The sequence below is a fragment of the Pseudonaja textilis genome, chromosome 9, assembly GCF_049901715.1.
Source record: "Pseudonaja textilis isolate UNSWEBS1 chromosome 9, rPseTex1.2, whole genome shotgun sequence".
NCBI classification, from domain to species: domain Eukaryota; kingdom Metazoa; phylum Chordata; class Lepidosauria; order Squamata; family Elapidae; genus Pseudonaja; species Pseudonaja textilis.
In genome coordinates, this window is record NC_141998.1 from 25,673,243 (window position 1) to 25,745,331 (window position 72,089).

General features: G+C 43.9%; 1 long non-coding RNA gene across 1 annotated transcript; it reads left to right on the forward strand.

Moving 5' to 3' along the window:
• Positions 1-19,432: 19,432 nt before the first annotated feature.
• On the forward strand, positions 19,433-40,953 carry LOC148125075 (uncharacterized). Its single transcript, XR_015744699.1, has 4 exons — positions 19,433-19,941; positions 20,883-20,963; positions 23,521-23,870; positions 39,211-40,953. It is a non-coding gene; the product is annotated as an uncharacterized LOC148125075 (long non-coding RNA).
• Positions 40,954-72,089: the final 31,136 nt, after the last annotated feature.

Consider the following 72,089-nt stretch of genomic DNA (forward strand, 5'->3'; position numbering starts at 1 on the left):
TAGCTTCCATCGATCACTTCTTGTCCCGCCTTCGGGTTCTTTAGAGACTAAATTGACTCCCTCTTCTTTATGGCAACCCCTGAGATATTGGTAGACTGCTATCATATACTCCCCTAGTCCTTCTTTTCATTAAACTAGACATGCCCCATACCAGCAACCAATATTCTTTAGATGTTTTAGCCTCCAATTCCCTAATTATCTTGGCTGTTCTTCTCTGCACTCTTTCTTGTTCTCACTGTAAGCAAAATTCCTCCTTAGTTCTAAGTTGCTTCTCTCCTTGATTAGTTTCCACCCATTGCTTCTTGTCCTACCCTCAAGTACTTTGGAGAATAGCTTGACTCTTCTTTGGGGCAGCCCCTCAGATATTGGATCAAAATAAAACAAGGACAAGACCCCTGCCCCAATCTTCTGGATGTCAAAGAATGTGACCCTTCTTCTATTTGTTCAACTCCAGCTCTTCTATCCTCTGTTCAAGCCACACAGCATTTTCTCCCAAGATTTTTGTGCACCCAATCCGTTATGCAAACGGGCCCCATTTCTACACATGTGTCCAATTCGCATGTTTTATTCCCGTGGGGCAAAATCTGGGTGCAGACAAGTCCTGCTACTTTTTCATTTCATGAATTAGAATTGAAAGCTTCTCGAGGCAATAAATCTTGGGCTTGGAGCAACTCCAAGGTTTAGGCAAAATGGTGTGACATTGGTTTAGGGTGGCTTCAGAGTTGCGACTTATTGACTTTCGGGATTGCAGTATCATCTCCTAGACTTAGAGTGGACATAGTGGATAACTATGGCCCCTTTATGACCCATAGACTTCAAATCCCAGAATTCCATGGCTGGCTCAGGAATTATGGGAGTTTACAAGTCATAAAGGGGCCGTGGTTGCTCATTCCGGTCCAAGAAGTTTCCAAAATGATGAATAGTTGCTATAGACATTAGCTGCTGGGATATTTTTAGGTGTTGGATTGCAGACTGCTGTGCAAGCCAGTAGCTGTCCAGATCCTTTGGAAGTTTTATCCAAGTAGACAAGCTTAATAAGATTGCATTTGTTTTGTTACCAAACAGTATGTAAGGGAAATACCGACAAATGAACAACATCTTATTTTAGCAATTGCATCGTAATGAATGTTCTCAGCCTAGCTGGGACTAGCATAGCCCTTGACATAGTGCTTGAGATCTACATGTTCTGGTGCTACAAAGGTTTTACAAGTCTGTTAGATAGTAGGGAAATTCCTCCCCTTAACCTCCAAAATGCCACAAGGAATGTCTCTTTCATAATACAATATATCTTTATATGTATATAGTTCTGTGCGTAGATGCAGTTTTGGTCCAATAATCTATGCTATTCCTTTGGTGAGCTGCATTGGAAAATTTAGCATAATTTTCAAGGGTAATTTAGCTAATTTTTTAAAAAAATGTGAAATTGGATAAGTCTATATTCAGATGTGAGCTAACTAATATTTTCTTCAGTAGGTCATCGGTATTAACTAGGTTGAACATCCTAATTTTTTGCTTTGGGCATAACCCATCATTTTTGCTTTTTTTTAAAAAAAACATGTTCTCTTGTGGGCTCCTTGGTGGTCAGAGAGGAAACGGCTCCTACTCTAAAAACTATAAGAACTTTTGTGCTGTGAAATTTGCAGCTTTCGGAAGGATTCTTCTTCCTTGGAGACACGTCTGCACATAATTTCTTCCAAAGCATCTGTCAAACAGAACAATGTAAAGAATTGCATTGGGAAGATAATGCTCACCTTTCAAGAAATGGTGCGTGTGCATGTGTGTGTGGGATGGGTGAGGGTGGAAAGAGAGCGGAGTAGTTTTTGATTTTTTTTTTGCTTTTCATCAGGTACGAGAACAATCAGCAGGTTGAGGGTAGGAGGCCAAGTGAGAGATTCAATCAGCAAAGGTGCATGAGGTCTAATTATGGTTTAATTTGGCACTGAGGAGGCACCCTTTGCAAAGGAAGGTTTTGAATTTAGCTCTATGGGTCACAAAACAGCTTCAGCCGATGCCGAGCAGAGCCAGGAAGGAAAAATGCAAAGCAGACATGCGAGTTATTTGAGGCAGGATCCCTCCATCCAGACTGCTGAAATTGCTAAAAAAAAAGGGGAAAAAAATCCAACCTGGGACCAATTAGGGTTTATATTTAACTTAGGGATGTGTGGGTGACTCATCCTGCCATTTCGTAGACCGAGTTTTCAGATCTGCCAAGAAAAGGATTCAAGCCGAATTAACTCACGGGCTGGTTGATTGTGGTCTCCACAAAGGAGAAGGCATATGCCCACAGTCTCCTCCATGCTGGGGTGCAGGAGAGCTCCAGGACAAATTGGACCCTCCCCGACCACTTCTGAAATTACATGCCATGTCCTCTCAGCCTTGAGGAACATCTGGAGAACATTTGTGAGAAGTCTTACAAATAAGGAGGGGAGTTAGCTCTACCACGGCCATTCTTGGAATGTGGGAACCGTATGTCTGTTCACGAAGAGCCAACCCTTCTCACACGTGTCTCCCAGATAATTTGGGGGGTGGGTGGGTGCTGGCATCTGTTTCCAATAGGAGAGCATGCTAACCCTCGTGGCTCGTCTGAAGCATCCCTGCCCCCTTCAAAAATAAATTCTTGCAGATGACAATACCAACCCCATTGCCACAAAGCATTGAGATCATAGTTCACTCTCTCCTTCAAAGCTGCCTCCCAGATTGGGGGACTTCGCTTGGCTGAGAAACTAAGAGTTCTTGGAAAGTATTGTGAGAAAACTCCGGGGAATTTATACTGGCCTCCTTGTGTGAGTTGGCTTCTAATAAGTTTGTCATCTTATCTACCTGCCAGTGCTTTGATTCAAAAAATTAACTAACTAATGGACTCTTATCAGCTGCAGCCATTTTAGGAATAAGCCAATCCACTTAAAAACAAAACAAAACAGGATTTACCTTTTTTAAACGAGAAAAACTTGATGTTTTCCTCAGTGTCCATTTCTCTCATCTTCCCACATTTAGGGGACAACATCTCTGGGTGGGTCAAATCTGCCTTTCAGCTGAACAGAATGTCTGGAACCCTTTGGTGAATTCTGGTTTGTGCAACCCTCAGAGAGGCTTTTGTAGAATTGTAAGGCTGGAAGGGGCCTTGGAGATCTTCTAGTCCCTGTCTAAGGCAGGAGTCCTTATTCCACCTCAGGCAAATGGTTGCCCAATCTTTTCTTGAAAGCCTCCAGTGATGGAGTGAGCGCTCATAATTTTGGGAGGCAAGCTATTCCATTGGTTAATTTCTTATTTCTGGCTAAGATCTTTCCCTGATGAGCTTTCATCCATTGCTTCTTGTTGTTCTGCTTCTTGTTGTTCTATTTCTTGTTGTTCTGCTTCTTGTTGTTCTGTCCTCAGGTGCTTTGAAGAATAAGTGGACCCCCTCTTCTCTGTGGCAGCCCCTCAAGTACTGGAGGAAATCTACCAGGGTATCAGCCGATCCTTCTCTTCAATAAGCTTAGATATACCTAGTCCCCTTAGATGTTCATTATACACGTTAGTCTCCTGCCTCCTAATTATCTTTGTTGCTCTTCTCTGAACAATTTCTCTGCATCTTCTTTTTTGTTAGAATATTTAATCAGTGGAATGACTTGCCATCAGAATTTGTGGGTGCTCAGTCACTTAATTTTATTTCATTTAGTTTGTCAAGCATGTATGAGAAAACAAGTATAAGTATGAACATAACATAGAAACGTATATGTATGAATAGATATAAGTATATATATATAAAATAATTGAGTAGGAATAAATGGGAACAGTAGGACAGGGACGGTAGGCATCCTTGTGCGCTTATGCACGCCTCCTTACAGACCTCTTAGGAATGGAGTGAGGTCCACGGGAGACAGTTTAAGGTTAAAGTGTTTGGGTGGTCTGAGGATGTAACCACAGAGTCAGGGAGTGAGTTCCATGTGTTGACCACTCCTGTTGCTGAAGTCGTATTTCCTGCAATCAAGTTTGGAGTGGTTTATTCCGAGTTTGTGTCTATTGTTTGCCTGTGTGTTATTGCAGTTGAAGCTGAAGTAGCCGTTGACAGGTAGGAGGTTGTAGCAGACAATTTTGTGTACTAAGCTTAGGTCAGACCAAAGGCGGCGTAGTTCTAGGTTTTGTCCGGGTCCAAAATTTCAAGCCTGGTAGCATAAGGTGTTCTACTATGAGTGGAGGACTCTTCTCGTGACACACCTCTGGACTTAGACACTGGAGGTGTGCAAGAAGAGACTGGACAGCCACTTGCCTGAAATGATAGAGGATCTCCTGCTTGGACAGGGGCTGGACTAGAAGACCTCCACTCTCCCTTCCAACTCTGTCCTTCTGCTTTGTGCCCTGGTGACCAGAACGGGACCACACTTGGCCTCACTAGGGCAGCAATGAGTGGTGCTATCACCCCCTGTGATCTGTGATGCTATCCCTCTGCTGGTGCGAGGTAGGACTGCATTGGCTTTGAAAGGAAGGAAGGAAGGAAGGAAGGAACGAACGAAGGAAGGAAGGAAGGAAGGAAGGAAGGAAGGAAGATGGGTGGAAAGGAAGGAAGATAGGTAGGAAGAAAGAAAGGCAGGAAGGAAGGAAGCAAACAAGGAAGGAAGGAAGATGGGTGGGAAGGAAGGAAGATGGGTGGAAAGGAAGGAAGATGGGTGGAAAGGAAGGAAGATAGGTAGGAAGAAAGAAAGGTAGGAAGGAAGGAAGGAAGAAAGATGGGTGGGAAGAAGGAAGGAAGATGGGTGGGAAGGAAGGAAGGAAGGAAGGAAGGAAGGAAGAAAGGAAGGAAGGAAGGAAGAAAGGAAGGAAGGAAGGAAGGAAGAAAAGATAGGTGGGAAGGAAGGAAGATGGGTGGGAAGGAAGGAAGGAAGGAAGGAAGGAAGGGAGGAAGGAAGGAAGGAAGGAAGGAAGAAAGAAAGGAAGGAAGGAAGGAAGGAAGGAAGGAAGATAGGTGGGAAGGAAGGAAGATGGGTGGGAAGGAAGGAAGATGGGTGGGAAGGAAGGAAGGAAGGAAGGAAGGAAGGAAGGAAGAAAGGAAGGAAGGAAGGAAGGAAGGAAGATAGGTGGGAAGGAAGGAAGATGGGTGGGAAGGAAGGAAGATGGGTGGGAAGGAAGGAAGAAAGATAGGTGGGAAGGAAGGAAGATGGGTGGGAAGGAAGGAAGGAAGGAAGGAAGGAAGGAAGGAAGGAAGGAAGGAAGGAAGGAAAAGGTGGAAGGAGGGAGGGAGGGAGGAAGAGACAAAAGTGGCAGAGCAGCCCATTGACTTCCTTTGATGGATGTGGCTTGGAATGGGACGGTGCCAACTGTGATTCTACCTCCTAATCGTTTGAATTCCCTCTGCTGAAGGTGCACAGACACACACTCACAGACACACCCCGCTGCCACTAGCTCTGTCTCCTTAGAAATCATATGCCTCCCATTTCTGCTCATCGATCTCTCATGCTAAGCTGCAAAAGGATTTTCTCCCTTTCTCTCTCTCTCTCTCTTTTTTAAAACCCAGAGATTAAATGGATTGGAGGCTTTTTATCTTGTCTTAGCTCCTGCAGTCACCTCGGCCACCTCGGGTTTGGGGCTGTTACATTTACAGGCGAAGACCTGCTGGGGTTTGTCTGGGTGAGGATGACATATTTACTGGTGGTTCTTCCAGCCAGGCCCCTGGCTGCTTCTGATGTTCCCTCCCATCCACTGTGATTTCTCGACTCAGGGATGGATTCACTTGTTCGTGGATGTATAAAATTGAGCACTTTCATCATTAAGACAGTAATGCCTTTCTGTCTCCCTCCCTCTCTCCCACCCTCAGCCATCCTCTTCCTTCCTTCCTTGGTGGGCTGGCAGGGGAAGGAGGCTGTAAAATCTCCAGTCAGAAGTGGGATTTGCCGGTTCTCCGAACTACTCAAAATTTCCGCTACTGGTCTCTAGAACTGGCCAGAACCTGATGAATATTAGCTCCCCTTCCTTCCTTCCTTCCTTCCTTCCTTCCTTCCTTCCTTCCTTCCTTCCTTCCTTCCTTCCTTCCTTCCTTCCCTCTCTCCCTCCCTCCCTCCCTCCTTCCTCATTCCTTCCTCCCTCCCTCCCTCCCTTCCTTCCTTTCCTTCCCTTCCTTCCTTCCTTCCTTCCTTCCTTCCTTCCTTCCTTCCTTCCTTCCTTCCTTCCTCCCTCCCTCTCTCCCTCCCTCCTTCCTTCCTCCCTCCTTCCTCATTCCTCCCTCCCTCCCTTCTTCCCTTCCTTCCTTCCTTCCTTCCTTCCTTATTCCCTCCCTCCCTTCCACCCTCCCTTCCAATATTTATCCTTACTTTGAGTGTGAACACATGCTTTCTGCTACATTTTTGAAGTACCCACCCTTAATGAGATATTTATCCTTCCAAATCTGATATAAATTAAACACACACATATACACAAGCACACACACAGCAGAGCAAATTCCTGCTGCAGTGAGATAGCCAGGCTGTTTAATATTGCCAAAACGATCCAATTCTTTGCCTTATTACTCAGGTCTAAAAAAAGCCACTGATATTTCCCGTATGTTCTCTTGAACACCCTTTCTGAGTTCCCACATTTTCCTGCTTTCAAGTGTTAAGAATTGTTCTCAGCTAAACCCTGGGTTTTGGCAGCTGGGGTGGGGTGGGTAACTGGGGGGGGGGAGATATCCCTTCCAGTCGAGGCCTCTGACAGACAAAGTGCCTGGCAAAACAAGTTGTGGGACCCTCTTGCCAGGATTGGCTTTGAGGCAGATCAGCTAACAAAACTGAAATTCAACCTTGTTTGAAACATCTTCACCGTACAGGTGACAGGAATGGGCGGTATTTCTTCCCCCCCAAACAGACTATGGAGGACCTGCCCCAGGAAAGATCTGGAAAGGTGGACTTTCTTGGGCTCCTAGTTCAGGTTTGGGAATTCTGTTGATGATGATGAGGTTATCCATTCAGTTGAGTCCAACCCTTGGCCATTCTCTGGGCCAGGTCTCTCCACATCCTCTGATCTTGCACTACTTCTTTGAGTTGTTCTATGCTCTGGTTGGTGTCAGCTTTGATGGTGTCCACCCACCGTGTTCTTTGGTGGCCTGGTTTCGTTTTACCACTAACCCAAACATAATTGCTTTCTCTGGTGAATTCCCCTGCATGACCGGGTCAAAGCAACTGAGATGCGATTTGTGATTCTGTTTCGGAATTCTACTGGCAGCTATCTGATCATATTCCAGATGTTTCTCTGAATATATTCTGGGGTTGAAGATCTAAAAATATCTGCCTATGAATTCCTTGACAACCACAACTCAATGAACTGTGGCAGATCCACCCTGATAGGACCATCACCAGACTTTAATTCTGAGGTCTTGTTCCCTTCTTCTGTCAGCTTTTGACGGGGACTCAGCCAACCTGTAGAAGGCAACCCTTGGAAGAAGCTGATGTGTATTCATGAACTAGTTTTTATTCATTCATTCCGAATATTTCTACCTACCACTCAGACATCCTTTTAGTTTCCTTGTCTCTCTTATCTTCTAAGCTTCTGCTTTGCCCCAGAGCTGCCTTCGAGGGAAATGTGAGTCTCCAAGCATTGTTGCTGTTGGGAACAATCTTCTGCAAAGTTCTTCGCCTCCACAGCTGACAGAAATCCTTTCTAATTTGCCTTTTGGAAACAGTTACTAATAATACAGCTCTCAATTTCCGTTTAAATGGAGCCGTTCACCTCAGTGAGGCTAAACGTAATCCTTAGCTCAGGGTATTTCTAAGCCACGCGAGCCAAATACAGCCAAACACCTATTATGGTGGCCTCCAAATTGGGAAAAGGGGAACTTCGCCGTGTGATCAGCTTGTAGAAGCCCATAGTGTGGGTTGGTTAAGAGTCCAGCTCTCTCATGAGCGGATCCATCCATCCTTTCTCAAAGCCAAGAAAGACCCACGAGGAGCAGAGCAGCGGAGATAAGAACCAGCAAAAGATCAGTCAGACTTCAGATCAAACCTGCAACAAACTATTTTCAAGATGAATGGATGTCCCGCATAGTGTACATCTACATGAGCAGTTGAACGTGCAAATGATGTGCAAAGTTCAGTTCCTTTACCATAGTCCCCAAAGTGCTTTTTCCAAAAGGAAACTAGATTTCTTTGGTTTTTTTTTTCCTTGAAAACATTTAGCTTCTCAACCACGAAGCTTCATCAGAAGAGCTGAAGAGAACTGAAGAAGCTTCTTGGATGAGAAGTGAAATGTTTTCAAGGAAAAACCAAGGAAGTCCAGTTGCCTTTTGGAAAAGCACCTTGGAAACAAGCATGGCCTGGATCAGGGGTGGGCAAACTACGGCCCGGGGGCCACATCCGGCCCGTTGGTCTTTTTAATCCGGCCCGCCGAAGATTGGTACAGAATTAAGGTTTGATGTGAATGATTGAATGATTGCATTCATTTGATTTTGACTTGTAATGACAGGCATTTCGACACCAGGTGGTGGCCTATATGTCAAATTTTAAAAGTCAATGAGGCCCCCGAGCCAAAAAGTTTGCCCACCCCGGCCTGGATGATTGAGAGTCTCCGTAGATGTTCCTTTACCTTTTTATCTGAAGAAAGACCATGGTCAGGCAAGAAAATCAGATACCCTTCAGATTTGTCGGGGGTTACAACTCCCAGAATTTCCAACGGGCCATTGAAAATTTGGAAGGTCCACTTTGAACACATCTGTAGCTGCAAGTTTGGAGAAGGATGGATGAGATAGAGCCAAGGGTGCTTGTTGAATTCATAAGATCAGGCCTATCTCATCATTCGTGTAGTTATCACCATCAATCTTGATACCCTGCAGTGTCTAAGGGAAAGATGCAGACGGGACCTTTCTCAGTAGTTGTGCCAAGGCCCCAGAGCTCTTCCTTGAGGAAGCCCTGCCAACTCTTCTCTCCAACAGCCTGCAAAGGGTTTCTGTTTTGGTCAGTGGAAATAATTTACGGAGGCTTCATCTGTTAATCAGTTGCTACTTTTAGCTTGCATTTGTCCTTTCCCTCTTCTCTCTTTTTAAACATTCCTTCCCCCAAAGGGCCTTTTTTTTTTTTTTTAGCAGTGCTATCATTTTCTCCACCGTTTAGGACTTAATTTCAGGGTGGAGGAGTGTAGAGTGGGCCAATAAAAGCCTACACCATGTTGTGGTTTAAACCAAGGCTCTCCAACCTTGGCAACTTTAAGACTTGTGGATTTCGACTCTCAGCTTTGCTGGCTGAGGAATTCTGGGAGTTGAAGTCCACAAGTCTTAATGTTACCAAGGTTGGAGACCCCTGGTTTAAACTGTTGGAAGGAAGCACTGATACCAGGATGAAGGACGAAGTCACGTGCCCCATTCTAGTTGGTCGTTGCCAATGCTGAGTTTGCAAGGAAAACAAGAAGAAGAAGAAGAAGCATTTCACTGTCTTGTTTTCTTCTGTTTTGGAAGGGTGACATCTGCAGCTACTTGACCTTCCCCCCGTCTCTGTCATTTCTCTCTGAGATGAGGGTGCCCCTTTGCTCCTTGATGTCTCATCATCTCTTTGCTTTGCCAGAGCAATTGCCTCTGGAAAGTCAGAGAATCACAAATAACTTTGATGACACCTGGAATAAATAAAGGATACAGAAGAACCACGGAGAAGCTGGAAAGATCTCATTGTTGGTGAAAAATAGTGGGGTGTTCAATCGCCAAATCTTACTCTGGTCCTTTTTTAGATAACCCAACTCTTAGTACAAGGACATCAATGTTGGAGGGAATAAATTTTAAGGAGGATTTCTCTAAAATCAAAATTGGGCAGGCAGGCCTGAAAATTCTCTTTGCCCTTTTTCTCTTTTGTCAAAATAGCACAACTCACAACCCCTCAGCCTTTCCCCCCGCCAGCCTCAAACGTTGCTTTTTTTTAGCAACACAAGGAAGCGTCTCTATCTCTTCATCTGACCACAGTCAGGGGTTGCACACCAAACCCTTCAGAACTTTCCAGATGCTCCTTTCCAAAATAGAATTGTAATTGAAAGGTCTGCCTGTTGGGTTCGGAGTTTGTTTTTTATTTCGGTCAAAAAGCATTTGAACTTTGGCAACGATTCCTCTGGCCATAATTGCTGGTTTGGGTTGCGTGGAGAAGTTGGCCCAACTTCTATGATTTGGTGGGTTCTCTAATTACATCAGGGTTGCAAGTCACTGAACAAGCTGTAGAAAGGAGGAGGGACATCTCCTCCTCAAAAGTGGATTGTGTTATTTCGATTTTTGGGGCTGAAAATGCATTCTCTAGCTTGCAGCTTTTTTTAACCACGGATCTAAAAGAGCTGAGGAGAGTTCTCATCGTGTCAGATCTGATTTCTTTTTTTAAAAAAAAGAATGAGAAACGAGCATTGTATTTTCAGCTTTTTTTATGGGTTCAGTGGAGGTAGAACAACCAAGAAGGGCATTTCATGCTGAGATGCTTCCTTTGGCAAAGAAGGACTCTTGAGGGAAGTCACTAATCTGGAATCTCAGGATCTGCAGAGACAATTCCGATCTCTCTTGCAGACCATTTGTGATGGCTGAGAAGATTGATGCCTGCCACCCTTCCAGATGGATCAGGATAAACCCACTGGACAGGGATGAAATAAACGGCAGTTGATTAACGGTGCGATTGATTGGTAGTGTTTATTAGCAGGATTCTGCAATGGAGTTGACTGCCAGCTGCAGTAATGCTTTGAAGTGTAAATTCTCAAAGCTCTGGAGAACAGCCAATAGCCAGGACTATTTTCCCTCAGCCTCTAGTCTACCTCGGGGCAAAGCTTTGCTGATTTCCCAGACAGCTTTGAATAAGTGTTGCAATTCTGTGCTTTGGCTCTGAGGTCATTTGCTTCTGGTCAAAATTATCCTCTTCCTGGCTTGTAGCAGGAAAACTCACTGGAGTCCATTGAAGCAAGACAAGTGAAAGTCAGCAGGAAGCTGGGTTGTCTTCTCCAACTGGGAAACAGAAGTAGACATGCCTACCATGTCCAAGCCAGGTCTAGTGGAGATGCTTCTTAGCTTGGCTTCAATTGGTAGGCCCACACATTGTTTGGGTTGATCTCTCAAAGCAGATCCTAGTAGAGAATATGAAAATGAAAGCCTTTTTCATTTGACAATTTTCATTACAGAAAAAGTTGTAATCATATAAATGTGGTTGTTTGATAGGTTTGGGAAGAGTTAGTGGTGAAAGGAAACCAGGTGGCAAAGAACATGGTGGCTGGATACCATCAAAGCTGATATCAGCCAGAATCCACAACAAAGGAATAGAATCAAGATCACGTGAAGTGTTAATACCACTTTATAATGCCTTGATAAGGCCACACTTGGAATACTGCATCTAGTTTTGGTCACCATGGTGTAAAGGACTCTAGAAAGAGTGCAGAGAAGAGCAACAAAGAGGATTAGGGGACTGGAAAAGATCCTTGACTCAATGGTAAGCATCAAAGCTAATTTTGTCAATCCATTATTTGGGTTGGATTCATACTGTGGTTGCCCCGAGATGCTCAGAACTTGCTGGCAATGGTCCTCAGGACTTCTGCAAATATGAACCCACATTCTGGTTACCCACTGAATGTTTTTTTCTATTTTTCTATTCTACTGGCTGGTCATTCCCTCCCCTCCAGAAAGTATCGTACAACCAACAGATTTGGCGATCCACTACATGCTCTTGAAGCCAGAATGAATTCAGAGGCAGTTGTGTTGGCCAATACAGTTTCCAATGGCCTCAGGAATCTTAAAATGACCAGCTTGTAGCTAAGCTGCCCCTTAAAATAGATGCTATTCTTTGCAACTGATGCAACAATACCCTAAATCACCCAACTCTTAAAAGCAGGGTAGGTGCTCCTTGTCAAATTTTGAAGACAGGATCCAGTCCTGGTCAAGAAGGTGGATCCTTTGCTTTGTGATTGAAAGTTGCCCATTAGAAAACTCTTGGGTAAAGATTGTCTTTGCATCGGGAATAAAACCCTCTGAGCTGATCCCAGATCATCAGATGGGTAAGAATCCCTTGGAACAGAGACATTCGCAGGCATGCATCCAATTGGCCGTGGGACAGAAATCCATTAGGTGGGCTGGTATGCCAAGATGGATCTCAGCACGGCTAATGGGTGATCACCAACCATAGCAAATTGGCCGTGGAGGTTAGTGCCCTGAGCACTTGGGTGAGTAACCATTAAGCAGTGTAGGCCTTTAGCCAAGCCGATGCCAAGCGGAGGATGGTCAGCGACTTCATGGGGCCTCCAAGGAGCAGCTGACAGTCTCAAATTGGCCGGAGCTTAATCCCTGTTCATTTATAATGCAAATAGGTTTAGACCTGCCCACTTCCCAAAAGGCACAGCTAAGGAAGTATCTATTTAAGTTCCTTAGTGAAGAATACATTGAATGTCCAATTATTATTATTATTTTTTTAAAAAATTGCCCCCTCAATCTGTTCTAACAGGTCAAGGATAGGTTGTCAAGATCTGTGATACAAATTTAACTTCTGTTTAACTGACATTCGCATCCACCCCCAGGCAGCCAGGAGTGGAAAGAACAGAGGATGTGGAAGGGACCTTGGAGGTCTTCTAGTCTGACCGCCCCCCCCAACCCCACCCAAGGCCAGAATCTTTATACTATCTTGGACAAAGGTGACCGTGATCGTGACACACATGTGCACAATTCATTCTCTCCTGCTTATATCTGCCTATGTTGATCAGAGGAGAAATGCTGGGTTGTCTGTTATACGATAAACTGCTATCTAATTATTGTTTATCTTTTTTCTTTTGACAATTTTGTAGATCCTGGGAGATGCGTGGCATGGACGTGCATGTCACAACAAGAGGCTGAAAATCAGTTTGCTGCAATTGTTTGATGGAAACCCTTTGATTGATAGATGGATAGATGGGTGTACTTATGCTTGGGGAGACACACATAGGCTGTCCTCATTTAATGACCGCAGTTGGAACTGGCGTATTGGAAGATGCTCTCCTGTCTCCCCTGGTCCTTCCCTTCCCTAGACTAGCCAGGCCCAGTTCCTGCAACCGTTCATCATATGTTTTAGCCTCCAGTCCCCTCATCATCCTGGTTGCTCTTCTCTGCACTCTTTCTAGAGTCCCAACCTCTTTTCTTATGGTGTGATGACCCAAACTGGATGCAGGATTCTAGGTGTAGTTGTACAAAGGCTTTATAGAGTGGTATTAGTACCTCCCTTGATCTTGATTCTGTTAATGCAGCTTAGGATTGCATCGGCTTTTTGGGCTGCTGTCACACACTGTTGGCTCATCACAATGGCGAATGGTCACTAAACTAGATGGTTGCTGAATGAGGACCCCCCCCCAGAACCACCTGTTTGCTTGTTCATCGATCTAAGGGTATGGTTTATGCCCGTCAAAGAGAACCGTTGTCTTCCTCGCCTGCCTTCCCGGGTGCTTTGGCTGCTTGCCGGCTTTCCAGGACACCAGACTAGGTGGAGGGCGATGTAATTGGAAGTCACAGAAGAGAAGATTAGTGGCTGGGTTATTGTGGAGGGGAGGGGGGGCTGGCTGATATTGTTTGCAGGGATTAGTTTGTCTGCTGAACAGAATGTTCTTGCTTCATAATTTTGTTTGTGCTTGGGAAGGAAAACAAATCCCTACGCCCTGGTTTGTTCGCTTTCTAGATACATCAGTTTCCCCAAAGCAGCAAACTGCTTTTTCCTTTCCTTGAGAAGGAAGGAATAGCAATTTTTCTTCCTTCTGAGGATGCCAATGGTTTGGAGGAAAAGAGACCTTTGTACCTTCGTGCAGGTGTCCCCAACGCCCGGGCCAGCATTGGGCCGTGCGTGCCAGAAACTGAGACATGCAAACAAGTGAAGTCCCCTCTGCGAGATGGAGGCAGCGTGTGAAGTCACATCTCCTCCGGTCCACAGAAAAAAACGCTCTCCATGGAACCGGTCCCTGGTGCCAAAAAGGTTGGGGGCCACTGCCTGAATGCCACCACCTTTGGGTTTGTTGGAGGACAGAACCCCATCATGCTGTAAAGAGAGTGGCTCACATTTAAGAGTGGATTATGGAAGCCATAGTCCTGCGGATCTGATTTGTGCAATAGAGCCCGGATCGATCGGGAGAAATAGGATCTCAGCAGATTCTTTAGGCATTGGATATACAAGAGGTCCTTGGGGCTCTCTGAGCTTGGTTGTTTTCTTGCAGACGTTTCATTAGTCAAAGTAGGTAATATTATCAGTGGTAGAATGGGAGGGGGTTTGAGGGGAGGAGGAGGAGGAGGAGGAGGAGGAGGAGGAGGAGGAGGAGGAGGAGGAGATGACGACTGTGAGATCCTTGGGGCTCTCTGAATTTCGCTGTTTTCTTGCAGACATTTCATGATCCAACTAGGTAACATCGTCAGTGCAAGAAGAGAGTCGATTTTGGGAGGAAGAGGAGGAGGAGGAGGAGTGAGAGGAGCGAGAGGTGGAGGAGGAGGAGGAGGGGGACTGTTCTTGGTGCTCTGAACTTGGCTGTTTTCTTGCAGGTGTTTCATTACCCAAACGACATAACATCACAACTGCATTCTGCAAGAAGGCAACCAAACTCAGAGCAGTAAGGACTCCTCATTTCAACCCTGAGCTACAAATAATTCTCTTTTATTGGTACTAGATATATTTCTATGTGAATTGGCCTATGGTAATTTACAGTCTGCCATAAGGACCGCCATCTTATTTTAGCTAATAGATAATGCAGCTAATCTGTACTATTCTGAATTCTGTGATAGAGCTTCCTCTCAAATGCTGCATATAGTTGATAAAGTTATTTAAAAGTATTCATATAAATGATTAATGCACAGGGAAAGTGGCGTGGTCGTATGCAAAAACACCTCAATGCAAATTGCCTGTGCTGGGCTGCATACAGAATGAGCGTGAGTTTGTTTTAAACATCCACAATCTAAAGAAGGGGGAAAAAAAAGATAGAACACAGTTAGCTCTGAGCACAATGGCTATAGAGAGAGCTGTCCACCTTGACACCAGTTGAAACACAAATTGGAGCAAAATGGCTGGGATAGGAAGAGTAAAACCCTAGCCACTTGTTTTGCACAAATATGGCGGGCCCTGGCCCGACTTGGAGAAGTCAGATGTTCCCAGATCATACGAGAAATGTCCAGATATCCCATGTAGGAGCTAGAAGAACTTCTGGTTGGTATTGGATATGTGAAGGTGAGAATCAAGTATATCTGGAGGAGCCAAAAGCTGCACTGAATGCAGTAGGAACGGGATACTTAAGAAGTCTGGGTGGAAAAGGGACTTCCGGTGGTGACGTGGGGACGAACAGAGGTACCGAAGTCTGCTTGCGGCGCACGAAACCCGTAGAGAAGCGTGTTAGTGTGGGGAGACTCGAAGTGCAGCGTGGGGGAAGGCAACCCCCCCCCCACATTGAAGAGAGACCCTTTAGATCCCAACAATCAAGAGGCTGTCCTTCATTAATGGCAGCCCCAAAGTCCAGACAACCAGCTGTAGGAGGATGCAAGTGAGTGACAGACTGTGGCGGACAATCGAGAAGAGATCGTGCAAGCGAGATTGCGATTGTTATAGAGTGTGAAAGAAGACTCGTAGATAACAGCAGGGAGCCTGATTGGAGCCTCGAGAAAGTGGCGAGGAAGCAGAGGCAAGATCGAGTGGAAAGTGATGGGGTCACAAGAGACGTCTGGGAGAGGACGAGGATTGTTACGAGTGAACTGAGAAGATCTGGAAAGGCTAGAGAGGCTTGCTTGAACGCTATTTTTTTTTTTTAAAAAAACACTTTAGTATTTGGAGGGGCCAACAACTGCACTGAATGCAGTGGGAACGGGACACTTAACAATTCTGGGTAGTAAAACAAGAAGAGATAGGATCAAGAATGAAAATGTGATAAAGATACGAGTCAGGGACCTGTTCCTAACAAGTAGGCTGATGTGAATAATGGAATAATGGATGGAAACCAAGGAGAGATTCAACCTAGAAACAAGGAGAAACTTTCTGACCGTGAGAACAATCAACCCATGGAACAGCAGAAGTTGTGGGAGCTTCATCACTGGAAGCTCTCAAGAAGAGACTGGACTGCCACCTGCCAGAAATGCAGTAGGGTTTCCTGCTTGGGTGAGTGGGCTGGACTAGATGACCTACAAGGTCCCTTCCACCTCTGTTAGTCTGTTATCTGTGATTAGGTCATAAAGAAAGAACAAATGAGGGCTGATCCACACAAGGAAAAATGAAAGATAGAGAAAGTTACAGTTGGATGGACTTGAAAGAACCTTCAAAACAGAGAGAGGAAAAGGTTTAAAGAAATAAAAAAAGCAGCGTATGAAATAATATAAGGATGTAATCGTAACGGGGGCAATCTGCAAGGATGAACTGCAAGGATAGAACTATGTGGAGAGATACAATGAATGGATTATACAAGTTGTGAGAGAGAAAACCAACTTTTCTTTTCGTTTGTAGAAACAGAGCTTGAAGTTGTGAAGCTCTCTTGTGTCTAAATTTGCATACAGCATTCACTTAATGACGGCACTTGCTATGCAGCTCTTCTAATACATTTTGATTGGCACCACAAAATTATTAATTGCAGTTCCTCTGACAACACACAGCTGAGCAGGACCTTCACCTTAAATTTCTCTGCAGAATGTCAGCTTCGCATTTGTAGAGATTTTGTATCTTCGTCTTTGCTAGGAATATGTTCAAAGCAGAGGTGGTATTCAGCCAGTTCGGACGGGTTCTGTAGAACCAGTAGTGGAAATTTGGAGTGGTTTGGAGAACCGGCTAATTCCTCCTCTGACTGGCCCCACCAAGCCAATCTCTTCTCTGACTCCCACTGAATCTCAGCTGATCGGCTGGGTCTTCTTTGGTTGCCCTGCACAGGAGAACAGAGCTGGAAAGCAGGTTAGTGGGGTGGGGAGGGAAGGGGGATTTTGCAGTATTCTTCCCCTGCCACGCCCACCAAGCCACAGCCACTGATAGCACTAGATGACCTCGCTAGGGCTCACCGCCTTAGAAGAGTGGGGAAAATCCTCAGGGACGACTCACACCCTGGTCAGGCCTTCTTCACTCTCCTGCCATCGGGAAGGAGATGTAGAAGCATAGCCAGCCGCACCAACAGGCTGAAGAACAGTTTCTACCCGTGGGCTGTCAGACTCCTGAATGGCAAATAACTGCATGTCAACATAATAAGATAGACTTGTGGGGCCGGCGCATTGTGCAACAAGGTCACATGGTATAATAAGATTGGGACTGGGTTTGGAATGCCTGTCCTCACTGTGAGTTGTGTTGGGGTGGTGGTGCATGAAGAGAAGAGGCTCAGCCAATCTCGCTGTACACATGTTGCACTCTGACAATAAAGGTAAGAATAACCAAGCCATGCCCACAGAACCAATTGTAAAAAAATTTGACCCCTGGGTTCAAAGTTATGCTGGGAAGGGGAAGAACCCACTCTGAGCAGAGGCTGGGGACATCTGGAGATCGAAGTCCATGCAATCAGGAAAGGTTGCCATAGCCTAATGAAATAAACAGCGATACGGAGTGGATCATCTTCTAATCAGACCGAGGTTCCTTCTGGGCTTGTCTGTTGACTGCCTGCATTTCCAACCATAACAAAGAGAATGAATTTCAATACCAAATGACGGCATAGATCAGGGGCTCTAATAAAGGAAGGATCATCTCCCCTTTGGTGCTTACAGCCTTCAGATGCCAAAGGAAATATCACTTTTCTTTTTAATATCCAGTAGACCCAACATTTAATTGAGTTTGGCACTTGCGCCGTGCCCGAAGCCAAACACCTGGGTTGCCCTCCCTATGAGGCTGTGTTGTTTATGCCCCAGTGATTGAAATAGCTCTTTTTGCTCCAAAAATGTTGATTTCTAAAAGGTCACAGGAGCCCCGTGCTACACGAGGTGAACTTCTTCAGTCGATCTCGGTTTAGGTTACCCATTTAGATTTCATAAGACGAGAAGACACGTTGGAGGCGAGGGAGGCAAGGATCCTTCCTGTACCTGACTTTGGAACTGTAATCATTATAGCCATGAAGGATCAGCTAGGATTTTCCCAGACAGCCTTTCAGGCTGCCTTGGGCCTTCCCTGGGGTAAACTTCTGCATCCAGCTCAGTTCCTAAAATAACATTCCTTTTTAGAAAGGTCATTGGTTCCATCTCAGTCTAAATGCTTCTGGGATCTCATTGCTGTCTCTGTACGACTCCTTCACCCCTGTGATGGAAACCTGCTTGCTTCTCTTATGAAAATCTAGGAATCGTTCCACTAGATCAGGTCAAACTCACCTTAGTCCAGTGGAGTCCTTGCTGCTCTCTGAGCTTAGTGCTTTTCTTGCAGATGTTTCATGATCCAACTAGGTAACATCATCAATGCTAGAAGGGGGTGGGGGTTGCATAGTGGAAGAAGGAGAAGGGGGGAGGAGAAGAGGAGGAGGAGGAAAACGACTGTGAAGTCCTTGGTGCTCTTTGAGCTTGGTGGTTTTCTTGCAGATGTTTCATTACCCAACTGAGTAACGTTATCAGTACTAGGAGGGAATGGGATGCACAGAATGGAAGAGAAAGGAGAATGGATGATAGGGAAGGGAGGAAAAGGGAGGAAGAAGAGGAGAAGGAGGAAGACTCTGGGCTCTCTGGTGCTCCCTGAGCTTGGCTGTTTTCTGGCAGACGTTTCATGACCCAAGTAGATAGCCTCATCCAGTGCTAGAATGGAGGGGGATTTGCTCGTGTTTATATACAATGACTTGGGTTGTCAGGATTGTGGAGCATGTCCTTGGTGGTTCAAATATTCTCTTCTATTGGTGTCATCTGAGTGCACTCAATGTTTTCCACGGAGGACCATGCAATTCCTCCTAGGTGCTCATGAATAGCGCCGGGAAGATGGAGTTGTTTTCATCTTCTGTCATTGATCTTCTCTTCCTCCATCCATAAAACAATGCTGAATTTTCAGGACTCACAACCAGTAGAGAGTCTCCACCCTTGACACCTTTAAGGACTTCTGGACTTCAACGAACTGAATTCCTCAGTCAGGCCGGTTGAAGATTTCTGCTTGTTGATGTCCACAAGTCCTAAAGTTGCCAAAAGTTGGGAGTCTGCTGCAAAACCAAAGGAAGATACAACCTTGACCTTTGGGCTTAGATTTCTAAATATTTCCAGCCATTTCTAGAACGGCAAAGTCATTGTAGTCTTCAAATCCTAAAATCAAACTTTCGTTTTTTGTTTTTTTTTCCAGATTGGAGCTCAACGTCTGGAAATAGTTTCCAAGTGGCAACAAATTCTCCTCTTTCATTAAATCAGCCGATGTTGCCGTCTCGGCCAACTCCATCTCCTTGACCATCCATTGTTCCATGGTGGGAATTATGAGACCTACGTTCTACGAGTGCCTGGGAACATGATTCCTCCTGTGTTACATTTTCTTTAGACCTGCTGTGCCCCCCGCTCCCCCCCTGCAGAATCTAGTCATTTAGCTTGTCCCTTCACCTCCAGCCTCAGGGATGGTTATATTTGTGGTTCTGAACCGTGTGTGTGTGAGAGAGAGACAGCAAGAGACAAAGGTAAACAGGACTCGAGAGCTGGAAGGAGACCTTGCCCTTTCATTCAGAGAACTCCGCTGTAGACAAGGCGGTTTCATTCTGGTTGCAGCCAAAGGGACAGCATTAGATTGTCAAATAATTGCTAGATTGCTGGGAAGGGAAGCCAGGACAGGAGTAGTTGGCATTAAAACGGGCTCCAGCAAGCAACCCTTTCTGGGTCAAAGGCACTTTTTGGAAATGAAGACAAATGACTGACTATTTAGCTGGACTGAAGCCTCGTCTACAGTAAAACATGCAAAACAGAACTAAAAGCTGTGGAGAAGAAGAGCAATCCCAAACACAGTTTTGGGAAGAGCAGCTGGAGATGAAGGGACAAGCTAAATTACAGAGTGGATGAGCCGTGTTGGCGCAGTGGTTAGAAATGCAGCACTGCAGGCTAATTCTGCTGATTGTCAGGAGTTTGATCCTGACCGGCTCGAGGTTGACTCAGCCTTCCATTCTTCTGAGGTTGGTAAAATGAGGACCCAGATTGTTGGGGGGCAAGAGGCTCACTCTGTAAACCTCTTAGAGAGGGCTGTGAAGTACTATGAAGCAATATATAAGTCTAAGTGCTATGGCTATTAGACCTTGGGAAGTAGCCTAAATCTTGGTCAACCAAGATAGCTTGGAACTCCAAGTCCCAGAATTCTTTGCTAGCTTGGTGAAGGGCAAATGGCTTACTCTTGGATGTGTAGACACCGTAGACTCTTTTGAAAGTGGGAACCTGACCAATTTCAGCAAAAGATAGACATTGTAATTTAAGGATAGGTTTCTTTAACTCTTGGAATTTTGCATTCAGTTGGATGTGGTTTGTAGGTGAATGTTATGCAAGATTCGTAATCTGCCAGAGCCTTGTGACTGAAGTGCTCCATGAATGTCATCAGGAAGCCAGGATATCTTGCATGTCAGGACTTTGTGATTGTGGATGAGGTAATTTGGGTCAATCACAATTTGCATCACTTGATTTTCGCCCGATGGCATCACTGATGCTTGTGATCTCATCCTGCTTGACGCCTGATCTGGAACCAAAGCTAATGTCCATTATTTTGCAGATTCTTTGGAAGGACTGTTTCACTTGAGAGATTCCAGAATAAGTCTTTAAAAAGCAATCAAAGCTACTATTATTTTGCAGACTCTTTAGAAGGACTGTTTCGTGATAAGTTCCAGAATTAATCTAAAGAAATCCAACAGCTCAATTTGATTTGGAAGTTGACTGATTCCAATGCTTGCTTCTATTCCCAGCCCAATTGTGAAGCCAATCAAATTCTGCCATACTCTCACATACTTTGCAGGGAGCAGAAAAATTTCCTTCATCCCCTTTCTAGACCTGCTCCTTCAGCCTTCATCTATGGGTCTCTTTGTCTACTGCTCAACCTTGGGCCTGAATCTTTTCTTTCTTCCATTTTTAGCCTGACTTAAAATGGAGTTGTTTGCAGCCATAGTAAGAAGTCTCTTCTTCTCATCCTTACATCGAACACAACTTGATGCAGGTAATTAATTTCTTTCCAGGGTCATGAGAATGTTGCTAACATTACATCAAGTAAAGGAAGGGAAAAAATTTTTTTTGAAGTCAACAGCAAGTTGAGGAAGTGGATTTCAATCTAACATGGACTGAAATCACAGGTAAGATACTAACAGAAAAGAATAGCTGTAGCCTAGCGTTAAACTGAATACTGACGGGACAAGAGACCTGTTTTAGGAGCAGCTCTCCTGTCTTTATTAAACAGCAAAATCTGTATTTTTGCTCGGGTGAGAAGAGTCTAATGTAGAAATATCTTCTTCAAGAGCTTACGGCGAGAGTTTGCAACATCAGCGTTTGCCTCTTACGTGCTTTTCCTGATCTGTTTATAAAAATGCACTACCATCATCAACACAGACATTTAATTTTCTTGCTCTGCTGAGATCAGTGAACTGTTTGAAGGAGAAGAAAAAGAAAGAAAGAAACAGAGCTGCTTAGCGGGAGAAACCAAAGGATGGATTTATAGTTAGCTTATTTGCGATCTGCCAGGGGAAAAAAAAAGCCTGGCTGTGAATGTCCCACCTAGAAACCAAAGTGGATGAAATTTTGCCTTCTCTTGCAGTGGGTGCATCAGCCCCCTTAAAAACATGGGAGCTTTCCCACATTTTCTAGGGGGGATTCATTGAGTGGACAGGGATTCTTGCCCTCTTTTGTATCCCAAATTAGCCTTGTTGCTAACTGGAGGCTTCTACAGGCTTCTGCGGGATTTTATTTTTCACGTTCTGTGCAACTGTGATGCAGACCTAGCTTCAGAGCCTGGAAAAGCCTAGGTAGATCCTTCAGGGTAGATATAACCTGATCAGATGGGAATGTTTCGGTTAAACACAATTCTCCTTCTCCTTCTCCTTCTCCTTCTCCTTCTCCTTCTCCTTCTCCTTCTCCTTCTCCTTCTCCTTCTCCTTCTCCTTCTCCTTCTCCTTCTCCTTCTCCTTCTCCTTCTCCTTCTCCTTCTCCTTCTCCTTCTTCTTCTTCTTCTTCTTCTTCTTCTTCTTCTTCTTCTTCTTCTTCTTCTTCTTCTTCTTCTTCTTTTTCCCCTCCCTCTCCACTCCCCTCCCCTCCTCCTCCTTCTTCTGCCATAACCACACAGTCTTCCTCCTCCTCCTCCTCCTCCTTCCCCTTCTTCTCCTCCTTCCTCCTCCTTCTCCTCCTCCTCTTCCTTCCTTCCTTCTTCCTTCCTTCCTTCCTTCCTTCCTTCCTTCCTTCCTTCCTTCCTTCTTCCTCCTCCTCCTCCTCCTCCTCCTCCTTCTCCTCCTCCTCCTCCTCCTCATCATCATCATCATCATATTTTTATTGTGCTTTTTTCACCTTTACATACCTCAATCACATCTTTAACAGTACTGTGGCATCATAGTTACAAATATGGATCTTTATAATTTCTATTCGTTTATATACATTTATATGCGTTTTTCTTATCTTACTATTCTTAGTCCTACTATTTACCCATTCATACCATTTATCCCACACTGCATGGTACTCTGACTCTTCCTTTGCCTTTTAATTCTAGATACAATCCTTCTTCTTGATGGCCTGATCAGTCCTTCACCTGGGTCGCTAGTCTTGGTCTGACCACTCCTTCTTCTCCGGGGCCCCTTATCTTAAGTTTGGCTTCTTCTCTATATTCCAATCCCATTTCTCTGCCAGGTTCCTGAAAGTAAAAGCAGCTCTAGAAATGTTGATAGACTGAAATCAAGGGAAGGGAGATCCAGTTTGAATATCAGACAAGTTTAATGAATGTCTCCACTGCTTGGGGATTGGATTAGATGACCTAATACCTTCTAAGGTCATTCATTTAATGATGGATAATTATTGTGCCTGTTGCTAGGCACAGCCAGTGAATGTGTTGAAAAGTTCAACCAAGGCTTCTCTGTGATGTTGACTTCTTCAGCAGGCAATCTTCTGTTACACTTAGAAACCCTTCAGTAAAGAAACACCCCAAATTGCTTTTGGCCTCTTAAACACTATTAACTCCATGATGGCATACACACTTCCATGGACAATTATTAAAGTATGATCTGTAGTAAGGTGCATATTAACTCATGAATGAATGTGACTATGGGTGTGTAGATTAAACAATCGGGTCAGAAGAAGATGAAAAGCAGAATATCCAATCCGTGATAATTACATTATAAATAATGGTCATTCACAGAAGAGTTGTGTGTTGCATATTTTTTGCTGATTACACGCTACCAATATATTAAGTGCATTGTATTAATACAATTAATCTCGTGTGTGGATATTATACGATGAAACAAACGCTTGTCAGCAGAGTTAATTCTAATACACACACAAACCTGTTTGGTAGCAAATTGTTCCCTCCCGTAGCTCTCCCTGTCAAGCAATTAACAACACCATTAAAAGCAAAGGCGTTTTCCCCGCACTAAAATTAATGGCAAGTGCAAATTAAAAAGGAGAAGGTTCACTAATATTCCCAGCCCTGGGCAAAGTAAGGGCTTTTATTATATTTTTAATTTCTCAATTGTCTCTCTCTCTCTCATTTTCTCTATCTGGTCTCTGGTGTGGGACAATAGGAAAGGATCTCTTTGTGTCTGTCTGACAATGGAGCTGTGGAGAGGTAATCCAACGGAATTTCTAGGGCCAGGCTGAAAAATTGTGATTATTTTTCCCTACTGGCTAAGTAGAGCGTTGGCTGCCAACCTTTCTCTCAAAGGTTGTCTGTCCCAGGCAATGAAGAGATGGTAGTTCCATGAGTGCATCGCCAGTCGAACCTTGTGAGATGCCATCTTCATTGGAGCTTCCTCAGGCTAACCCCACCAACAGAAATCTCTTTCCACCACCTTCATCCCCCCCTGCCTCACAAGAAACCAACTCAAAAGGACTCTCGGGAGAAAGTGGAAAGAAATTCCCAAGAATGTTGAAGGTGAGACAGGAAGCTAGAAGCCTCTTTCACAATGGAAGGAAACCTCTGAGAAATTACGCGGGAGAGCTTGGCTCAACTGTGGGATGAGATATTCCATTAGGCCTCTTGTCTCCTGGATCATTAAGTTGAGAGAAGGGCAGAGAAAAAAATATCCTGTCAGGACAATTGCCGCCGACCTTGGGATGGATTCTCATGGCCCCAGGGAACGTGACCTCTGTCCTTTAGGTAATTGGACTCATTATGCTATCCTGGCCTTCACATTGGGAAACTTTCATTGCATGTAATTTACTATCAATACCCAAACTGTGACATTCCCAACCATCCATCCATCCATCCCATTCCATCCCATCCCATCTGGTTTTTTCTTCTCTGCTTCCAGTTGTCTCTTTGTGCTGCCTTTTGGCCCTGAAGATGAGCAGTAAAATAGGGTGGTTTGCACTGTGGGAAAACCACAGAATTTTGACATTTTTAGAGGTCAACAAAAAAAAACCCTGGTCAACAATCACTCTTGTCACATCAATATTGCTGCTTAGGTAAAGTGTCTCCTTGCAGGTTCTGATGATGGGGCTACTTCTCCAAAGTCCAAATTCTGTCTACCAAGAAACAGAAGACAAAACTTGGCAATTATATCTTATTTTTTTTAAAAAAAACTAGCTTATTTTTAAAATGTTATTTGTCCATGAGAGCTGATGACTCTTGGAATATTGTTACGAAACTATGTGATTGAGCTTAGTTTTGGGGGAGAAAAATAAGAGGGAAAAATTGTGCCTCTGCCTACCAGCATCCATCAGTATTCATCTAGCTAGCATCCTGTCAGTGTGTGAGAGAGTTGAGGGCTGTTTGGAAAGTGAAACAGTATTTGCTGTGTGAGCAAGAGACAGCAAGGAGCCTGGGCGTGGCTTAGCTCAACTGTTCTGTACTAAAGCTGCTTGGTGCTGGGAAAATGAAACTCCTCTCCTCTGCTTGAGTTTTGCATTTGGAAGAGATTTCTTTTCAGGTGGGGAGGGGGAATGCAACTCCTTAGCATCAGATAATAATAATAATAATAATAATAATAATAATAATAATAATAATAATAATAATAGTAATATAGGAAATACCAATGCTCTGATGGTCATTTCGAAAAGTCCTTTCTTAGTGAGCCCCTAGAAGCCAAGAGGAAGATACGTGCCAAATTTCAAGTTTGTAGACTTTATGTTTCTGGAGATTTCACGATGATGCATGAGTGGTATTTTGCTTTTATATATATATCAGTTTATGATATATATGATATCATAAACTTTCAGTTTATGAACTATCCACCAGTGGATTGTCTTTTGGGATGACTTGTATTGTTTTGAGTTACTTCTGGTCAAGGACCACCGTGACCCAGCTCATCTCAGTGCTTCAAAAGAAAACCGCGGATGGCTTGGAGAACATGAGTTGGACATCGAGTGCAGCAGGGAGACGAATTAATCCAATGTGAACCATGTCTTCCAGCTCCAGCGAAACCATTGCGCTGCCCTCCCCTCGATACGCCCTGGCTAGATCACACCGTGACCTGGCACGTTTTGTTTCAGAGAGGGGAGAGGAGCCCAGCTTCCAACACGACCTTTGGAGATTAGAAACATTTGTTTGGCACATCATTTGGCTGCACAAAGGAGGCCTGACAGCTTCATTATGGAGTTTTACAAACTCTTACTCCGTATTGAAATCCCATCGTGGCTTAATTTCGCCTTTCCTCCAAGCTTTCTTTTGTGGCTTTGTTGTGTAGTTGGGGGGAGAGAAAGCCAGGAAGAAGAAGGAGGAGGCGGGTGGAATGAACTTGACTCAAAGCTGTGATTGTCAAGCCTCGTTGTGTGTCGCGTGTGCGAAGGAGATATGCTAAGTACACAGACAAGTAAGATTGCAGCCTCTGCTGTGTGTCATAACTCACTTCTCTTATAGTCTGGGCTTTACATCATCCTTGGGGGAAGAGGCTTTTTCTACAAAAGCCAACCCACAAATCAAATGCCAATAAATTACACAGCCGTAGCTACACAAATGCTGTCCTCTCAGACACATCTCCAGTTCAACACAGAAGTAAATACAACTTCTGGCTTGGCCCCAAAGGAGAGAGGGTTGGGCGCATCTTTTTCCGCCCAGCTGTAAGATGATGGGAAGGGGGAAAAACAAGAAAGAAAGTAAATGCTTTCCAAGGGCCAACAAGAGTCATGAAGGTTCTCCTTCTTGCTCTCTTTCCAAGGAGTTGTCATCCAAATGGGTTTCGTTAAAAAGCTGATTGCTGGGAGGAAGGGCGAAAATGGAAGTTTCAGCTAAGTTAGCTTGATTTGAGCATCGGTGAACTTGCTTCTATTTTTACCTGTGAATTTTCTGAGCTAGACACTTGGATAATAGCTGCTCATCAATGCTCTGAAATGAGATAATTTGCACAAGGCAAAAGAAGAATGGTCCTTTTTAAAAAAGTTTCTATGGCCATCAGTGGAACAGGCAATGCAGCCACGGAGAAACATTAACTGGGGAGGTCTAAGCAGTTGAGGAAGGAAGGTTGATCAAGAACATTTTTTTGTGAATCAGCCTCTTTTGCAAGTAATATTTCATCCAGGTAGAAGGAAAGAGAAGAAGAGGAGGACCAGCAGAAGGTGGGATGGGCTCAGTTACCAGTAGTCATGGTGACATCATTTGAACACCTGAATGACCAGGTTGGAGACAGATTGTCACAGAGAAAATCTGTCTATGAGGTCACTAGGAATCAGCAACTTGATGGCACATCGTCTATTGATCCATCAATCCATTGATCCATCCATTGACTGATCCATCCATCCATCCATCTGCCCATCTACCCACCCCTCCACCTGCCCATTAGTCTATCCATCCATCCATCCATCCATCCATCCATCCATCCATCCATCCATCCATCCATCGATTTGTCCATCCACCCAGATTTTTTTCCATCTTCAAGATCAGATACCTGTTTGTGTAGCTTACTTTGTTCCATGCTGTCACATCCAACTCATTTAGAAGACTCGTGGTATATGCCTCAACCTGTCCTCCTAGCTTTTCATTTCAAAAACTTCAGCTTTAACTGGCGAGAAGGGCTTCAAAGTTCAGTTGAGTCAATACATAGGTAGATTTTCTCCTTCTCTAAGCGGGAGACTGGAGCAGCTGGGTGTCCTTGAAAAGCCATGAGGCTGTGGAGACCATACCCTCTAGTAGAAAATTCCTTCACCAAGGAGGAGCTGAGGGTGGTGCTAGGAAACCATGAACTAGCGTTGAACTTTCTCGAGATGGTAAAGGAATTTGCAGACAGGAAATTAAGTGCTTCTAAAAAGGCTTTCTCCAAGTTCAGATGAATTATTAATTTTAAAACTTTGTTTCTGGTAGATCTGATTTATGAACCTAACCTTCCTCCTTCACAACCCAACACTACAGCAACTGAAGCCCACAACTGCGGTGCCATCAGTTGGAAAAAGCAGACAGCTTTCCTAGCACCTTCCGAGGTGTCAGGAAGACTCAACTTATCAGCCTCTGCTTATTTTTTATTTTATTTCTTGAACTCAGCCAAGATCCTGCCAGCGCTCAGTCCTTTCAACTTAAGGGCCCAAAGTACCCAGAATGTCAAAAAACATAAATCTTAAATCAATCTACAGAAGAATGTTCCAGGCATCCTGTACCGTAACTCGAGGTTCTGCTACTTTGTCATGCTTCTGTCTTCGGTGTGACCCTCGTTTTAATGGAGGTCAGGTTTATTAACCTGCAGAAATGAGAAACAAAGAGAAAGACACCAAACCTACAGAAGCTACCCAATAACTTCATGGTAAAGTTCAGTGGAGATTTAAGTCTTTTATTTATTTATTAGTTCACTCCAGCAGCTACCCAACTCCATAGTGACTCTGGGAGAGTTACAGATAAAAATTAAAAGTCAACAAAAGACATCGAGAGGCTAAAAAAAGCAGACAGCTCGGTTCAAAGATTTCCTCTGGTAGTAGTTTAGACTTTCTGCTTGAAATGGGCTTTTTTGGGGGACCCCCAAAACCTGGGCTCACAGGTAATAACCTTTTTCTTTCTGGCAAGACATTTTGGGACCTAATTGGATGACATTTGCTGGAGGAGAACCATGTTAGTTTATGACAGCCAAAAATCAGAAGCTCACACAGAAAGCTGATGGTTTTTATTATTATTATTATTATTATTTTTTCTTAGCCTGAAAAGGGGCTGGAGATGATTCTTCAGGTGTCTCTAAAGGAGAATATTTGCAGCTCAGGATTGAGATATGGGCTCCTTGGTGCTCTTTGAGCTTGGTTTTCTTGCAGACATTTCATCAATGAACTAGATAGCAACATCAGTGCTAGAAGGCCTAAGGACTTACCCTAGTTACCTAATGAAACGAAACATCTGCAAGCAAACCACCAAGCTTGGAGAGCAACAAGGAGCCCTCACATCTTCACTTGGTCTAGGGTATAAATGGTATAGGGCTTCCTGCTTGAGCAAGAGGTTGGACTAGATGACCTCAAAGGTGTATTCCAACTCTTGTCACTCTGTTTAAACTTCTCTAAACAGCCATGTTGTTCCCTTCTCCCCATTCCATGAAGGATTAAATCCCAAACCATTTTCCCGCTTTGTGCATTTTTAGGGTCTCCGGTGAGTTGCTCTCTCTCTTTTCATCCCGTGGCAATTTCTTTCTATCCTGGTTTATGTTTAGCTCACTTAAAATCACGGAATGACACTTGAGCAAGTCAGCCTTCAAGATATAATGTGAGAAGTTTGCCCAAGATTGAAGGCCACGATCTCAAATGACTATTATTTGTCAGGAAATTGTTAACAACCCCCGAGCAATTTCCCTCTCAGGTAAGAGAGCAGGTGACGGGTGACAGCAGGTAGGACAGCACATCAAACCTGGGGGAACAACAACCAGGTGGAGAAGGAGTTGCTCTTCTCTTAGCAACTCAGAGAATTCTCCTCCCAATCCATGATTTCCTTGGAGAGACGCCACATCTCTGTTTGACATGGAGGGGATCTTGATATCAGTGGGCAAAATTCTCTTGAGTTTTCTAGTCTGGTGAAATTTGGCCAGTTTGAGACCTTCCAAGAGAATCTATTAAATCCTGCCAAGATTTTTGTATACAGAGTTGTTTAAAAAGAAGTCAAAACCAGAAAGCACCTAACACAACCCTTCAGCACAAATTTACTTGAAATGAGGCAGGGTGTTTGCAAAATTCGTCCACTTTTGCCCCGCAGAAAAAGCGACATTATTAGTTGATTTACAATGATATTTGGAGTCAGTAAATTTTCTCTTCCTGCGTGGAGATTCGGATTCAACCTTCAGGATTATCCAATTCTTCAGGATTATTCAATTTAAAATGTAGAACTGATTTGTGGTTGGTCCATTTCTGCCCTGAAGATATATGGTGGAGGACTGTTGGCCTTGAAATAGCTCCTGCTACATTCAGGCTGTGCTCCAAATTGTAGTCTCAGGTGAATCTCGGTTTGAAAAATGCACATTGCTTTTCAATTCCTCAGCAATCTCATATTTGCAACTTTACAAGAGAAAAGGTTCTTACTTGACAGCTGCTGGAAATCCTATTTGATGCTGTTAACATCTGTCTTTCTTCCCAAACCCTGGGAATAGCCAAGAATATAAGAAGCTATAAGAGGTCTAGCATTTATTCTAGGAAATCTACGAAAAGGTGGTGGAGAATCTTCAAGCGGTAACTTGAATGATTGTGCTACAGCCAGGGGTGGGATTCAATTTTTAAAAAAACAGGTTCTGTGGGCGTGGCTTAGTTGGTGGGTGTGGCTTGGTGATAATGTGACTAGCTAGGTGTGGCCAACTCAACATCACTCACATCGAGGCACGCATCTCCTCACCTGGCCTCTCGTGACTATGGGGATGCTGCAATAGTCATAGTATGAAAAATGGTCATAAGTCACTTTTTCCAGTGCCATTGTAACTTTGAATGGTCACTCCATACAAGCAAAGTACCAGCAAAGGAGGGGAAAAAAACTCCAGAGAGGTTCCTGAGACAGGAAGTCTAGTCTTGCCAAGAATGTAATAAGGGTTAACGGAGAGGCAGTTTCTGTAAGCTACACCAGAATGTTTCCTTCCTGCCTTCCTTACAGGATTAGGCCAGTAATTTCTTCTAACAACCAGTTCTCCAAACTGCTTAGAATGTTAACAACCGGTTCTAGTGAATAGGTGCGAACCGGTAGAATCCCACCCCTGGCTACAACATTCCTGGTTTATTAGTTAAGACAGTGTTTCTCAACACTGGCAACTCTAAGGTATGTGGACTCCCAGAATTCCCCAGACATCCAAGGCATGAAAAAAGGCTGGGGGACTTTGGGTCAATCACCAGGAGACGGTGAGTTCTAGTCCCATCTGAAGCATGAAAGCTGGTAGGCTGATTTTGAGCCAATCACCAAGAGAGGGTGAGTTCTAGTCCTGCCTTAGGCATGAAAGCTGACTGGGTGACTTTAAGCCAGTCAGTTTCTCTCACCCCAACCCACCTGATAGGGTTGTTGTCATGGGGAAAATAGGAGCGGGGGAGAAATATTAGGAATGTTTGCTCTATCTTGGGTTACTTATCAAGTAATAAAGGTGGGATAAATATCCAATAAATAATAAATTCAGGGATTTGACCCCATTCTAAGATAAAATTGTGGAGGGGATGCCTAAATTCTCCCCCACCCCCATTTCAGAGGTCAGGACATCGCAAAGGCCTCCCAAGAAGAATTGCAATTATGCACAGTTGGCGGGAAGGCACATTCCTTGGAGGAGGTGGGCGGCATTTTAGGAAGCAAGCTAACCTAAATATATATATTTAAATATATTGTTCTGGGAATCTGGAAACTTTTTCAAGCCACGTAAAGGCACGAAAAGCACAATATTATTTGTGGGGAAGGGAATGTGTGTGGAAGAAGATAGTTTACATACCAAGGGAAAATTGCCATTCTGTTTTTTTTTTTTCCAGAATAAACCTGAGGAATAATGGAGGCGAATGTCTCCGAATAGATTGTATATTGACACAATGGAAGAATCGTCTCTTCTCCTTTGCCACCCTTTATTTTTCATTCAATCAAGAATGTCTGGTTTCAAGACCAGATGATTTCAAAGCTTCCTTTGCATTAAAAATAGCCCGGTTCTTCGGAGAATGATGGACTTTCTGGTGCAATTAGCGGGCCATTTTAAGAACAGCCTGCTGGATGAGATGGGCGAGGAATATATTCTGCTTATATTCATAGTTTCAGCATCTGAAAGTTAGCGAGGGAAAAGATATACACGTTTGTCTCTTTTGCAGAGGTGGGAGCATGAAATTCCACGTTGAGCAAATTCACAGACCTAGATCCTGGCTGTTGCGATTTGAATGTAGTGTTAATAAAACATTTCTACCGCTCTCCACAAATAATTGTATTCATAGCCAAAAAAACACACACCCGCCACAAGGCGGAGAGATTGAAAAACTGGTAACCCTCTTTTAGCGATTAGGATGAATGCAGTCAAACAAGCCCTTTTCTGGGTTATGCTGGGAGCCAAGTACCTCTAATTTCAAGGGTGTGTTTATATGATGATAAGTGCTTTAGCAATCCTAACGCCTGCAGGCTCTCCTTCTACCGAGGCTTCTGAACACCCACAAGAGGTCCAAGTCGCTCCGGGCTCTGCTCGTGGCTGAAGTAATTGACATCTCCTTCTGGTTCTCCAACTTGAGCTACACCGGAGCTTTCCAAGGTGCTACTGGTTTCTCTGGAGCCTTTTTTATAGAGAGAAAAATGTCTTCTGCTCAGCTTGTTTCACCTAACCCTGCTTACGTGGACTTGATTTTTCCCTTGGACGAACCTGGAGTTCTGCCAAGCCTCCCCTACTTCTCCTGGAACAGCTACTAGCATCGAATTAGGGGTAGCACCCTCTACATCACGTGGAAGGGTTTTCCTATAGTGTGGTCAGAAGAAGAGAAGAGAGACTGGCTCTCAAGAAAGCTTTGGTCAGATGAAGTAGGGTGGCTTGGCTTTAGAGGAATAAAAGGCTTATGTCATTTAAAATATTCACCTCTTTTGGACTTACCGTTGATTGATTGTGGGGCTCTTGGCGTTCTTGTGAGTTTTGGTGGTTTTCCTGCAGACATTTCATTACCCAGCTAGGGAACACCATCAGTTCTCTAATGTACACATAATGAAACATCTGCAAGAAAACCACCAAGCTCAGAGAGACCCAAGGATCCCACAGACTTCCTCCTCCTCCTGCTCCTCCTCTACTCCACAACCCCTCTCACTTCTAGCAGTGAGGATGTTACTTAGTTGAGTCATGAAATGTTTGCAAGAAAACCACCAAGGTCGGAGACACCCTGGACCCTGCAGTCCCTTCTTCTCCTTCTCCTTCTCCTTCTCCTTCTCTTTCTCCTTCTCCTTCTTCTTCCTCCTCCTCCTCCTCCTCCTCCTCCTCCTCCTCCTCCTCCTCCACCACCACCACCACCACCTTCCTCCCCCTCCTCCTCTGCACACCCCACTCCCTTCTCACTGTTGCCTAGTTTGGTAACCCTAACCCTAAAAACCAGGGGGTTGCAACTTACAGGTCGTCTCCTGGGGGAAAAAAAACGGCTCTTGAAGGTCCACAGGAATGTATCTATGCCATCAGTACAGGGGGCTCCAAACTTTGCAACTTTCAGACTTGTGGACTGCAACTGCCAGCCATGCTGGCTGAGGAATTCTGGGAGTTGAAGTCCACAAGTCTTAAAGTTGCCAAGTTTGGCGTTGCCAAGTTACAGAGGTGGGTGTAGGAGGAAAGATGAAGGGAGGAGGCACCAAATTAATTCCCCCATGATCTGCCACATCCAACCATCCTGTTTTCAAACCTATCTCTAGACAGCCCACCCAGAACCCAATTTTCTTGGACTGAGCTCCTGAATATTGTCTGAAACCTCTTCCTCCCCCCCACCCTCCTTTTCTTCTGCAGTGCTGTGCTGTCTATCCATCCCTGTAGACTTTCAAAAGGCAGACTGGGATGGGGGGTGGTGGACACGCAGCCTCCAATCTCCCCCCCCCTTTCATGTCTCACTCCGTGAAAGAAATCTAGGAAGAAGAGCCAGTGATGTAATGTTCCCCTCCAGGGAAGGAATGTCATTGTAGGAAGTGACAGCCACCTCCCTCCCCATAATTAATAACATCACTTACAGGGAGGAGAGTGTGTGTGTGTGTGTGTCGTGGTGGGGGCTCCTCACCCACAAGAGTGCTAGGAAACAGAGAAAAGGCAGATAATTTGTAATCTGAGAGAAGAGGCACACTTAAGGGGCCACGGCTGAGTTTTCTCATGAAAGGGAATTAAAGAGGCTGCTGAAAATGTGGGCATTTTTTACAGCTTTAATTAGCTCAGGTCACTCCTCTTGTTTTCCTTCTGCTGTTCCTCATCCTTTATTCCTCCCTCCCCTTCCCCGTAAACACACACACACACACACGCGCGCAACAACCAACTGTAACGCTGGCTGGCTGGGTGTGCAATTATGTTGAGCAATTTGCCACCTCGGCGTGGAACAGGCCTCAGAGGCTTCGACAACAGGGGGAAATTGGAGCCTTCAAAATACAAAAGCGTTTGGCTACGGATGGATGGTCTCCGAAAGGGGACGTGAGGTACATTGCCCCATAAAAGTAAAAATTAATATGTCACCGAAAGCCACCGCTAAGAAAAACAGTTTACTGGCCTGGAGACCAAGCTTTGAAAAAGCGCATTATGGATGATGAGTTGGAAATGGGATCTATGCTATACTAGTCCCTACCTTTCTCCATAAATTGCATCCAATTTCTGCCAGTGGGAAAAGATGTGCATTTCCAATAAAAGGGAATCTTTGTAGCTCAGCGTAGAAGCGTGGAGTCCTTAGTGCTCTCTGAGCTTGGCTGTTTCCTTGCAGATGTTTCATGACCCAACTAGGTAACATCATCAGTGCGAGAAGTAAGTGGGATTTTGAAAGGGGGAGGAGGAGGACTATGGGGTCCTTGGTGCTCTCTGAGCTTGGTTGTTTCCTTGCAGATGTTCCATGACCCAACTAGGTGACATCATCAGTGCTAGAAGGGAGTGGGGTTTGTGGAGATGAGGAGGAAGAGGGGGAAGAGGAGGAGGAGAGAACTGTGAGGTTCTTGATGCTCTCTGAGCTTGGCTGTTTTCTTGCAGATGTTTCATGATCTAACTAGGGAACGTCATCATTGCTAGAAGATAGTGGGATTTGCTTTCTTTTTATACACAATGTCTTGCCTTGTCAGTGTAAGTGGGAGTGTAAGTTAACAAGAAAACTGTGAACAACACCACAATCAAGAAAATACTAACTCAAGCAAACAATCAAATAGTGAACAGGAGCATAATAAAGGAATTCCCCAATAGCAGAACATCATCGCTAACAGAGCAAGCAACTTGCATATAAACAGAGACCAAAGCCCACTCCCTGCTAGCACGATGTTACCTAGTTGGGTCATGGAACATCTGCAAGAAAGCAACCAGTCTGAAAGAGCATTGAGGACCCCACAGAAACGCATTTTTTTTTCTGGAGAGTCCTTTACCTCTTATTGATGCTCTGCTATTTTCAACTACGTTGCTGTATTTGCTATACCAGTTTTTTAAAAATGTTGTGTCCTACTTTGGGTCTTTTTAACTGAAGAGGGGAAGATACATATCTCGACTACATCAATGCGTTTGGAGCCACCTCGGCTGACTCTACGAGTCTTCCTCTCCAGCCTCTGCAAACATCAAATTTTAGAAAAGGAAGGGGGAGGAAGCGAGCCGTAATTGCAGAAGAAGGAGGAAGATTAGAGCGGCTGTGCAACTGTGCACATCTGGCACACACAAACTGGAGCCGGCCACTCCAAAGCTTCTTCCCCACCTCCACCCCTGCGTCGGTTCATTGAGGGGGAGGGAAGCCCCCCCCCCCACACACACACCAAGGGCCTGGAGTCCGATTAGTGCTTAAATCTCCAGATTGGAAGATAAGCTCTGACTGGTTTAAGAAGGTGGGGCTTTTGCCAAGAAGGAAAGCCAAAGATTATGCTCCACCTGGAGGATAAAATATGGCCTGAAAGATTGGCTCTGGGTATCAAGAAACTGGGAGATGGTGAAAGGAGGGAGATCCTGGATCTAGTCAGCTGCAGGCAGTGGCTCTCTAAGCACAGACCACCACTTTAATATGCTCCCACTCCCACAGAAACCGTTATGAGCTTCTAATGAGGGTTCAGAAGTTGTAGGTAGTTGATAGAATTGCAGATGTAGCTTCAGAAGTTGTAGGTGCTTCATCCCTGGAGGGTTTTAAGAAAAGACTGTCTGAAATAGTATAGGGTCTCCTGCTTGAGCAAGGGGTTGGACTAGAAGACCTCCAAGGTCCCTTCCATCGTGTCCCCCCCTGGTCCTTCTCTTCCCTAGACTAGCCATGCCCAGTTCCTTCAACTGTTCTTCCTATGTTTTAGCCTGCAGCCTCCTAATCATCTTGGTTGCTCTTCTCTGCACTCTTTCTAGAGTCTCAACATCTTTTTTATAGTGTGGTGATTTATAGTGTTGTTGCTGTTTGGAGTTTTTTCAGGTCAAGGTGACTTTCTTATAAACTTGAAGGAATCACAGCAGATCAGAGAGAAGGAAGGTTGAGAGCCAAGGCTCGCTCCGCCTCTCTTCTGCCTTCCATTTCCTTCTTGTCAGTTTCTCAAATGGAAGATGGCGGCCCCCATATTACTTTGACAAACTTGCTCATCCTGCTGTGACTTTAGCAAATGAACTGAGAACAGAGTTGAAACAGTTTTGTCAGGGGAAAGCAGAGGATGTAAATGAAGTGCTCATCCCCTTTGCTCCTCGCATTATCAGCCGCTAAGAGGGTTGAACTAACGTATCTTCTCTGGTATTTAATTATTCTTGCACCTTCTGACATAAGCAATTGGAGATGACGCAGCCTTCTTTCATTAAGCCCTTCAGATGAGCCAGCGGAAATAAACATTTTAGCATTTGGAGGAGAGGAAAAATAAAATCCACCACAGGCAGATGGAACAGGTTGTTTGTTAAAGTCATCTAGAGATCGCTTGGAGATTATCTACTCACCTAATTGATAGGTATAAGAGGTCCCACTAGTTACTTCTGACCAATAAACACAGTTGGAATTTTGGATATTGTTCAGATTTATACATCACTAACATCTTATGAAGGCCCTTGTCCCATCAGGTGTTCTATAGGAAGGATGGAGATAGCTCAATGAAATGGATCTTATTGTCTGCTATTAATATTTTTAGAGACCAAAATTGTAAGACTTTCTTCATGCTTCTTCATGATGAAGATCAGGAGACTGCCATGGAGCAACCCAACCCTTGAAAGGGGCTCAAGGGTCCAGTTGTCCAGTAGACACCAAGGTTGTATGGAAAGGTCCCACGTTCTCTGTTCTGCTATGGACTTCATTGACCGCCTTGCACTCTCTCTCTTTGGGTTGGCCAATTTTTCAAATGATAGTTAAGATTTTGACTCTTTTTCTGACCAATTGCTGCCTGTGGATACCCCTCTGATGAAACAGATTGCATTTCTGCCGCTAAAAAACAAACTCACAACAAGCAAGTGAATAAACAAAACTACTTTCCAATAGGTAATGGAAAAAGCAACTTCAACATTTTGATGCCTCCAGGGGTGTCTCTGGCAGGAGAGAGGTGGGACTCTGTGCATTTGAACACACCTGGACAGGTCTTTAATCATGCAATCACGGCTGACACCTTGTCATTTTTGACACCCCCTTCCCGATGCCTCTGAATGCTTCATTCTGTTCCAAGCCCTGGCATTTTTTAGGATCCTAAATTCTTCTCCCTCTAGCCGTTTTTTTCTCCTGCCATATCAATCCTTTCTACTTCCGTGAACACAACAATTGAAACGCAACATGTCCAGCACTTAAGAGATTTTTGCTCAATGCAATTCAGCTGAAAGTAGCCGAAAACACAGCCATAGGATGATGATGCTCAGTGCACAGTGCCTTGGCCCCTTGGCCCGCTCCCCGCTGCATTTTGACAAGAGGAGAAGAAATGCTCCTCAAGTGAGAGACAGAATTGTTCTTCCTGTTTGTTCTCTCTTTGTGTCCTGCTGAACATTAAAGTACCTTTCCGGTTCCAACTCTTCTCTCAACTGTTCCTTATAATTGGCTTCAGGAAATCCTTCATCCACAAGACTGCTCAATGCTTCTCAATTGCAGAAGTCCAAGATCTAACTTACTTTTCCGCAGCTTGTTTTAGCTCAGCCTGTTGTAAGGATGGGGTGGGTTTTTTGGATTCAAGAAAAGCAATGAATAGCCAAAGAGCCACATTCTCACAAACTTGCGCTCATTTGATTTTAGGGTTCACATAACTGTGGCGTATTCAGCCCCATCCAATGAGTTTAGACCAGGAACATTTTAGGAACCATCTGTCTCCTCTTTGATTCTGCCCATCTCTGATTTCAATGCTGTTTCATGGGTGCCATTTTGATTTCTCTATTGGCAAATGGCAGCTCAAAATGGAACCTGTTTCTCCATTCAAATCTCAACATCCAGCCATTTTTTCTGTCTTACCAGCTTTCTCTGGTACTATAATGGTTTCCTTTTTAATTGGCTGTTTCATACGTGGGAGATTATTAAAATCATCCCCCCCCACTTGAAGCCATAGAGATTAGATGAATTAAAAGGCAGACTGCTATATCAACCAATCAAAAGGAAGAGGAAAAAGTACAAATATATACGATAAAAATAGCTAATAAATTGTTTAAAGGGAGAACAAGAGCAGACTGACAAATGTGTGTGTCACTGGATGCAATGATGAAAAAGAAGGAAGAGACTGAAAGTAGGGTAGAAATTACGATGCCAGGAAAAGCTAAAAGCAAAATTTGAAAATGTGTCACTGGAGAACAAAAACGAAAATTGATGTGCAGGGATACCTGTTTTGGGTAAGACACGGTTTTGCAATTCTGGGATAGCTTTGCAATTTTGAAAAATTATGTGCATCAAATGTTTTTCAGATTCTCTCTTTAAGATACTTGCAAGATTTCAATGTTTGATCATACAAATCTGTTTTTTAACCCATGTTTTGTCCAATGATATAATACATGGGCAGACCGATTGTATGGACTTTGGTATGTCAAAACACATAGTTTGATGATCTGCCCTTATCGAAACTGACGTGTAAAAAACAGGCATCACATATTTCTGTATCAAAAAAGAATAATCATGATAATCATGGTGCCAATGTTGGACTTTTAAAAATTTCCATCTCGGTTGTATCTCTCTCTCTCTCTCTCTCTATCTATCTATCTATCTATCTATCTATCTATCTATCTATCTATCTATCATCTCTATATATATTTATATGCTCTCTCTCTCTCTGTATGTATGTATGTTTTCAAGTTTTCGTGGGTACTTACATGTATGGTATTCAGCTTTGTTCGGGTATTTTCCCACATCATTATAGTTGTGCTTTTAAAGTTGTAGAAGATGGTGTTTTGATTGCGTTGTACGAGGTGCAATGACAATAAAGTAATCTAAAATCTAAATCTCTATATCTATATCTATCTATCTCTATCTCTATCTCTATCTCTATCTCTATCTCTATCTCTATCTCTATCTCTATCTCTATCTCTATCTCTATCTCTATCTCTATCTATCTATCTATCTATCTATCTATAAAATCAACATTTACATTTCACAAATATGCAACCATCTACTCAGCTGCTGCCACTTTTACTTATGTGCTTCTTTCTAGTGAAAGATTCTCAGATAATGTTAATGGGATTAATTAATGGAAATTAATAAAGGAGAGAACCAATTAAGAACTAAGGAGAAACTTCTTGACAGTTAAAATAATTAATTACTGCCTTCAAAAGTTGTGAGTGCTTCAGAATAGAATGGAATGGAATAACAGAGTTGGACGGGACCTTGGAGGTCTTCTAGTCCAACCCCCTGCTTAGGCAGGAAACCCTACACCATTTCAGACAAATGGTTGTCCAACCTCTTCTTAAAAACCTCCAGTGCTGGAGCATCTACAACTCCTGGAGGCAACTTGTACCACCGATTAATTGTTCTCACTGTCAGGAAATCCCTCCGTAGTTCTAAGGTGCTTCTCTCCTCGATGGCGGAAACTAACCCATTGCTCAGGCGCTTGAGACTCGACAGTCATTTCCTCAGAATGGTATAGAGTCTCCTGGTTGAGCTGGGGGTTCGACTAGAAGATCTCCAAGGTCCCTTCCAACTCTGATATTCTGTCCCGTAGTTTCTTACATAGAATACAGAAAGTGGCTATGGGCAATGGTTCCATCTCGCGCTGTTCCTTCCTGTTGGGTTTTGGTGAGATCATTTTTCACAACCCAGTCTCAGCAAACTCATTTGTTGCTTTTTTTTTTCTCGAGGTGTGAAGCTGCCTTTTTATCAATCATGGCTGTCAGCAGGAGCACCGACACACCCAAATGAGCACAATTCGCTTTTGCGGTGGGTGGGTGTCCCGGATCCCACTTTATCAGAGGTTCATTACCGAAATGCAAAACTCTCTGCGAAGGCAGGATGGAAATCCTCACATGAGTGGATGAGAAAATCTCGGGGCTAACTCAGGGCGGCAATAAAAGCCCCAGCAGGACAAAATGATGGACTTGGCATTCTTCTTCTTGTTATTTTTTTTTTTCCTTTTAAAAAAATAAGCCATTGTTTCCTAACCGGGAGGCGGTTTTGTTTTTAGCTTTTTTAATCAACTGACTCTCCAAAATGGAGTTAAAAGAAATCAAAACACCAACCAAAGGATGCTGTGACTGTGTGGAGATCGATCAGGAATATTATCTCACAAGCTTTTGTAGTTCAATGCCTTCTCGCTCTCCTTTTTTTTTCCTTTCAAAGCTGGCTTTGATCAACACAACTGGTTGCCATCATACAAAGGGCTTATTTCTAAGTTGCCATGAGATAGTTTGTTGTACTGCAAAAAACCAGCTTGAGAAATATTTAAAAAGTGGGGATTTGTGTCCTTGAGCCCTTTTCTGGAAACCAAGTGTTGTGATTTCGGCACCTTTATCAAAAAGCCCATGTTTTCATGTGAAAACAAATATATCAATAAGCCCGGCTTTTTTGGCTTAGCGTGGAATGAAGGAACATGCAAACTTTAAAGCTGCTTAGGAGGAGCCGTTATCTGGAAATGGAGGCCTCTGTTCAGAAAGCAAAGTGGCATCAAAGCTTGTTTTGCAGTGGCGTGTTCAGACAAGCGGGGATTGCTTTGCTCCCGAGTTCCTAGTCACAACTCCCCAAAGCTGCAACGTTGCTCAAAGAACTCGGAGAAATGGGACTCCCTCCTCTTTTATCTTCTTCCGATATCCATATTCAACTTTTCTGGTGTTTCTGGGTTGAGTTGAGTCCCTCCTTTCGGCAGAAAAATGTCGGTGCTGAGTGATGCGCCGGGATAATAGAGATGCCTGTGTCAGTTCGGCTAAAAATCTGTGATGTTTGAAGTTCGATTCGGGAAAGACGACCAATGAGATGCTTCTGCCGAAATGTGCTTTGAGAAGGCAAGGTTGGATGGAGGGAAGGAAGGGAGGGAGGGAGGAGAGCTGGCGGAACAACTAGCTTTGATAAATGTTTAATACACGAGCAGAGAGATTGTGCAGAAGGGGAGGCTCGTGGCTGTTTGGGTCTGTTGGGTCTTTGCAAAAGAGTTCTGACAGTTTTCTGGGCGCCTCCCAGGGTCCAGAGTCTGAGAGGGAGAGTCTGAGCTGCATGGCCCAGATAATTCCCACGCTTTAAAATGGTAAGCGAGAGGCAGCATGAAATAAGACAAACAGCGTGAAAATAAAGGGAAGTGAGACCGGTGTTCCTTTTTGAATAAATAAGGGAGGGATGGTAGTATTGGGAAGGGCTGAGTGGGGGTCATGAGCCAGTCTGGAAACACCCCAAAATCCACGTGTGCTTTTTTTTTTACACCCTCTCTGTTTTACAATCCTGTAATCCCTTAATTCAGGGTAGAGTTGGAGCAACTGGATGGAATTGAGAATTTACTGGCCAGATGCCTTCCCTGACACCACGCGGAGTTCACAGGCCAGGACAAAAATCAAATTTTTTATTTGGTTTCGTTTTCTGTTAAAATAAATCCGTGATTCTACTGTGGCCATGCCCGCAATATATTTCCTACTTTGCTAGATGGAACGTGACATTGACAAACCCTTTTGAAAATTGAAGGGGGGGCACATTTCAGGTTTTTAGCGGCCTGTTTGGTTCCTGGGCTTAGGTGGGCATCTCTTAGGTGGAAGAATTATCCTTCTGCCTTCCATTCCAAGTGGGGGGAAAGACACCGGAAGCATGGAGGCTGTTTGGAAAGATGGTTTAATGGCAGACAAGACCGCGGGGCTTGGAGCTCCAAAGTGAAAAGGATGATCACGTGCTTCAAGGTGAAAAGAGAAGGCGGGGGGCAAGATGCTGAGAGACCCTTGGTTATATACCTTCTGTTGGGCCCCACCTTAGTATTTCCTGTTCCTGTGCAAGAAATGTATCCCATTGGCTGTCAGGGTCTTAACTAACTTTGTAGGCTTTGTCTGGACCACATGGCTTCACCTGTTTTTCTTGTTTGTATCTGCTATGAATTTGTATATATAACCACTGATCAATTTTAAATCCCCGTTCTTGTAATTCTTGTCGAGTTTTTAATTTTCCTTGTGGATCTAATAAATCTTTATATTTAATCATCTTTGTTATGTCCAAATTATTGGGGTGTACCATTGCCTCCGTTGTTGATAGCCAGATCGGAATTTTTAAATAGTGTTTTTTGCATATTTTTTTCCAATTAATTAATAATGAGTCCCTAATGAGGTGTCTATGAAAGTAAGACTGCTTGGGTTTCCCCACTTCCCATAAGAAGGCATGCCATCCTCTCTGGAGGTCATGCCCTTCTAATGTTAAAGTTCTTTTATTAAGTAGGTTCACCTAATCTTTTAACCATAATAGGCTAGCTGCCGAATAATATAATTCCCAATTTGGCAGAGCTAGGCCCCCTCTACTTTTCGCATCTTGTAGGGCCTTTACATTGATCCTAGGTTTTTTCCCCTGCCAAATAAAGTTAAGTTAAGTTCACCTGTTTTTCAGAGGCCTTATTATGTAGAATACTCTGCCCTAGACCTTAATGGCCCATTAGTAAAGATGCGGGGGGGGGGGGGTGAGTTTCTGCCTCTGAGTTTCTACTCTTTTTAGGGGAAACATTCTGCCTTTTTAATATTTCCTAGGATATTTCAATTTTCTAGGAGAGGGGTGGGTGCTAACTTCCTAAGCGGGCTCCTCCTCATTTCTATTTAAACCTTCTTGAGGCTCCTCCAAGTCCAAGAGGGGCTCCTGGGCTCAAAAGCCCCAGCTCTCATTCCCCTCCGACTCAGAAAGCCCCGGCTCTGCTTTCCTTCTGTCTCCTTGTCTCGGTTTTCCTCCTGATACACAAGACATCACTGTCTCCAGCCAAGCCAAGTTGCCTCTTTTTTTTTTTTTTTTGCTCTCCCTGCAGTTCCTATGGCAACCAGACCGGATGTGATCTCCATCAAAAGCTGCCACCGGCTCTCTCTGGCTTTGAAAGACAAGCTAACGACAGGAAGAAAAAACTGGAACACTTTTATGGAGCAAGAGAGCCGGGGAGGGGGACTCACACAAGATAAGGTGGGTGGGTGTGAAAGCAGATGAACAAAACCCTACATTTTTGTGTGCATGGGTGAAGCATATAAAGAAGAGGGTTTTTTTGATGGTACAGTGGTGGTTTTGGGTTCCTCCCCCCAAATGTCCCTATTGCAGAAGTAAGCCCAGGCTCATGGCATGGTGCTGATGATAGCAATGGCATTACTGGCATCCACTCAAGTGATGTAGCCTTCCCTCCCCTTTCCTTTCTTCTTCTTCTTCTTCTTCTTCTTCTTCTTCTTCTTCTTCTTCTTCTTCTTCTTCTTCTTCTTCTTCTTCTTCTTCTTCTTCTTCTTCTTCTTCTTCTTCTTCTTCTTCTTCTTCCCCTCTCCTCCTCCTCCTCTTCCTCCTCCTCCTCCTCCTCCCCCTCCCCCTCTCCTCCTCCTCCTCTTCCTCCTTTTCCTCCTCTTCCTCCTCCTCCTCTCCCTCTTCCTCCTCTTCCTCCTCTTCTTCCTCCTTCCCCTCTTCCTCCTTCTCCTCCTCTTCTCCTCCTCTTCCTCCACCACCTCTTCCTCCTCCTGTTCTGGTCCTTGCTCTTCCGTAGGCCTCAACCATTCTTAATAGGATGCTGTTGTGATATGTTTCTGAAGTTGTCTCTGCCTCTTCTTCTGGGTCTGCCTTGCACCTTCTTTTATCTCGGTGGAGATATTGTGGGCCTTTCTGAGTCTTGTCCACCTGGACTGCCCCAACTGATGGTGCTTCTGTGCTGACTCCAGCAGTTTCCGATTTTTGTACGGTAGTCACCTTCAACTTACAAGCCTTCGTACAGCAACCATTCAAAGGGACAACCTCAGTGAAAAAAGGGACTTATGTCCTTGCACTTGTGACCACCACAGCACCTCTAAGGTCACATGATCAAAATTTGGACCCTTGGTAGCCAGCATGGATCTATGATGGTTGCCATGACCTGATCCCCATTTGCAACATTCACAGCCATGTTCCAAACAGGCAAAGTCAATGTTAGAAGATGGATTTGCTTCATGACTACACGCTTCACTTAACAACTATGCCCATTTGCTTAACGATCATGATGAAAAAAGGGACATAAAAGCAGGCACGATTCATTTAACAACTGCCTTGCTTAGCAACTGGTCTCAATTGTGGTTCTAAGTTGAGTATGCATTTCCCACATAGATACCCTTCCTTTGCGATGACTAATTTTCACCTCGTACCTTAACAGCCAAGAAATCCCACCTCGCAGTGGCTTCATTTCATCTGAGTTGAGAACCGTCACTTTTTGGCTTTGCTTAAGCAGCATCTGTTTCCATTCAAGGCCCTCCGGGGGGAGGAAAGGAGGCCTCAAGAGAGAATGTCTGGAATGCATTGCAACTCAGAAGAATCTCCGTCCATCCTAAACGTTTTTTGGCGAAGGATTTGGGGAGAAATGGCTTGTCATCTTGGCTGCAAGACTCAACTGGATTTGCAAGGAGGGGGAGGAAGAGGAGGAGGGGGAGGGAGAGGAGGAAGGAGAAGGAAGGAAGAAATGACACCACCCTCTTCTGTGTTGCTTGGCTCCGTCTGCATCAGTGTTCCATGACCTCCACGAGTTTAAGATGGGTGGACTTCAACTCCCAGAATTCCCCAGCCAACAACGCCACCCATCTTAAACTTCTTGACTTTGAGGAACACCTGAACACCTCAGTTCTGGGAGTTGAAGTCCACCCATCTTAAACTTTTTGACTTTGAGGAACACCTGAATAACTCAGTTCTGGGAGTTGAAGTCCACCCACCTTAAACTTCTTGACTTTGTGGGACACCTGAACACCTCAGTTCTGGGAGTTGAATTCCACCCACCTTAAACTTCTTGACTTTGTGGGACACCTGAACACCTCAGTTCTGGGAGTTGAAGTCCACCCACCTTAAACTTCTTGACTTTGTGGGACACCTCAACACCTCAGTTCTGGGAGTTGAAGTCCACCCACCTTAAAACTTGTGGAGGTTGAGAAACACTGGCATGCAGAGGAATTATTAATGTAGCTTGTGGCATGTGGTGCTGTGAGCAATTCCGAAAAGCCATCTTCGCACTGATTTTGCAAGTTAATAGATCTGGCTTCCTATAGAGACTTTCAAATCCTCTTCCCAGCAGATCTCCGAAATGGAGAGACACAAGGAATGGGAGGGAAGGAGTGAGATGAAATCTCCAAGGCCATCTCCTCCTGGCTTGCCTCCGAAACTTGCACTCAAGAAACGTTTGTTCTCTGAAGAAAGTGGATTGCGATGGCATTGCCTAACAAGCAGAGTCTTTCTTGCATCTTCTCCGCACCATCTCCAGCAGAGCAGAGATAGAGGCCAGGTTCACACAAGCACTGAATCCTCTGTTAGACATGAGTGAATGGATAAGAGCATCACTGGACTTGGATCTCTACTGTTGCAGGATTATGTCCTTCAGTGCCACAAGCTGTCCGAACACTAAGCCCCCGGCATTGATGGTTTTGTCCTGTGAACAGGGCAAGCACATCAAAACACAACAGGCAAGCAGCCCCTGCAACCAACTGGGCCAATGCAAAGGAGGAGGAGGAGGTGGAGAGGAGGAGGAGGAGGAGGAGAGGCAGAAGCACCAGAAGGAAAAGGAGATTATTCTTGCAGGATTATAGTTGCACGTACAAGCATGCATACATTACAGTTGGGAAATCATTCTAGGAGGCCCTTGTGCCGCCTGCTTTTTAACATGGTGCTCTTAATCAGGAAGTAATGCCAGCAAACAAATCCATTGGCACCTTGGATACATTTCAATGTAGGAAAATTGGACACGTCTCTAATTCTCCCCTGCAGAGATATCCGTTTGATTAGGGGAGGGATTTATATAGGAGCTGGAGAGGGGAGGGAGCGAAATAAGAGTGAAACAACCTTAAGGGAAGAAAAAAGGGAAGCCAGAAGGGACCCTCTCTAATCTGGATCCCTAGCAGCAGTTGTCAGGCTGTTCGTATCCTAACGCACTTGGGAGATGGTTGTGTGTCTGATTCACGAAGAGCCACAGAATAAACTCCGTGCTTCTGTGGTTTTGGAAGGGCAGTCCTCCTCAAGGCCCACAGTCAAGAAGGACGTGGGCCTTGAGGTGGATTGCCCTTCCAGAACCACAGAATAACTGAGTCGGAAGGGACCTTGGAGGTCTTGTAGTCCAACCCTCTGATCAAGGAGGAAACACCATACTTTCCTGGAGCGCTAGAAGTGGCTCAACTCAACAGCCTTTCTGATCATCGTCAAATCTCAGAAGATGGCATGGGAAATAAAGGGGAAAATTGAGGAGACCCACCCCAAAAAGGGGAGGGTGGGAATTTTATCAAGATGGTCTGTAATGGGGTATGTGTGTGTGTGTGCCCCTCCCGGGCAGAAAGTAGGACTGGAACAATGGGGGGTGTTGACTTGTAAACCTCCAGTGAAAAGACACTTAAATCAGATGGTATGTAACAGCCCAGCATCGGGGAAGAGAGACAGAAGAAAGTTGCCTATGATTCATGTTAAATCTCCTAGATTTGCAACATCTAAGTAAAAGCAAATCCTCACTGGATCAAATACAGGCATATTTTTTTCCAGCGTGGCCACCCAGGTGCCCTGGGAAATCCTCATGCCGGATTCTCACCATTCGGAGTGGCAGATCGTCTCCAAAATCTGTAACACCTAAGATATAGACGTCTTGGGTAGTAGTCCCGGCAGTCCCCTAAATCTGATCCAAACCCTCTTTCTAAAGTTGCTATGGCCTGTGCAACGGTCCTCTGGAAGTCTATAGGGAGTGCAATGAAAGGCATGACCCAAAGAATCTCACTTCCTTGTTTCTTTTCTTCTTTTTTTAAATTTTGAGAACTCTGTTTGTAAACCTTCTTCCTCTTCCTTCCATGGGACATGAGGTCCAGCCTCTTTTGTTTTTCACATCCCTCGTGGGTCTTCAACCCTCAATCTTGGCCATGACAAGGATGATCCTACCTGCAATCACAGTACTGTGGGGTCCTTGGTTGTTGTGGCCCGCCAGCGGCCAGCAGAGCTGGCAATGGACTCAGATAGTGAGAAGGTTGGGGAGGAACATGGGCCAGTCCTGGAGTCAGGGGAAGGCTCTGACGAGGGCTCTGCGTCGGAGGCAGAGACGAGGCCAGGGCCATCCAACAGTTATCAGCTGCCTTCAGAGTCAGAGATCAGTGGGGCAGAAGAACAGCTGGAGCCTGTTCCTGATGTGTGCATGCGCAGAGCTGCCAGGAGAGGGAACAGTTAAGGAACAAGGGTCAACTCGGGAGTAAAGGCAAAGGTGGATGGTGACATTCTCCAGTAGTAGTGGTTGGCGGGCTCCTTAGTCCTCCTTCACCTGCCATCTGTTGGGATGACCTTGGTTCCCATGGGAGAGCTCTTTGTTTTGTCTGCAGGTCAGTTTAGGTATGTCCCCCTCATCCTCCCCGCTGAGTACATGGCAACTATGAAGCAGCAAAAGATGGCTTCAGCCAGGTTCGATTCAGAGTTGACACTCTGAGCTTGGTTGTATTCTTGCAGACGTTTCATGACCCAACTAGGTAGCATCATCAATGCATTGTTGGGTAATGACCAGTCTGCAAGAAACAACCAAGCTCAGTGAGGTCTTCACAGGTCAAGCCTGAGCTACTAATATTCAGTTGGTCATCACAGGCAATGCCTAGTGGTTAGGGGATATGACCAATAAGGGGTCCCAAATTCTGCAGTTGATGCTATTGCTCAACTGAAATAATAAACCAAGCGGTGTAGAATGGGGAGGAACCATGCTTGAGGATGGGACAGTAAGATCCATTCAAAAGAAAAACTGTTTATACAGTCTCTTTCGTTTGCAAACTCGGTGTTTGCAATTCTGAGTTGCCATATGTGAAATTATAAATTGCCCTCAGGAAGAAGAAAAAAAAAACAATCCTTCTGATGTTCTGAAACTCATCACAGATGCATTTTCAACTTAGCTAAATGCTTGAAATTATTGTGTTTGTGACAAACGCTCCTCTTTCTTTCATTTGTTGACAAATGTTGCGTTGACCCCTTTTTTGGCATTCCACGGGGCTTGAAGATGATGCCAGCAATTTCCAAGGAAACCAAGCCACAGCAGAGCCACCCATTCTGGGCTTCCCTGAAGGAGAAACAGCCCCCTCCATGTTTTGGTGTGTTGCCTTGCACATCGCAGGCACCTCAGCCTTTCACTAGGAATCTTTCTGGGTCCCCCAGGAAAATAGAAAATTTCCCTCCTTCAACCAGGGAAGAAAATCCATTGGACACTTTATCTCACACTCTTTGAGGCAGGCATCTCCCATCTTGGCAACTTTAAGACTTGTGGACTTCAACTCATACAATTCTGGGAGTTGAAGTCCGCAAGTCTTAAAGTTGCCAAGGTTGGAGACCCCTGCTTGAAGGGGTGAGGCGTGTGTCTGTCTGTGTGTGTCTGTGTCTGTGTGTGTGTCCACGTCCTTGACAGCAGCTCATCTTCCCTTTTACTGTCTCTTTCTGAAGCGTCTCTTGGGATTGATCGCAAAGTCATTGGAAAAAGATTCACAGTACAAGCAGAGAAATTCAGCGCTCATCAGAGAAAGCATATTTTTTGCTTTAGAAGAGAAGGTTTTTTTTAAAAAGCACATACACGACTCAGAGGTGGTATTCAGCCGGTTCTGACTGGTTCCCCTGAACCGGTAGAGGAAATTTTGAGTAATTTGGGGAAACGGCCAATCCCACCTCTGACTGGCCTCACCCCCACCTCTTCTCTGCCTCCCATTGAGTCCCAGCTGATCGGCTGGGTCTCCTTTGGTTGCCCTGCACAGGAGAATGGAGCTGGAAAGCAGGTTAGTGGGGTGGGGAGGGAAGGGGGATTTTGCAGTATCCTTCCCCTGCCATGCCCACCATGCCACGCCCACCAAGACACACCATGCCCACAGAACTGGTGCTCAAATTTTTTTTGAATCCCACCACTGACAGGGCTCCCTGTTCTATGCAACCCACCAAGAGAATTGGGCTGGGATGCTCACAGGTGTGTTGGTGTAAAAAGAAACAAGATGGTGGCTGCGAGTGTGATCAAGAGTGTGTCCCTCTGCTGTGTCCATTGAGACATTTGTCCAAGAAGAGCTAGCTTCTCACTGTACAATCACGCCCTTCATCTAGACTTGGGTTCAGAAGATGCCCAGGAATTGGGTCTTGTGAAGTGAGCAACCCCCAATAGCAGATTCCTCCCAGAGGAATTCTGGGAGTTGAAGTCCACATGTCTTAAAGTTGCTAAGGTTGGAGACCCCTTGCTTTAGCACACTGGAGCTGGAGCGAACGATTCAAAAATTCAAGCTTCCACCAATTATGAGGCTGTTTGTCAGGGATGTGACGAAGATTACAGAAAGGGCTTCCTAGCAATTGCACAATTAGGCTACAGAGCTGATAGAAAAAGCCACAGGGGAAGTGAGAGCTCACTGACAGAGGCTGGCTTATGGCGTATGAGCAATTTGTTATGGCAAATGAAGCTGTTTTGGAGCTTCTGTTAAAGCAAAATTAAGTCTGGGAAGGAGAAGGTCCTATGCTTTTCAGGAGGGTTGGGCCATGTTCTCCGCTCCTGAGGCCCTCCTGACCTTTGCGGGGAATTGGTTCTGGTTGAGGGTCAGGTCACGGTAGATTTGGGGCACCTGCAAGAGCTGTGATTGTGCGGCAAGAACAGGGTAGCTGAATGAGTTGGTGTGATTCATCTCCCAGATAGATATGTTGAATATTTCCTTTCTTAAGGTCGTTGTTATCTCTGGCATTACCATTTTTTTTCCTAGCATCTGTCAGAATGCGGAAATGTAATTAATTAATTAATCAGAATAGAGCTGGAAGGGACTTTGGAGGTCTTCTAGTCCAACCCCTGCTGAAGCAGGAACCCCTATACCATTTCAGACAGGTGTCTGTCCAATCTCTTCTTAAAAGTGATGGAACAGCCACAACTTCTGGTGGCCAGCTGTTCCACTGGTTAATTGTCCTCACCGTTAGGAAGTTTCTTCTTTCTCCCAGGTCGCTTCTCTCCTGGATCAGTTTCCATCCATGGTTTCTAGTCCTGCCTTCTGGCGCTTTAAAAAAAATAAGTGTAATATTAATTAATTAAAGTTTAAAATAATTAAATCTTCCTGTAGAAAATTTCTTATCAACTCCTGGATCCTTGGCTATTGTATTTCTGAATTTACGAATCCAAGTTATGGATTTGGGGAGGAAATAACTTTCCTAAAAACCTACATTATTTAGAGGTACATCAATTCCGTTTAAGATATTCGGAAACGTTCGGGAGGATTTTTAAATGGGATATAATACATATATCGGAAGCGGTGTATCAGAACAGTTGCAGAAAAAAAAAAACACCCCCGAAAGGGTTACAACTGGATAGAAAAAGAGCATCTCCATGGATCACTGTCTGAAAGAAAGCGGAGCTGAACTGGTTATTTAAAATAGGACATGCACAATTAAACACAAGGTTTGAAGGCTGTTTTTTTTCTCCTTCCTTTTCTTATCCTTTTAGCTTGAGAAATTCATTTTTAAACATCTCTCCCTCATCACTACTAGTGCTCTCGCTCAGGGGATGAAACCAAGTGAGGCCTTTACTTAATTTTTAAAAAATAGTTAATTAGTTTTCAGGAAAATGAGGGGGGAGGAGGTCTGCCATTTTAGGATCAAGCTTTTGCTATTTTTAAGAGCTTGGCTAGCTGTCACGGAGGAGGAGACGTCGCGAGATAAATGGCCTGAAACAGTTTTTTGAAAACCGAGAGAAACTTAGGAGTTGGCAAGGAAAAAGGGTGAAAACAGAAAAAGATGAGGAGATAGCAAATTAACTGGGTGGATCCTTCTCTTCCATATTGTATAAACATAGTTCGGGTCCGTTTTGTGATATTTTGTTATACTCCAGCTGGTTCTTCCACTTCAGAGGGCAAGGCAACACAAATTATTTCAGCCTTTTTGCAACTGTTCTGCGAGTTGAGTTAGAGCAAGGTATCTCAACCGTGGCAACTTTAAGACATGGGGACTTCAATTCCCAGAATTCCCCAGCTAGGGTTAGAGGGCTCGGCATTCTTAATTCGGCTTCAGATCGGATCAAAGGATGAAAAACCTGGAGGCCACGAGATCGTAGGGTTGAGAGAGGGTTGCTTGGTTGTAGTTAAAAAAAGATCTCTGTGTTGATACCTGAGTACCGTATAAAATCTAATCCTATGGGATATCCCATATGGGGATCATTAAGAGGAAGATTGTTGTCTTCCATTCCAAAGGGTTTTGGTAGGACCAGAACTTGTGTCCAAAGCCACCGTACTTCTCGATTGTGTTCAACCCAGAAAGCAAGGAGACAACCAACCTGGAACTAAGGAGAAATTTGCTGACAGTGAGAGCAATGAATCAATGGAACGACTTGCCTTTAGAAGTTGTGGGTGTTATGGTTCGCCGGCAGCCGGTGCAGACGGCAGCAGAGTCAGACAGTGAGAACGAAAGGGGACCCGTCAGGGAGTCTGGAGAGGACTTGGATGAGGTTCCTACATCCAATGCAGGGATGGGGCCAGGACCATCTGGGAGTGGGGTGCTGCCTCTGGAGCCTCCGGAGTCTGGCAGCAGCGAGGAAGAGGAACAAGGGGAGCCTGTTCCCAGTGCGCGTGTGCACAGAGCTGCCAGAAGGCAAGAGCAAGCTAAGACAAAAGGAGCAACTCAGGAATAAGGCTTGGAGGTGATTACCCCTCCCAAAAGGGATAAAAATCAGACCTCAATGATGAACTCTTTGCAGGAAGCAAAGTAGTTTGATAGATTCCGAGTCCTTCTTGAAGCTCTGGTTGGTTTTTTTCTAGTACTCTGCTGGGTTTCTGTTACAATTGGAGACTTCTGTTTTTGGCAGCATTCCACAGCACTGAAAGGCGTGTGCTTATCTTGGGGAACTGTTTATAATTAGTTCTGGCTGGGAATGAAAGTAATTCCCAGCATTGCAATAAAATAGGTTTTGCTTTTAAAACGAGTTTGGGTTGAAGTACGTTTGACGAAGCCTGGATCAGAACAGTGGGAGCTCCATCATGGAAGTTTTTAAGAACAGACTGGACAAGCGTTTGTCCGGAATGGTATAGGCAGGATCTCCTGCCTGAGCAAGGAGTTGGACTAGAAGACCTCCAAGGTCCCTTCTGACTCAGATATTCTGTTCAAACAACTTACAAAGGTGCATCTGAGATGAATTTCTTTTTCCAGGAGTCTAATGCAAAAGAAGTGTGCAATACCTCAACGTATCTCTAGATGATCTCTAAAAGGGCCGAGTCTCCTTTCATACACCAAGCTCAGAAGGTGAATTTGCATTTGAATTCAAATGAAATAATATAGACAGCAATTGCTGAGGCCAGCTAACGATCTACCTCCACCCCACAGAAAATGAAGTACCATAGGTATCTATGACACAGCAGATGTTGCCTCACGTCTCCTTGCCTCTCAAAGAGAGCCCTTCTCCTTTATTTAGCACAGTGTTCAAAGGGAGCATGTGTGAACACCTGCTGGGATGCCGGGGAGATGAAGCAATTTTGAAAGGCAGGAATTCTCTGGAGGTGTTCCTTGGGTCAGCTCCCGTGGAGCTGAATGGAGCCCTGCTGGGTTCCCTCCAGATGTAGCACTTCCTTGATAGCAAATGTGCCACGCCGGTCTGCTTGGCTGCATTTGTGTGTGGTGTTAATCCAGACAGTCTCTACTCTCCTTCAACAGTTTGGTTGGTAGGAAGTTGGAGGGTGTCACATGGCTGTTTGAAGGCAAACTGGGCTGGGAGCTCTGGTCTGGATGGGAAAAAAAATGCCTTGTAACTCGAAGAAACCAAAAGGAGTCTGATGCCGTCTTTTTCTAAATATTTTTCTAATTTTTTTCTTTTATGTACACTGAGAGCATTTGCACCAAGACAAATTCCTTGTGCGTCCGATCACACTTGGCCAATAAAGAATTCTATTCTATTCTATTCTATTCTATTCTATTCTATTCTATTCTATTCTATTCTATTCTATTAAGGAAAGTCAGCAGAAGAGAAGGGAAAATGGTTGCAATGGAAGAACAAGATATGGGGTTTTTGGCGCTCTCTGAGCTTGGTTGTTGACTTGTAGATGTTTCATTACCGAACTAAGCAGTGTCATCGATGCTAATAACAGTGATACTGCCAAATTGGGTCATGAAATTGGGTGCTTCATCATTGGAGGTTGTTAAGAAGAGACTGGACCATCACTTGTCTGGAATGGTATAGGAGGCTAGACTAGAAGACCTCCAAGGTCAATTCCAGCTCTATTCTGATCGATCCATTGCAATCTACAAGTCATTAACCAAGCTCAGAGATCACCAAGGTCTCCACCGAGAAGACCTTTGGAAAAAGACTTTGATGGGAAGCTCTAACTTCAAAGTGGAGTTCAGACTTCTACCCATGAAATGCTGATTTGGATTGCTCTTGGTAGTGCCAACTTGCTAAAAAAAATTAGATTGGGAATGGCTTTTTAAAAACAGTAGCTATTTTTTATTCACAACACTTAATGACTCGGTGGGAACTCCACTGGCCCTGGATCTCTTAATCTATCAGAGGGTCTGAAGAAGACACCTGTCCCAAAGCATACCCAAAATCACACGTCTTTATTAAACACTGCTGTTCTGAAACTGCCAGTTTCTGGGCAGATTTTTCTTTTATATAAGAGTGAAGTAATACAAAACAATCTGTTCCCTAAATCAATTAATTGCTAATCACGGTGTATGGTTTTTTTTTAATATAATAAAAAGAGGTTATTTCAATCAGTTTCCTGTAATTTGGGGAGCTATTAGCTGACCTGGCCATGATATAATTATATATACAACCTATTAACAGCTTGGCATATAAATCTGCGTTGCCTTAATGAGCTGCAAATCTTGATCACGGTGTTGAAAGCAAGTTTGGAATGATTGCTGCAATGTCTTTGCTAATTGATTAATGAGGAATAAACCTCTGAGAGCTGAATTATATCCTAATAAAAACAACCGAGAGGTCTTGCAAGGCCTTGGCGATGCCTACATTGTGCAACCGAATAGCGGCGACAGTTTCCAAAAATTTCCGACAAATGGTTGAAATAGCTAGATGTGATGGAGTGATAGGTCCATGGTTGCTGGGCAGATGTGACACTGGAGCATACGTTGGGGGTATTCTCATGGAACAGCTGCCCTTGGAGAAAGGGTTTACTTATTCCTAACTGACTACCCTGAAGAAGACGATCAATCATGAGGACTCATTTTCCAGGCATCAAACTGGTGCGTTTTCTTCCTGCCATCTATCTCCAATTCCCCAGAAAGCTTTCTATCATCTCAGCTCTGACATTTCCTTGAAAAAAAAAAAATCCTGCACTCCATTTAATATCTACAGCCTGAATCTGAGCACAAGGCCTCTGATAGTTAGGGTGGTTTGTTGCAGGTATATATCATGTGGCTTTGGGATGTCAGCTGGCAGCCTTGGGGTTACCACTACTACTAGGAGTAGTGCAAAAGACTTAGAGTCAAGAGTGGGAAAATCAGAAGTCCGGGCAGTTCAAATGAATGTATAGGTTTATTGCAAGCTGAAGCTCTCTGCAAGTATTTGATGGTTAAAACAAATAGATAAGAGTCAAGGGAATTTGAGTTGGGTTGGACTTAGATCTTGTGTGGGTGTGAAGGGATGTCAAACTGATGATGTGCTTGACCCCTCCCTCCCTCAGGCTCACACCAGTCATTTACACTTATCTTCTATATATCAGCACTTCCCTTCCAGCCAGGTGTCAGTTATTACCTTTAAAACCCTAAAGTGCACATGGCCAGATTATACGAAGGTGTTTGCAAGTCCCATGAGGTTAGGTAGGATGGATGGATTCTAGATTCTCTCCCTTAAATCTGTCATCTGATGAAACCGTCATCTCTGTTAAGGTTTTGGGATTTAAGAGCTGACCAGCAGTGAAGCTGATGCAATATAGGCTGATGCAACAAGGATGAATCAGCAAAGCATTAGTACTGCCCCTTTAAGACTGGGGATGGGTTCTACCCCTTTAAGAGCTGTTTATATACAGGCAGCCATTAGAGGGCATGTCCTATCTCCTTGTGTCTGGTATTCATTGCAGAGTTCTCTGTGTTAGGAAGTTTGATTGCTTGTAAGGTATTTTGCCTACCACATTTATTTCTGTATATAACTGTTGTAGATAAACCACTGTTAAATGTCTAAGTCTCTTTTGCTCCTGGGTTGTCTCATAATAGCAGCCATGCTGCAAACACTCTGACAATCTCTGAGGCCATCCCCCAAGTCTTTGGAAGACTCCTCTTGCCTAAGATTCTAGGAGTCCCTGGTCCTTTAGTCCTCCTGGAGGCCATAAAGACCTGGTTCTTCCTCCATGGATTGGGCTTGGATGAATGTTGAATTAGGAGCCCAGAAATGTGGTTGATCCAGGACCTGGTTGGAAGAGATGTTTTGCTTCTATTCTTGATTTCTAGGTTGTTGCAAGCCTCCCAGGATCACTCTATGAGATCAATGACTAGGTAAGCTCTTCAAATAACATAAACCTGAGAATAATTCTACATCGATGGTTCTCCATTTCCCTATTTTCTTTGCCAGGGAGAGCGCACTGATTTTCATGCCCCAGAAAAGCTCAGGAAGTACTTAGCAGAAGCAGATCTTGTCTGGAAAATGGGTGGAAAACTCATTTCCTCTTAACGCCAAGGGACACACATTCCTAAAACATGGACTACTCCATAAGCATTTATTTATTTTATTTTTACAACAAAACCTCAAGAGGAAATTACTCTCCAGGCCATGGAGGAATAGTTACTTCTTTGGTCTGCTGGAGGATAAAATGCCATTATTTAAGACAGATCATTGCATGCTTTCGCTGGCTGAAATGTTCTGCAGCTTTTCCACTGACAACTAGCTCCAGAGGGCTTTAAGCTCTAAATGTTTCCAATAAATATGCCTTTTGTTAGAGAAGAGGAAAGAGAGTTTAAGGCTGTGCTACATGGAAGTTACTTATCACGAAGACTCCGTGTAGTCAGTCAGATCCAAATAGGTTGCTTTCACCTTTGGTCCAGGACAGAATTCTCTGGACAAAAGGTTACCTGCTGCTTTTGCTGACCGATGGCAGAGAAAGTTTTCACACTCACCTTCTCTGGTTATTTTTCGCTAGAGATGCCAGGGGGAGAAAATTAAAACGCAAATTAGTTGTGTGGTTGCCCGTTCCTTGACTGTTGACGCATTTTGTTAGGGATGGTCCAGAAAGAAAAATGCATCTTCTCCTGAATAGGTGTGGATGAAATTCAGAGGATTTGGGGTGCAGCTGAAGTTTTTCTTCCTGTTTCCTTCCCTCAACTGAGGAACATTAGGGGTGCGGTGTTGGCCCTCCACAGGAGTCCCAGTTTCTCGTGTGGCCCATTGGGAAAATTAATTGCCCCCTCTGCTGTAGTGGGGTCTAACAAATTTATTTCTAGGGGTATAATGTCCTTAGGGAAGGAGGGATAAACTTGGGAGGAGAAGTTCTTGAAGACAAAGGTTGCCAATCAAAAGAGGTGATCAGAGACACATCAGCCGACCCTCCAATTATGGAAACCTCAAGCTGCGTCCAAAGGAGATGACATTTACTGTGGGTTCGTGGCAATCTCCCGGAGATGAAAGTATGGCAGCTAGTTAGTGTCACGGGGACAATTCAGCTGCATGAGATATCTTTGCCACCCTTGGGGTCCTTTCAGCGCCAATGCTCCTCACTTCTCAGTAGACTCTGCTCATCACTGAAGGCATTTTAACATTTCCTTTTTTGCAATGATGGTTCTGATTGTGAGTTGACTAAACTCCCCTTTACTTCGAGATGGGCAGCTCTACAGATGTGAACAACAAAGACATAAATGCAATTTATGTGGAAAATTAGAGTCTACTTTTTAAAGAATTTAGTGGGACCACGTACAGTCGTGTTCACTGAGTTGTCTCTCCATCAGTAGGAAGCCGACAGATTTCACTGAATTTTCTCCTCTCTACAAAGGTTATAAAACTTCACAATCTGATACAGGTGCTCCCCAACTTACAACCATTTGTTTTGTAATCCTTTGAAGTTACAATATCAATGAAAAAAGTGACTTAGGACTGTTTTTCACACTTACGACCGTTGCATCATTCCATGGTCATGTGATCAAAACTCAGACAGTCGGAAACTGACCCATGGTGGTGATGGTTGCAGCGTTCCTGAGGTCACGTGATTCCCTTCTAACAAGCAAAGTCAACGGAGAAGCCAGATTCATTAAACAACTCCACTACTAACTTAACAACTCACTCAACGACTGTGGCAGGAAAGGTTGAAAAATGGGGCAAAACAACTGTCTTGCTTAGCAACAGAACTTTGGAGCTCAATTATGGTCATAAATTAAGGATTGCCTGTACCTAAGACTCTTCTAAGATTGCAGAACTTTTTTCAGACACAGTATATCCAAACATTTAGCAATCTGCTCATGTTCTTTAAATTTGTGTGTGTGTGTGTGTGTGTGTGTGCAAAGTGCTAGAAAAAATATATATCTGGCAACATTTTCTTCTTTGCTCTTCACATCCTCAGATTTTCCTTAAATGGAGAACTTTGAGGAAAAGCATCAGGTTTTTTTTTTCCAGGCACGCTGCCTGAGACGGTGTTCAGAATCATTAAGAAAACTTTTTTTGAAGTTTTACCTCAATTTGGTCCACTGAATTCCTGAAACAGATAAATGCTCTAAGCTGGCAGTCTTTGGAGTTTTGGTGGCCTGCAGCTGACATCGGAATGAAATAATATTAATAAACTACAGAGCCAACTTTTATAATTTTGTTTCTCTCCCTCTGCCAACTGAATTTATATTGTACTAACCCAGCCTGGTTTGATTTACAATTAATTTTAAATTTAGTTAATTTAATGGCTTCCTTCCTTCCTTCCTTCCTTCCTTCCTTCCTTCCTTCCTTCCTTCCTTCCTTCCTTCCTTCCTTCCTTCCTTCCCTCCTTCCTTCCTTCCTTCCTTCCTTCCATCCTTCCATCCTTCCTCCCTCCTTCCTTCCCTCCCTCCCTCCCTCCCTCCCTCCCTTCCTCCCTTCCTTCCTTCCCTTCCTACCTTCTCCCTGTCTCTGTTTTCCTTCCTCCCTCCCTTCCTTCCCTCCCTCCCTCCCTCCTTCCTTCCTTCCTTCCTTCCTTCCTTCCTTCCTTCCTTCCTTCCTTCCTTCCATCCTTCCATCCTTCCTCCCTCCTTCCTTCCCTCCCTCCCTCCCTTCCTTCCTTCCTTCCTTCCTTCCTTCCTTCCTTCCTTCCTTCCTTCCTTCCTTCCTTCCTTCCTTCCTTCCTTCCTTCCCAAGAGCTTTATCTGTTTTCTTGGCCTCATCTCAACACCAAGAAATCCAAATGAAATTGAAGGTAGGCACCTCATTAAGTTGACTGTACATTCATATACATTTTATTTTTGGTTCTCCAATCCTGCTACCCTCAACCGTTTGACTTCTAAATTGTCTGAATGGGTGGGGCAGACCCATCTTCATTTCCAAAATTATGGATCTCACCAAGAGGAACTTCTAATGAAATGGGAGAGAATGAGAGGGGATTTGAGGGGGCCCTCTGACCACATCACCTCAACTTGTTTTTAATTCTTTGAATTTGACAAATCCATTTCTCAACATCTGCCCACTATTAGTTTATGGGAAAATGTGGCCAGGAAGAACTGAATTGATAGAGATTTGATCAGCTGAATTTATAGAGACCGCTCCTGGTTACAGTATATTCTACTGCCCATGTTCAGTGAATAGGTGAATATGTGATTCTAGGATGCACAAAGTTGAGATGATTTTGCACCTGGCGACATGGATGGATTGTTCACCTTATTGACAAGGAACGAAAAAAATCCAAGAGATTCCTGTCCCTTCTGATGCTTCATTGATTACCTGCAATGGAGATCGCACCTTATCCTGATGTAGCGTTTATTAAGGAACAAGAATACAACCTCATCCAAGTGATAGCAGAAGACAAGTCTTGGATACCCCAATAGAGAAAGGAAAAAGTCTGCTTTGTAAGATGATGGTCCAAGTTTCAATCCCTACAAGGGCTGAGAAATATTGGAAGTCCCTAAGATGGACAACCAATAAATCGATATTGAATTAGATGGGCTGATAATCATATTTAGTCAAAGACACTTCCCTTGTTCCTAATCAGGGTCCTGAGAGGTTCTGCCTGCTCAAATACATTTTAAATATGAATGAAGAGCTGAAACATCATCTGCCCAACAGCTGCCTTGAAAGAATTATTTGACTGCTCCTATTAATATCTTCCCACACTTGCCTAAGGAAATAAACAACACTGCGCTCTCTGAGGATTTAGGCACTGTAAACATGAGGTGAGCATTGTTCTTTCTGAAGCTGATGTGAAATTCAGACATCAAAACCCCGGTATATTCTCACTGAACCCGCACCTTCAAATTTCTGTTCCTTTCTTGACAGTCACAGGACCTTTTGCTTTTGTGGTGTGCTCCAGGAAAGTTGTGTAGTCCACAACTTTGGAAGTGCCAGAGGCTCGGTCAAAAGAGCAACAGGTGTTGAACTTCGGGGCTGAATCTTTTGTGTCTCTGGGTCTGAGTTTTCAGTTGGCATTAAAATACTTTGTAAAAGTATTTTAATGTTTCACTTTAAAATACTTGAATATTTGAAGATGTTTCATTTCTCATTCAAGAAGCTCCTTCAGGTTGGAATTATCCTGTCAAGAGCTGAAGGAGCTTCTTGGATGAGAAACGAAACATCTTCAAAGAGGAAAAAAACAAGAAAGTCCAGTTGCCTCGTGAAAAAGCACCTTTGGGACAACCATGACCTGGATGGCTGAGAATCTCTACAGACTTTTAGTTGACTCTTATGTTGTTGCCCAGGGACACTCCAAGTGTAAGATTTCTACAGTCTCCATGGAGGCTTCTTCCTTGTCCCCTAGTGCCATTGTAATTTTGAACCGTCGCTAAACAGACGTGGCAAGTTGAGGTCTACTTTTACTGTCCCTTTCTCTCTTCAAATAATGCTTTCGCTACCTCTTTCTGACCCTTGTCTGTCTTTAGGAGATGGGAAGGGTGGGAGATTCTCTTGGGAAGGCTCTGTCAAGAAATCACAGCCTGGGTGAGGTTGCAGGAGCAAGAGAAATCAAGGAATAATGGATGGAAATTGATCAAAGAGAGATTCAATCTAGAAATAAGGAGACAGTTTCTGTCAGTGAGAACAATCAACCAATGGAACAGAAGTTGCCTTCGGAAGTTGTGGGAGCTTCATCACTGGAGGCTTTCAAGAAGAGACTGGACTGCCATCTGTCAGAAATGGGGTAGGGTCTCCTACTTGGGCAAGGGGTTAGACTAGATGACCTACAAGGTCCCTTCCAACTCTGTTATTCTATTCTATTCTAAGTCCAGCCACGTTTCTGCCTTGCTTGGATGGGCGTCCAGTCCCTTTGCCATTCCCCTTGTCTGGTGGCTGGCAATAGTTGAGTGAGCAAAAGAGCCTTTGGCCAGCCGCCATGCTGCACGGCTCTCTTCCAGCTGATAAGTGAGAGCCAGAAAACCTGTGAGTACAATATAAACATTGACATTGGATGCTTTCCCAGGAAAGAAAGTTAGAACAGATGAGGTTGCAATTTTTTTTTTTTTTTGGATAAGATCTTGGCTCTAAAATGGCGAGAGCCTGGATTTTACTTCAACTCTCCTTTGACATGAGAAACCAAGACCTCCTCCATGGTTGCCTGAGCTGCTTTTGATGTCAGGGAAGAATGAAGCATCCCATCGCTCAGCTTGGACTACTTTCATGGAGGGGAGAGACACCCTGGGAACTTAGCTGGAGGCGAAGTGTTTTCAAAAAGAAGGACGTTGATGCTCAAGAAGACAGCAACTTGGGAGACGTGTGGATATATACATGGGAAATGATCCATGGGCAGATATGATATTTGATGATGAATCAATAGAAGGCCTGTAGGAGATGACCAGGTGAGCCCAAGGGAGGAGTCAAATGTGTCATCAACCTTGAGTCCCTTTGCATCCACAAGAGATCTAAATCTAGACACATTGAATTCCTTTGACTCTTATCTACCGCCAATTTGCTTTGACCATTAGTAGTTCAGATTCTTGAAGAGAAGTTTAGCACGCAATAAACCTATATATTGATTTGAACTCCTGATTTTCTGCCCTGGACAAGGCCGAGATTATAAAGCATGAATGAACAGAGGAGATCAAGACAGTTAAGTAGTGGCGGACCATCCACGCTTCCTGCAAATCTTCAGCAACACCAATTAAAAAGACCAAATTGTCAGGGTAGAATAGATTTCTTCTTGCCCGAAATCATAGATAATTGTTGTCCATTTGGATGAAAAAGGACCTTTCTCTGAACTCTTGAGAGTCTTCCGCTTTGGAAGGTAAAGTTGGTGGTCAGTCAGAAGAATGATAGTGAGAAGACTCATTAGATGAAATTCTAGCACATTCTCTTCTTTCCACCGTCTTTTACGATGTGGTTGTAAAAGCCAGTTGTAAAGCTGTTGCTTTCTCCCTCTTTTCTTTCATTTCAGCTGAAAATGAAAGATTAATTTAGAACAACATGGTGCAGTATTTTTCAGTAAAATATTAAAGATGTTTTGAAGGTACAAAAAAAAAAGACTAGGTAAAAGAATGCTTCTATTTTCATTTACATTTTTACAGGTCAATCCTCTCTTGAAGACTGTTAGAATTGCTGGGAAGAAGATGCTCTTGATGGCTGAATTCTTCTGCCTTTGGAAGTCACTGGATGTGTCATAAATATGAATACAACTTACTTACCTACCTGCCTGCTGAATGGATATCTAATGTCCAAGCCAGTAGAATTCATTTTCTTCTTGGACTGCGAGCCAAGTCTTGTCAACTCTTGATGACTTTGGTTCATGGCATGGATTGTGAAGTTGCCATTATACATCTGTGAACCTCCTTTCCTTCCCTAACAGCAGCAATAACACTCATACCAAGTGGTTGGAGCAGAAAATCAGGGAATGGATTGATTGTGAGGATGAGGAGGAGGAGGAGAATGAGGAGGAGGAGGAGGAGAAGAAAGGGCCCACAAGTCCCCTCTAGTTCAATCCCTGCAATGTGCAAGAAAACCAATTAAATCATCTTCAAGAGTTGGCTGTCCGATCTCTTCTTAAACCCCTTCAGAGATAGCGATTCCGAAACCTCCACCAGTAGGCCTGTAGGTAAATTATCCTACATGGTGGCATTCCTTGTAAGGGTTTTGATTCATCACTTATTGTTTTTCTTTGTGTGCAGGAAAAAAGGGGAACTCCCGCACACACACACACACACACACTGAGCAGTCAGAACCTGCCTATTAGGCAATTACGAGACATGCTCTGGGGATGGTTTGTTGAATAGAAACACAGGGTTGAACATGACACTGTCACTTAATAAACACCTTTCAGGATCGTCTTCAAAGGGGAGAGCTGCAACTTGTACTTAGGGAGCTTACTTCCTAAGCCACCTCCTTCTGATATTAAACAGGGTTTTAGACAGGTTAATTACAGCTGATGGGTTGATCTGGCTTTTGATGCTTCCCAAGATCAAAGTGTGAAGGTTTGGGGGGCAGGGAGAGAAGATGTTGGGGTGATGAGAATTGGGGCTTCCCATTGCGTTTCTCCCACCAGTTTCCTTGTGTGCCTGCCTGAGACAATTTGGGAGGGGAGAACGACTTCAAATCTCCAGGCAATTATGTAGGGATTGTGAATTCTAAGTATGGATTCACCAAATGCTGTCTAGCCAACTCTTAGTGGATGTAGGCCAGTTAACACCAATAAATTAAGCCTTGCTTCAAGAAAGTTTTTAAAGCTATCCTCAGAATGTCCAAGACTGATGGAAATGTCATGGATTAGGATAGGACCAAAGCCCACCAAAGTTGTTCACATTTCTTTTCAGAGGGTTTTTATAGTAGGGAATATAAAAGCCCTGCCTTTTTTAGTCTGGCTGGGAATTCTTGGAGTTTCAATGTCCCATCCCATCTCTGCTCTGACTTCCTGGAGACTGGAATGTTAAATGAAGATAATCCAATGCCAGATTCTCAGACTCCATTCCCAATCTATTTCTCACCTCTCCAAGCAAAGAATGGGACACCCTTCAAGTATTTGAGTATTATCTGAAACAAGTTTTTATTGGTGGAATGATGGCCGTCTCCTTTTGCCAGGCCATCTTGGCTCTGGATGTAATGAGACCTCATCATTTGGTATGGAGCTGTGAATTCAGAATAGTATGGAAGAGACGTGTGGTCCTTTATGTGACAAAGCTACCTAGAATGCAGTTTGAGAGGAAACACGATAGTGCATTAAAAAAATGTTTAAGAGAAAAGTACTTTGGCAGCCAAATAGAAATGCTTGTCTAATGCCAGAAGAATGTTCTCCCTTTCTCTCTCTCTCTCTCTCTCTCTCTTTCTCTGTCTCGTTCTCTCTCCAAGAAAAGTTCAGAAGTTCAGTTCAGTGCTAGCCAATCTGTCATGGCTTATCACACTCAAACTTGGCCTCCATTCATGGCCTGTAATTACCTGCACTTAAGGGGATTCATAAGTCATGTGAAGGAGGGATCCCATAAGAGTTGGTTTGTCAAGAGACACGTAAAAGTTAGTTGGGTGTAAGGGGCATGAGATGGTTAAGAAGAAGTGAAGGAAGAAGTGGAGAAAATAGAATAGAATTCTTTATTGGCCAAATGTGATTGGACACACAAGGAATTTGTCTTGGTGCAAATGCTCTCAGTGCACATAAAAGAAAAGAGACATTCGTCAAGAGTCAAGAATCATCAGGTACAACACTTAATAGTAGTCATAGGATACAATAAGCAATCAAATCATAGTCAATATAAATTGTAAGGATACAAGCGACAAAGTTGCAGTCATACAGTCACAAGAGGAAGAAGAGGAGGAGGAGGAGGAGGGGTACAGCCAAGAATGAACAGGTGCTGAAGGAATATGGATTAAACCCAAACCTGAGTGACATGTGTGAAAGACAGACATCAAATAGATTTTGTTACTTGGAGAGAATGAATGAAGACCGGAGCACCAAACAAGTTCATGATAGAAACAGGAGCGAGTTGAAAAGAAGGGGATACAACCTGGAGCCATGGACCCTTATGTTAGCAGCAGGAGTATCTCACAACAAAATGGAGGCAGAAGTGGCTGGTTGAACTTCCTCCAGGACATTAATCATCCTATCTTTTGTGGAACAGAGACTGTTGCAGAAGAAGAAGAAGAAGAAGAAGAAGAAGAAGAAGAAGAAGAAGAAGAAGAAGAAGAAGAAGAAGAAGAAGAAGAAGAAGAAGAAGAAGAAGAAGAAGAAGAAGAAGAAGAAGAAGAAGAAGAAGAAGAAGAAGAGGAGGAGGAGGAGGAGGAGGAGGAGGAGGAGGAGGAGGAGGAGGAGGAGGAGGAGGAGGAGAGGAGGAGGAGGAGGAGGCGTAATAGTAGTAGTTTCTGATAGGGAAATTGAGTTAGCAACTGCCTCTTAAGAGCCAGCTGGGTCTTTCTGCAAACAGGTCAGCGGTACATATAGCTCCATTTAACAATGTGTTTTTTCAAAGCTTGGGGAACACTGGGGATGTTTTTCTTCTTCAAATCTCTCGTTCCTAGCCCAGCTCATTTCTTGCAAGCACTTTTCACTTTATGTTTGGGAGAGATCCTCCATGAGAACTATCTGAACCAAAACCTTAAAGCTACTGCAGGCACTAGGATACAGGCCAGGCATTCAACAAACAGAATTATATCGGTCATTTATCTTCCCCATGTCTGGAATTCAAGCTCAGATGTTAGGACTGCACAGTTCTCTGTTTGCTGCTTTTAGGCCAGACAAGTTAATATAACGGAATTAATAACAGCAGAAATTATTATAACAAAATAGCATAAATAACAACCAAATAAAACAATAACCAAAAAAAAATAACAGAAAAAGAAAAATAGAATAATGATAACACATTCTGTTTCCCCTCTTTCTTTTATGCACACATGTACAAACTCACACACACACACACACACACACACACACACACCTTCTTGCGCTCTATCCGTCATCGGACGTTGGCGATCCTCTTTTTATCAACAGCCACATGAAAAAGGAATACTTTGCCTTTCAAGCTGTATCTGTAACTGTAGCTAATGGATCATTTTCATAAAGGGGAAGGGGGAAACCAAAAAGAAGCAAATTTCAAGGCATGTCAGTTTTTCAATTTACAATGAATTCATTGCAAGAAGCGTGGAGAAATTCTTTCATTGTTTTCTGGGTGTCTGTTTAATGGGAAGTATGAAAAAGGCGGGGAATGAAAGGACGGGACGCAAAATGCTGTTTTGTTGTAATTTCCCTTTGGAAAACAACAATGACAAGAACGCTGTGAAGAGGACACTCGCCACCCTGGCTTTGTTGTGGTTGGAGCTATGGCAAATTCCACGAGGCAACAGGATTGGCTTTGCCACTTATAACCCCCCCTATAAAATGAACATTGTAAATTTTTTTGTTTTGAGCTCCAAAACTAAGATGAGAGAGCAGAAAACCCCAAGAACACTTGTCAAATTCTGGCTGGCAATTGAGGAGAAGACATCTCCAGCAATGGAGCACCTGATCGCCTCTTTCCAAACAGACAAACACGCAGAGGTGTCAAGCAGGAATGTTGAGTGATTCTGGTATGACAGGTTTGTGGTACATTTTGGAGAAATGTCAAAAGCTTCCCAAAACAGAACCTGCCTCTGATGATCATCTCTTGGCAAGAAAATTACCTAGGAAGGTTTTTGTCAACATCCAAGGGCAGAGGATGAAGTTGAGAGAATACCTGCAGGTATAGCAGAATTGGAGATGGCTGGAGTGCCATGGCCAGGAAACTCAAATGAGTGGGCCAAGAAAAAACACAGGGGAAGGGGCTGGGGTCTCTGCACTTTTATCCCCTGTCTGCAGGTTCCAAGAGGTTCACCATTATCTCAGGATGGAGAAGACCCAAATGATCTGTGAAGAATTCTTCATTTGTAACCCAGGATGCAAATGGGAGACCAACTTGATCAAAGCTCCAACTCTGAAAGTTTTTAAGAAGAAATTGGATAACCATTTGTCTGAAGTGGTGTAGGGTTTCCTGCCTAAGCAGGGGGTTGGACTATAAGACCTCCAAGGTCCCTTCCAACTCTTATTCCATTCCATTCCATTCTTTCTACTCTACTCTACTCTACTCTATACTCTACTCTACTCTACTCTACTCTACTCTACTCTACTCTACTCCAAAGCCATTTTGGAGTCCTCATGGCACAGAAAAATACAGATAAGAGTTTTTCCTTCCAAACATTACAGATCAGATTTCTTTGGTGAATAGGATCAGTGGAAGCCATTGTGGTTTAAGATAAACAGTTCATTGCTTAGCAGCCATCTGTGGCTTCCTCAAGCTCACTTATAAAATCCAGAAATTTGGACTGTGTAAGTCACCTGAGTCTGTAATTCCCACTCCTTTCCCTTGGAGACATCATATTCCTTCACCCTAATTCTTAAATTAGAGGGGTAGGGATATACTGGATTTTGTATCAGGGTTTTATTTCTGTGAGCTGCCCAGAATCACTGTGAGTGAATTGGGAGACCATGTATGTTTCCCCCCGCCAAAATAAATATCTGGAATATTTATGCAAGTACTAAAAAGTTTCTGCTTCCTCCAACCCACCAACTGGCTTGGTTCACACATTTCCCTAAAACCGTGGTTTATTTAGCCATTTTTTAAATTAATGAAACCCGCAATTGGGCAAATTGTGTTTTAAACACGAAACCTTGCTTATCAACTTGAACCCTAGCAAAGCCAAGCCAGTGGTCACCCATGGTTGATATCATGAGACTGTGGGATTTCAGAAATTAGCTAAAATATTGAGATTCTGCACTGAAGCAATACGGACAGCAGGTTTTGCCCCCCCCCCCAAAAAAAATATCACCTGCATTTTGCTTTGCCTCCACAGGAGACCTACTAGGTAAGCAATAGTCTTCCTTACAGGAAAATGTATTTGTTCTGGCTAAGTTGAATCAACCCAGAGGGATTTTTCTTCTGTAAAAATCTGTTGTGTTTCTTTATTTTCCAGTACCACATTAAAGCTAATCATATTTCTGGAAGGGAACAAGTCTTTTTAACGGGATAGACTCAACAGATGGGATGTGAACGGTGCTGGCGGATCTAATTATACACTCCCCCTTTTTTTTTCTGCAGCGGAGTGGCGTAGCGCATACCCTTCGAAATTTCTTGTAAAGTTTGCACTGTTGTGCCCCTAAGAAATGAAATTATTGCAATAATTGGTTTGCGAAGCCACCTGCCTCACTGTGCCTCGCTTATAAAAGCGTTGGGCTTCTATGCCAGTTAAGGAAGGGCTGACGGAGGAGAATGCTAGGGCTCATTAAGGCTTTTGTGTGTCAACATTTATGAAAAGGAAGAGATTTTGCGCAGATGCAGGCTCCCAGCCCAGCCCCTCTCAGGTGCAGCAAGAAGCATTCAAGAACGTTGCAAATGGAGGATAGTCCTCGACTTACGATTGAGCCCAACATTTATGTTGTGATGTGAGGCATTTGTTAAAGTGAGCTTTTCCCCATTATATGACTTTTCTCCCCAGGGTTGTTAAGGGGATCACTGCAGTTCTTAAATGAGGAACACCAGTGGCGCAATTCAAAGAATTTTACTACCGGTTCTGTGGGCGTGACTTGGTGGGCGTGGCAGGGGAAGGATACTGCAAAAGCCCCCTTCCCTCCCCACCTCACTAACCTGCTTTCCAGCTCTGTTCTCCTGGGCAGGGCAACCAAAGGAGACCCAGCCGATCAGCTGGGACTCGATGGGAGGCAGAGAAGAGATGGGGTTGGCGGGGCCAGTCAGAGGTGGGATTGGCCGGTTCTCCAGACTACTCAACATTTCCGCTACTGGTTCTCCAGAACTGGTCTGAACCAGCTGAATACCCACCTTTGGAGAGGAGGGAAAGAGGCAAGAAAGGATTGTAGAGGGAGGGAGGAGAAAAGGAAGGAAGGAAGGAAGGAAGGAAGGAAGGAAGGAAGGAAGGAAGGAAGGAAGGCAGGAAGGCAGGATTGGTGAGCGTGGCTTGGTGGGTGTGGCAGGGAAAAGACCCAGCCGATCAGCTGGGACTCGATGGGAGGCAGAGAAGAGATGGGGTTGGCGGGCCCAGTCAGAGGTGGTGTTTGCCGGTTCTCTAAATTACTCAAAATTTCCTCTACTGGTTCTCCAGAACCAGTCAAAACCAGCTGAATACCACTTCTGAGTAACCCAGTTGTTAAGGGAATCAGGCTTCCGTATGGACTTTGCTTTCCAGAAGGTCGCAGAAGGAGATACAGCAATCGTCATAAATGTGAGTCCATTGCCAAGCATCTGAATGTAAATCACGGGGCTGCTGCAACAGTTGTGTGATGAATGGTCGTGTCAATTTTTTTCAGTGCCGTTATAACTCCTAACGGTCGCTAAATGAATGGTTGTAAGAAGGACTATTTGTAGTGTGTCAGTGTGTCTGTCTGGGTTGTTCAGAGTATTGCAGCATAAATTCAGCACCAGAAAAGTAAACACAGATGGCTGAGGCTTCATTTAACTTCTTTATCAACACATAAAGTAAATTTTACAAACCGGTTGTAGATTTCTCCAACGTCGAGCAAACTCAAACAGAAGCAGATATGTTACAGGTTCAGAGCAAGCTCTAGTCTTCAGCAAGCAAGCAAGTTAGTTTCTCTTTCACTTTCGAGCTGAGCACAGAGCAGAAATAAACCACACCCAGATTCTCACTTTTAAATTTCAGCCGTCAATTCAGCTCTCATCGGCTGACCTTGTTACTAATCTCTATTCCAGTTCATGAATATACTCTGACATGGGTACACACACACACACACATGCACACACACACTCCAGATCACTGCTTCCAGATTCTGCCATTCTGCTAAGCCATCATGCCATTGGGATGTTCAGAGGTGCCCTAATTCCGCTTTATCAGATAAACCAGGATTGTGCTAATCCCTGTGTACAAAGTTAGTACAAGTTAAAATCTTGTTCCCGAGGCTGCTGAAAATATACTGTATTTCTGAGGATGGAAAAGTGATGGAAAACTTCGCCTCTTGGCAGGGTGGGACAATTTTTTATGAAGCTGCCAAAACTCTCCTTCTTTTAAAGCTCTTAATTGTTTTCAAGCCGGTGCCTCATGGAATGAATCATTTTGGTGGGTGGAAAAAGAGGCTGCGTTTTATAAATGAGGTGTTGGCAAATCACAAAACCGTCTTCATTTTAACTAGTCCCGCCTTGCATTCAATCCCCCAGATTTCTTTGAAAAAAAAGAGAGAGAGAGAGAGAAAGAGAGAAAAAAGAGGAGACATCACATTGAGGCTTCATCATGGGATTGTCACGTTAGAAAATTGTTTCGTCTCAAAATGATTCCATGTCAAAATAGCATATTTCATTCCAAAATGTTGATTAGAAAACAACATTTCCCCCCCATTGTGCCAAAAGCTGACAAATGTCATTTAGGAAGGAAAGGTACAATTTTCTTTTCAGTGCAGAGGCTTCTCACTTTGTTCCCGCTTATTTGGAGGAGCATATTTAATATTTCATGTTCAGATGTTAATGCCAAAATGGTACCTTTTAATCTCAAAAAGCTTCTCTTCCTTCCCAGCCTGGAAAAGGGGGAGGCAAGTCTGCCATTGGCTCGGTTTTCAATTTTGGAGCTGATGTGTTAGAGAGAGAAGGGGAGAGACTATCCAGGGTTGGTTATATGATGGGCTGCTGTATAAATGAAGAGAGAAAGAAAGAAGTAAGAAAGGAAGGAGAGAAGGAAGGAGAAGGAAGGAAGGAAGGAAGGAGAAAAGGAAGAGGAAGGAAAAGATAAGAGGGAAGAGAGGAAAGGAAGGAGGAGAAAAGAAAGAAAGAAGGAAAGGAAAAAGAAATGAAAAGATGGAAGGAAGGAATGAAGGAGAAGGAAGGAAGGAGAAAAGGAAGAGGAAGGAAAAGATAAGAGGGAAGAGAGGAAAGGAGAGAGGACAAAAAGGAAGAAGGAAGGGAAAAGAAATGAAAAGATGGATGGATGGAAGGAAGGAAGGAAGGAAGGAAGGAAGGAAGGAGAAGGAAGGAAGGAGAAAAGGAAGAGGAAGGAAAAGATAAGAGGGAGGAGAGAGGAGAAAAGAAAGGAAGAAGGAAGGGAAAAAGAAATGAAAAATGGATGGAAAGAAAAAAGGAAGGAAGGAGAAGAAAGGGGGGAGAAAAGGAGGAGGAAGGGAAAGATAAGAGGGAAGAGAGGAAAGGAAGGAGGAAAAAGAAAGGAAGAAGGGGAAAAGAAAGGAAGAAGGGAAAAAGAAGAAAAAGAAATGAAAAAATGGAAGGAAGGAAGGAAGGAAGGAAGGAAAAAAGGAAAAAAGGAAGGAAGGGGAAGGAAGGGGGAGAAAAGAAAGAGGAAGGGAAAGATAAGATGGAAGAGAGGAAAGGAGAGAGGAGAAAAGAAAGGAAGAAGGAAGGGAAAAAGAAATGAAAAGATGGAAGGAAGGAAGGAAGGAAGGAAGGAAGGAAAAAAGGAAGAACTCATCTCTAAAGAAGCTCTTTGCCCCAAAGCTGCCTTCCAATTCTGCCCTCTGGTTTATTGATATTTGGAAAGCTCTGAAGTTATGAATAAAGTTTCCCAATATTGACTAAGTTCACAGCTCGTAGCACAAACTGTAATGTGGCTGCTTGTAGGGCCTCAACTAATTGTCCCTGAGAAATCCACATTTTTATCACCCGTGCAGAACCCAGAGATCAGCATCTGGCCCAAACCCATGAAGGACTATCCCTGTTCCCTGGAAAGCCGGTGACCACTTGGGTTCAACTGGGAATCCATTCCCATCTCAAGAGATGCTCCGGTCTTGAGCTACAAACCAAACCAAGCCAACCTACTGTGGTTTTAAACCAGCCAATGGAGCAACAGTGGCAAGAGGACGACATGAATGCTGGCTAGATGGTGAGCCTTTCAGATCACAGTAAGTGGTCCAAGAGAATCTTGGCTAGTCCTACTGCAGGAGAACATTTACAAAATATTATCGAGAGCAAACATATCCCACCTCTTTCTTTCCTCTAGTATTTCTCACATTTGGCAGCTCACAGCGTCCCTGGTCTAAAACGAAGAACATTTTTTTTCATGTTTAGTCCTTCCTTTGAAGGTGCCTAAAAGTCAAATTTTATTTCTGTTTGTTTCTCCATCCTCTCCAGATGGGCCTCAGAGCCATTTAAAGCTCTCAGAGGAGAATTATAAAGGTGGCAAAGGTTGAAGAGGAGAAAGATTTGGAATCTGAAAGGGCTAGTTAGACACAAGGAAGAAAAATGAAGAGATATTAACTCCCCACCGCACTTCACCCAAATTGAGTCAGTCCCAGGAATTCTGAATTCACCAGAGAAATAAAATAGGATAATGAATTATAGTCTAGCCTTCAGGTAGTAAATTGCAGACCCGGGACATCCAGCATAACTGGCTGTAGAATTTTGGAAGTTGAAGTCCACAAGGTTTGGTCTCCTTCTGTAGACTAAATGGAGCTCCAGCATCCGTTTTAGGTCCCCTAGGATCAAGCTTTGGTATCAAAGTGGCCGATTGTCCATTTTCATTTCCTGCCCGTTCTTAAAATGTCCAAAACTGCACCACCAAAGTCTGGTGGTCAAACATTGCCACGAGTTTGAGATATAGGTCTTCTTAAAAAAAGAACATTGTCTTTACACCTTTAGGTCACCACCAATATATGGGGACAACATGCCCTTTCCAAGATGTCGCTCTGTCACTTGATAGCTTCCCATAAACAGTAAAATAGAATAACAGAGTTGGAAGGGACCTTGGAGGTCTTCTAGTCCAACTCCCTGCTTAGGCAGGAAACCCTATACCATTTCAGACAAGTGGTTATCCAATCTCTTCTGAAAAACTTCCAGTGTTGGAGCATTCACAATTTCTGGAGACGAGTTGTTCCACTGATAAATTGTTCTGTCAAGAAATTTCTCCTTAGTTCTAGGTTGTTTCTCTCCTTGATTAGTTTCCATTCGTTGCTTCTTGTCCTGCCCTCAGGTGCTTTGGAGAATAGCTTGACTCCCTCTTCTTTGGGGCAGCCCCTGAGATATTGGAAGACTGCTGTCATGTCTCCCCTAGTCCTTCTCATCAAACTAGATGTACACAATTCCAGCAACCATTCTTTATGTTTGAGCCTTCAGTCCCCTAATCCTCTTTGTTTCTCTTCTTTGCACTCTTTCTAGAGTCTCACCATCTTTTTTACACCATGGTGACCAACACTAGATGCAGTATTCCAAGTGTGGCCTTATCAAGGCCTTGTAAAGTGGTATTAACACTTCACGTGATCTTGATTCTATCCCTCTGTCAATGTAGCCTTTATACATCCAGAAGTCGAAGGCCACCAACTACTAATCCCTGGTCAATGCAATGTGTGAAGTCAACCAACAGTTTATAATCGAAAACTTTTTGGTATTAACCATACTAGGTTTTCTGCAGACAGGAAACCAGCAGTGGAATTAGGAGTGGCCTGTTATTTTGATCCTCCAAGTCAAGCAGTGAATGTGAAAACTATTAGCGGCCTCCACTTTCTACAGTTGGATTTCCATCATTAGTTCACCCTTTATGAGGCCCTGATTACAGTGGCAGATCATTGACATTCTTGAGGTTAATAACGGTAAATTGCAAAACAACTCAATTGAT